This window comes from Pogona vitticeps, chromosome 1 (genome assembly GCF_051106095.1).
Source record: "Pogona vitticeps strain Pit_001003342236 chromosome 1, PviZW2.1, whole genome shotgun sequence".
Classification (NCBI taxonomy): Eukaryota; Metazoa; Chordata; class Lepidosauria; order Squamata; family Agamidae; genus Pogona; species Pogona vitticeps.
In genome coordinates, this window is record NC_135783.1 from 7,286,701 (window position 1) to 7,358,789 (window position 72,089).

The 72,089-nt window shown below is 42.2% G+C and overlaps 4 long non-coding RNA genes across 4 annotated transcripts; 3 read left to right on the forward strand and 1 right to left on the reverse strand.

Moving 5' to 3' along the window:
• The first annotated feature begins 7,566 nt into the window (after window positions 1-7,566).
• Window positions 7,567-9,596, forward strand: LOC140706664 (uncharacterized). Its single transcript, XR_012086457.2, has 2 exons — window positions 7,567-7,690; window positions 9,393-9,596. It is a non-coding gene; the product is annotated as an uncharacterized LOC140706664 (long non-coding RNA).
• Window positions 9,597-11,977: 2,381 nt separating this feature from the next.
• Window positions 11,978-16,430, forward strand: LOC110070735 (uncharacterized). Its single transcript, XR_012086466.2, has 3 exons — window positions 11,978-12,097; window positions 14,756-14,879; window positions 16,238-16,430. It is a non-coding gene; the product is annotated as an uncharacterized LOC110070735 (long non-coding RNA).
• A 9,338-nt stretch (window positions 16,431-25,768) lies between these two features.
• LOC140706676 (uncharacterized) lies at window positions 25,769-32,586 on the forward strand. Its single transcript, XR_012086491.2, has 3 exons — window positions 25,769-26,282; window positions 28,207-28,330; window positions 32,396-32,586. It is a non-coding gene; the product is annotated as an uncharacterized LOC140706676 (long non-coding RNA).
• A 7,098-nt stretch (window positions 32,587-39,684) lies between these two features.
• Window positions 39,685-43,658, reverse strand: LOC110070736 (uncharacterized). Its single transcript, XR_002299091.3, has 3 exons — window positions 43,498-43,658; window positions 42,285-42,405; window positions 39,685-39,846 (listed from the first exon to the last, which is right to left on the reverse strand). It is a non-coding gene; the product is annotated as an uncharacterized LOC110070736 (long non-coding RNA).
• Window positions 43,659-72,089: the final 28,431 nt, after the last annotated feature.

Here is a 72,089-nt window from a genome sequence, read left to right on the forward strand (position 1 = left end):
CAACAACCTCCGATATGCAGATGATACCACTCTGATGGCGGAAAGTGAGGAGGAACTAAAGAACCTTGTAATGAGGGTGAAAGACGAGAGTGTAAAAAACGGTCTGAAACTCAACATCAAAAAAACTAAGATCATGGACACTGGTCCCATCACCTCCTGAGAAATAGAAGGGGAAGATATGGAGGCAGTGACAGATTTTACTTTCTTGGGCTCCATGATCACTGCAGATGGAGACAGCAGCCCCGAAATTAAAAGACGCCTGCTTCTTGGGAGGAAAGCAATGACAAACCTTGACAGCATCTTAAAAAGCAGAGACATCACCTTGCCAACAAAAGTCCGAATAGTCAAAGCTATGGTTTTTCCTGTAGTGTTGTATGGAAATGAGAGCTGGACCATAAAGAAAGCTGACCGCCGAAGAATTGATGCCTTTGAATTGTGGTGCTGGAGGAGACCCTTGAGAGTTCCCTGGACTGCAAAGAGAACAAACCTATCAGTTCTAAAGGAAATCAACCCCGAGTGCTCATTGGAAGGACAGATCCTGAAGCTGAGGCTCCAGTACTTTGGCCATCTCATGAGAAGAGAAGACTCCTTCGAAAAGACTTTGATGTTGGGAAAGTGTGAAGGCAAGAGGAGAAGGGGACAACCGAGGATGAGATGGTTGGACAGTGTCATCGAAGCAACCAACCTGAATTTGACACAACTCCGGGAGGCGGTGGAAGATAGCAGGGCCTGACGTGCTCTGGTCCATGGGGCCACGAAGAGTTGGACACGACTAAACGACTGAACACACACACAATAGCTACAGTAACACAGAGTGGTGGGTATGGCTGTGTGAATGTGTATGTGTGAGAGAGATAGACAGAAAGGATGAGAGAGAGAGAGAGAGAGAGAGAGAGTGAGAGTGGTTTTCTCCATTGGGATTCTGTTCCATAGCACTGACAATCCATTTCATGAGTAATAAGACATAAAGGTCCTTATGATCCTCTAATCTAGATGGTGAATCAGAGATCTTGATGCCCTCAGTGTTTAACTCATGGGGTTCTGGGTGGCCAGGGGACCAGGACCTACTGTATATTTATTTAATATTTATTTACATATTTATTGGAAAAAAACCCCATATATAACCAAAACCGTACTGTTCAGAACTATGTCATTCAAGGAAGAAGAGAACAATTATGTTGTAGATGCCTGAAAGAATAGAAGGGAGTTTACCTGATGCTCCACTAGCCATAAAGTAGATATCAGGTGAGCTTCCCTAGAGGGGACGTTCCATTCATGAGGCGCTCAGTCAAACATATTTGAAAATGATGATTCTATTTTTCAAGAGGCATTGGGCCTGTTCCAGATTTTAGCCCATATTTTCTGCCGCTTGGCTAACTCATTGCTATGGCTAATTTGGCATAGACACCTGAAGGAAAGCCTTGGATGATGATGCAGAGACCACCAGGTAACTTCATCCTGAGAGGGTGAAGCACAGTCTACTTTAATGAGACCTAGACAGCTTAAGTAGTTCTTCAAGACCAGAGTCCTGTATTGTATCCCATTGACTATGACCTCTCAGTGCCAACTATGCTCAAAATAAGGCACGATCTTTCTTCATGCTCGGTGTGGTTCATTTCAGCTAAGAAATGCCCTCTGACACCAGTGAAAGTTACAAACACACTTCCTTAAGCACGAGCCGAAATGCTTCCAAAGAAGTAGAAAACACAAATCAGTTAGGATGGTCTTAAGCAAGCCTCCTGTGGTGAAATTTTATACCCAAATATACAACTTAAGAGGAAAGAGGATGATTCTGGTAGTCAGCCTCTTGGACCCTCAATTTTGGGGTGGCCCAAGGGTCTTCAACGGAAGTGAGAGCTGGACCATAAAGAAGGCTGACCACCGAAGAATTGATGCTTTTGAATTGTGGTGCTGGAGGAGACTCTTGAGAGTCCCCTGGACTGCAAGGAGAACAAACCTATTCATTCTAAAGGAAATCAACCCTGAGTGCTCACTGGAAGGACAGATCCTGAAGCTGAGGCTCCAAGACTTTGGCCATCTCATGAGAAGAGAAGACTCCCTGGAAAGGACCCTGATGTTGGGAAAGGGTGAAGGCAAGAGGAGAAGGAGACGACAGAGGACGAGATGGTTGGACAGTGTCACCGAAGTGGCCAACAAGAATTTGACCAAACTCAGGGAAGTAGTGGAAGACAGGAGAGCTTGACGTGCTCTGGTGACTTCAGCCATCCCCAGTTTAGCCTTTAATCAGCCAACCAGTTCCCCTGGTTCTTGTATTGTGTGAGAGGGAAAAGAGCTTCCCTCTATCCACTTTATTCATCCCCTGCATAATTTTAGTATCTTACCTTTTTACCTCTGTATAAGGTACTCAAGGTGGCTTGCAACACCGGAAAAACCAGCATATAAAACATTCACAGAAGACTTGTCTGCTCACATGATGCATTGGTCATCCTATTGAATGGGAACATGGGATTTTCAAGAAATGGCTCGACCCAGTGTAGTTCAAAATCCAGGTACAGTGGTACCTCGACTTGCGAACTTAATCTGTATTGGAATTAAGTTCGCAGGTCGAAAGGGTCGCAGGTCGGGTCAAACTTTCCCATTGGAATGCATTGATAACCATTAAATCTGTATCTGCTATTTTCTGTTCGTAGGTTGAGCGCTGTTCATAGGTAGAGGCATTAGTTCCCGTAGGAACTATTGCAAAGCTGGTTAATCCGTACTCTACCACTAGGGGGCACATTTTTTATTTTTTTTCTTCTTCTTTTAACCTAAGTTGAATTTAGGTCAAAAAAAAGGCAGGAAAGGGTTTTTTTCTCTCTTTTTTCAGTTCTCAAGTCAAGGCTCTATTCACAGGTCGAAGTGACTTTTTGCGAACGGAGCTGTTCGTAACTGAAATCGTTTGCAAGTAGGGACGAACGTAAGTCGAGGTACCACTGTATAATTCTTCTGCACCCAAAAACATAAGTACAAAACATAAACTATTGATTAACAGAGAAAGAGAGAGAGAGAGAGAGAGAGAGAGAGACAGACAGACAGACAGACAGACAGACAGAGAGACAGAGAACAATTTCTCTCTTTCGGGATTCTCTTCCATAGAGCTAACAATCCTTTCTGTACCGTGCTGTGTGTAATGAGCCTTAAAGTTCCTTATGACCCCCTAATCTCGAAATTGAATCAGACATCTTGTGTTTGGGGGGAAATAGACCACTTTGACGAGGTGCTGCTGTGAGTTAAACCACAGAAGCCCCTGTGCTGCAAGGTTGGAAGACCAACAGTCATAAGATCAAATCCACGTGATGGAGTGAGCTCCCATCGCTTGTACCAGCTCCTGCCAACTTAGCACTTCAAAAGTGTATAAAAATGCAAGTAGATAAATAGGTACCACCTTGGTGGGAAGGTAACAGCGTTCCGTGTCTAGTCATGCTGGCCACGTGACCATGGAAACTGTCTTCAGACAAACACTGGCTCTACGGCTTGGAGACGGGGATGAGCACCACAACCTAGAGTTGGACACGACTGGACTAAATGTCCAGGACAACCTTTACCTTTATCTTCACCTCAGTGCTTGATGTGGCAACACACTCTACGTTGCTGCTGCCAACTTCCTCAGTGTCCTATGGGGCAAGACACAGTGCTTTGCTGCTGCCCAATACCGCAGTGCCCGATGGGGCAACACACTTTGCTTTCAGTCCCATGCCAGCTCAGTAGGTAGGCAGAAGTTGGAACGAACTATCCAAAAGAATTGGTTCTGCTCACCAGCGGCCCCACAGATTAACCGTTGTAGTAGCACCAAGGCTGGGCTCTGCCTCACACACCCAAAGCCTGTCTGAACATCACGCAAACATGCCAAGAGGGCAACTAAAGTGTGCAAGAGCAAAGTGTTGGGTGATGCCCATAATGTGCCAAGACAGAGGGCTGCCCAGCCATGTTGGCACGCCCAAAGCTCTGCCCCATAGGAGCCTGTCCAGGCGTCACCCCATCGCCCAATCGCCTGGCTTCAGACAGTGGAGCTTGTCTGGTTTTCAACCTGAGCATCTTTCTTTCTTTGAAGGTTGTCAGTAAGTCTAGTTAGATGTTGGTGGACAGGTGAGTCTCCTAGGCCAGGCTCTGCCCCACCCAAAGCCTATGTGTGTCCGGGCGTCCCCTGTGCCAAAGAGGGTCTGTCTCAGCTCCACCCAAAGCCTGTCCAGGCATCATCCCATTGCCCCATCGCCCTGCTTCAGACGGCAGACCTCGTTTGGTTTTCAACCCGTACCAAGGGGGCCAGCCTGTCTAAGCCCCCCAAACCTCCGAGGGCTATCTTTATCATATCTGGGTGATCTCAGCAGTCAAGTTGCAAGCAATCCCCATCTTTCCAGTTCTAAATGAGCATCTTTGTCTCCCCATCGCCCAGCTTGAGATTGCAGAGCTGATCTGTTTCCGACAGCCCCACAGCCCCGTGGATTAACCGCGGTTAGTAGCACCGACCCTGTTCATCTGATGGTGCTTCTGGTGCGGTTGGAAGTTGCAAGCAACCTCAGTTGCCTCCTGGGGGCAAAAACCTTTCCTTTGCACACAAACCTGATGTTGCTGAAGAAGACCAGAGTCTGCTCTGCTGCCTTTTGCCTCAGTGCCCCGATGGGGCAAGACACGGTACTTTGCTGCTGCCAACTTCCTCAGTGCCCGATGGGGCTAAAAAGCCTGCTGTGCTCCCAAATACCTCCTTGCCTCCAGTCCTCCTGAGGGCAAACTCCACTTCACTGGCAAATGTAATGTTGTGCTGAGCTGAAGACAAACTCAGTGCCTCATGCATGCCTCTGCCAAAGGGACCTCTCCTTCTGCTGGGGCCAAATATAACTCCCTCAATGCCATGGGCTTCTGCGCCGTGTGGTAAACTCTCCTGGGGGGGACCCAATTTATGGGCAAATAACTCAGAGTTCTGATATCCAACCTTCACCAAAGTTGGCAGGCGTGTTGGGGAAAGACATAGGAAGCTCTTTTGTGATTCTGGAGTCTCTAAGTACCTGAGAGGAACTTTCCTGGAGGTGTCCTCTTTGTGACTATATAGCTCGGGGTCCATGATCCAATGTTCACCAAAATTTCAGGAGTTGTAGAAAAGCATCTGTGGAACCTTCCCTGCATATTTGGTGTCTCTAGGTTATCAGGGGTCAGTGTTATAGCAGTTTAAAGTGCAGATGAATTGACAGATCGAATCATTGATTCATCGAAGAATAATCGTATATTCGTATTTGTTGATTTGTTAACCTCGACAAATAAGGGATGAAAACAAATCACCATTTTTATTCATCCCCATCTCTAATTCTAAAGTATCATTAAAGTATTTATTTATTTATTTATTTATTTATTTATTTATTTATTTATTTATTTATTTATTTATATCCCACCCATCTGGTATATTCTACCATTCTGGGCGGCTTACAACATATCATAAAGAATTAAAAAACATAAAGCATTATGCAAAGTAAAGTATGGGTTTATGTATTTAGTAAGCTTTACGTGTTTGTGGTATATGTATTTTAGTTAATGTCATGAACGCATCTCCTTGGATGCATTCCTGACATTAACTAGGGGAAGGAGCCAAACTGCAGTCCCAACATCAACCACCTTTTCTCTATATTGAGTGAGACCTAGAAGGTGTGTGACTGGCCCACTGTGGGCAAGCTTCTGTCCCTAATTCCAATTACTCACTTATTTAGGCTCAAAACTCTTTAGCTGTGTACTATGAACCTTGCACACCAACCTTACCAGTTACTCTTTAAGCACTTTCACCCTTGCCCTCAAGGATCACACTTCAGTAAAATATAGAAGATTTATTCAAAAGTTATTAAAAAGTTATTTTAAAAAAGAAATACAAAAATACAGTATATACAATTGTACTGGTTAAATGCCAAGCTTCTAAGTATTAAGTAAGCTTCTATAAGATTTTCCCATAAAACAATAAAATGAATAACTAGCTAATACTTTGACTACGTAATGACTAGGCTGTTCTAAGTCCCCATGGCTAAAATCTCCCAATGAATGAATGAATGAATGAATGAATGAATGAATGAATGAATGAATGAATGAATGAATGAATGAAGGCTTTAAACCTGTCATCCATCTTCTCTCATCCAACTTACACAAACACACACAACTACTTAAACCCCCTATCTATAACTTAAACCAAAGTCTCTGCTTGGTGATGCTCTCCAATCAACATACAGTCCGTTGTTCATAACTCCAACTTATAACCTTCCACAACTCTGTCCTTCGTTCCTGGGTTGGTAGGCCATTAGCAAGGAATCTTATGTTTATCAGACTTGAGATATGGCCTCAGCTCTTCTTCACAGCAACAGTTAGGTCTCTGGCCAAGACGAAATACAATACCTGCAAATCCTGGGAAGCAAGTACTCCAAAACCCATATCCTTCCAGTTAATAAATAATTTTTAAAAAAATATATATGATGGAACTAAAAGAAGGTCCTCCCATTCTGATCTTAGCACACATGGGGGACTCAGCTACTGACCCTCTGTGCCATTTGTCATGTTGGATGATAACATGCAGCCATCCAGGAATGGGTAGATTGCTACTCCCTGTATCTCTCTACATTGTCACATCAAGATCTGGACCACCAAATCTTTGGTGAACCAAGGTCTTCTTTTGGCTTCTCATGCCAGGTTGTTGGAAACATTAAATACACAAAAGAAATTGTTAAGTCAACTCTTAGAAGGGTTTTCTAGGTATAAAGACCTCAGAAACAGTTCACAATCTCCTTCTTCTGGAGGCATCCAGGGACTGTGTAGCTTGATCAAGGCCACACAGGCTGGCTCTTAGTGTGGAATTGAACTCCTCACCTCGGGCTTCACAACTCAGTGGCCTAACTCACTGAGCTGTCCAGGCAGCAAAGAAATTATGGGCCATTAGAACCAATTAGCAATTGAGGGGCAAGAGCTAGCCCTCGCAAATGATGGCATGATGAAATCAGGGGCACAGTTCCTGGAACTCTTCTGCCGTTGGCAGAGCATGTCACAATCCCTTCTGCCTCTTATAAATAGAGAGCCACTCTGGATTAGGTGAAATCTTGCTCTCACCCCACCTTGGCAGATATTAAAGTTCCAGACCAAGGAAGACAATGAAGGTCTTTTCCCTTTTCTTCCTGCTGTTCTTCTTGGCAGTCTTCCTTCCTTCAGGTAAGTGCCATTTAAATACAATCCCTGGATGTCAAATTCAGCCATATGTGATGTTTGTTTTTGGAAAAAAAGAAACATGACTCTACCTAAAGATGATGGAATAAATCTGGGAAACGTGGCCCAGCCCAGCTGTCTTGGCACTGCCACTCCCATGAGCCACAGTAAAACTGTTAAGGTGGATCGGAGTGAAATCCAACAAATGGCCACAGGTTCTCCATCCCGTGGCCTATAAAGACCTACGTAGATAGCCTTTATTCAATGAATGGGTCTTCCTCAAAGCATAAATAGTTTCCTAGCTCTAAAAGGAAAAGGAATAGGAAAGGAAAGAAGGATAGGATCAAGTCCTAAACCATACTTGTCCCACTTCAGCTCTCAATTCATTTTGGGCACATACAGGTTCTACTCAGATTTATGGAAGGACTGGCTGCCTACGAAGAAAAGGAAGATGGTTCAAGAATAGATGCCCAATAAACTATTATCCACTTGGACGATGTGAACAAGGATTTATTTGCTGTTTTAGGTGAGTTCAAATAACTACAGATCAAAACAGGAGAATCCTTTTGCTGTCCTCTGAGAGTTTATCTCACCCAAATCTTGACCTTACAGTAGACCTCATGGTCTACTCCAGCTAGCTTTCCCCCTCATTACTAACATACACAGTGGCCACATGTTCTCTCAGGTCTATGTGTTCATGGAACGTGTTGAGAGATGCTATGTGCACAGATCTTTCTTTCATTTTCATATATGCCATCAAGTCATATCTGAATTACTGTGATCCTAAAGAGGTTCTCAAACTATGTGAGATATTTAAGGTATGACATTACCATATTTTCCCTCTAGTGAGGTCCCACAACCAAGCAGAGTTTCAAACTCAGGTCTCCTGCTGTTGTTCCTCATCCTAGTATTAAAACTGTGTTACTGATGCTTTTCCAGTGCTTTTAAGGGCTTAGATGTGAGCCAAAATGAATAGTCATATATGTGTTAAGATTCTAGTTATCCAGGTGAAGTTAACTGGAACTTGAGTCATGGCAAATGGACTTCTTCCTTATTAGGTTGACAATTTTATTACTCATCCAAGTAGCTTCTTCAGTCTGTGAAGAGTTGGTATGAGACCCCTGATATATCCTCCACATTGGTTTCACTTTCCCCCAGGTCTGAATAGGCTCATTAGAAGGACAAAGGATTGGGGGTCAGTGAAAATGGTCATTGAGGACATACATATGCATATTAAAAATCCCTCACTCCACAGGGGTGAAGGCGTTAGATACAATCTGTCTCCTATTTATCATGCTGCCATTTCATCCATGCCCAGAAAGATTAGGACCACACTCACCAGAAAGACCACTGTTAACTACCATTAACGACTAATCACAGTGGGTGGAGAAGGAATTGGGATTTTCACTCATCTCCAAGTCCTCTGTCCTTCTAATGAGCCTCAGGATATATCAGGGGGTCTCTTACCAACTGTCCTGAGACTCAAGAGCAACTTGGATGAGTAGTGAAACATTTCAACTTAATTAGGAAGAGGACTCAACGTCTGGACAAAGTGAACCGTCAGTTCAGGACAAGGGCATAAAACCTACTGATTTGGTGTCAAAGTGACTCAAAAGTATCTAAAGAGGACCTAAGGAGGGATGTTAAAAGTAACTGCACATGACTTATTAGATGTGTATTTCCAGTCATTGCTTTTTTTAAAAAAATGTAACTTTGTTATGCTGTCCTCATCCAAACAAGTAATGTGTTACAGGTAACTAGAATCCTTAATTAGAAGACGGACATTAGAGTTTGCCCATGTTTAGAGCTGAAAGGACATTGACTTTGCAAAGAGGGGACTGGAACCATTTATTTTGTATTTCGGAGGTCAGCCTTTAGAGGAATTATCATCTATATGTTGGAGATGTAAAGAAGAAAGGGGAACGTATTATTATATCTGAGCAAGGAAGCAGACAGACAGTTGGAGAAATTGACTCTAGAAAAAAAATAGCAAAGGTGGGAGATGGGGGATGTTGCTGGTCAGAAACTGCATGATGGAAAACACAACTTCAGTCACAGTGCCATGAGAAAGTTAAGAATAGGGGAATTGTTCCTTTTGTGTTTGGAGATGTAATTGTGAGAATCCCCCACCAGCATTTTGTTGGCTGCTGTCTCATCCAATATGCTTCTTCATATAGTCCTTCTGGTCTTACATGTTTACTGGCAAGGGTGTGTTCTTTTCTCTTTAGGAAACATTGGGCTCCTTGATATAAAGTCTCAGCTACCAAGACCATCATACCCTGCTGTGCTTGCAACATCTCAGGCTCCACCTTCAGAGCTTTCTCCAATGAAAGAATGATCAAATGATCTTCAATTAAACACTAGAAAAATAGTCTTTGCTTTCCCTTCTTCAAACCCCTGGCTTAATAAAAGCAACAATGCTGAGCAAATGATTCATTGTGTATGTCTGTTAAATCTGAAAGAGATGGAACAAGGTGGCTGTGATATTATCTATACAGGGGGAGGGGAGGCTTGAAGACATGCATGGTGTCAGTCCATGCCTTCATCACAAGGCACCTATACGTTTTACACGCCAAGAGACACGTCGATGTTCCAACCATTATCAAGTCACAAAAACACAACACAAACACTCATTCATTCATTCATTCATTCATTCATTCATTCATTCATTCATTCATTCATTCATTCATTCATTCATTTTATTTCAACTCTTGTCTCGCTACTGTTAATTTACCTTATTTGACTATGTATTACATTGACTTGGGCACGTCGTGAGAATGGCTGATAGTCTGATTCCAAAGGATCTCCTGTATGGAGAATGAGTGCAGGGAAATCGCCCCAGAGGGAGACTGCAGCTGCGATACAAGGACCTCAACAGATGGGAAACCTTGACCTCTGAGCATTCAGCCTGGAGGCAGGCAGTGCATCATGGCCTCTCCCAATCTGAAAAGACCCTTGTCCAGCAGGCCGAGGCAAAGAGTCAGTCCCAGAAGCAGCAAAATCAGGGAGCTGGACAGGGGACGGATTGGATTTGTCTTCAGTGTGGAAGCGACGGTCACTCTCGAATTGGCCTTCTCAGCCTCACTAGACGCTGTTCCAAATCCTCCATTCATATCATGTCACCATAGTCTTTCGAGACTGAAGGATGTGTAACAGCAATTTATTTTTATCATATTTTAATATTGTTGCTCATATTGTTTTTAGCTGCCCAGAGTGGCCTGGTTGCCTGATGGTGCAGGGACAAATTCAATAAATAACTAAATTAATTAATGGCATTATGTTTTCTCTGACTCATGCCAGCCCTATGAATATGAGCCAACAGTGATCTGTGGCTGCAAAAAAAGAGGCAAATGCATGCTGTTCTTAATGACAGTCTTCCTTTCTTCAGGTAAGTGGCATTTAAAGTTAGATAGAGAGGTAAATCCAGTGCCGGTATAAGATATTTAGCCATAGTCTATTTGAAAAAGAGAGCTGTACCTCTACTTAAGGACAATAGAATAGGTCTCGAAAGCCTGGCCCATTTCAGCTGTCCTTGAACTACAACTCCCATTGTTCCCAGTAAAGCTGCCATGGATGATAGATCCAACAACTTCTGAAAAGTCACAGGCACCCCATTCCTTAGACCTGGAAAAGGAATTTCCTTTTCTGTACGTGGGTCCTTGGGTATTAATTTTTTTATACTGTACATTTATTTTATAGGCTCGATTTTTCCCTGAAAGGGGGCACCAGGCCGCTGACAATGTTAAAACAAGTAATACTGAGAACACACTACATTTCAGATTAAAAAGCAATTAATTTTAGATTAGATTAAGCATCCTTCATTCTTGAGAGACTATGGTCACGTGCTCTGTATGGAGGACTTGGAAGAGGGTTGCAAGAAAGGGACTCTAGAGAAGCTGCAAAGATGAAAGTTGGGGAAAGTTGCTGGGCAGAAATTGCATGATGGAAGACAGAAAGGCAGATTGAGGAAGATGAATTTAGCCTGTGCTACATAGAGTTACTTAAAAGTACTTTCTTTAAGTGGAAGGAAGGCAGGGTTATATATCACAGGGACGTGGTGGCGCTGCGGGCTAAACCGCAGAAGCCTGTGCTGAAGGGTCAGAAGACCAGCAGACGTAAGATCGAATCCACGTGACAGAGTGAGCGCCCGTCGCTTGTCCCAGCTCCCGCCAACCTAGCGGTTCGAAAGCATGCAAATGCAAGTAGATCAATAGGGGCCACCTCGGTGGGAAGGTAACAGTGTTCCGTGTCTAAGTCACACTGGCCATGTGACCACGGAAGATTGTCTTCGGACAAAACGCTGGCTCTATGGCTTGGAAACGGGGATGAGCACCGCCCCTAGAATCGAACACGACTGGACAAAAATTGTCAAGGGGAACCTTTACCTTTACCTTTTACCACATAGAGTTAAACTCTCCCTGAACGTTCAGCTTGTTTGTACATCTGGATTCATCCCTTACCAGGTTTCAGATGTGTTAAACAACCTGGAGTTATAGCCTTTGTAATAACTCTTGAGCTTGCTCTTGGTAATGTCTCAACTGTGCTACGGGGGAAATTGTCTTAGTTCACTTGCTTCAGTTACCTCAACAAGCTCTATGTGGGCTTCCTTTGAAAACTTCAGTTGGTTCTAAATATCTTGGCTAACTCCTGATTCAGGCCCGTTAGCAATTGAGGGACAAAAGCTAGGCTTGCCTTGGTGAGTTAAGTCACCACAGTGATGAAATCAGACCCACAGAGCCTGAAAACATTTCTGCCATTTGCTCAGCATGTCACAATCACCTCAGCTTCTTATAAATAGAGAACCACTCCAGGTTGGGTCAAATTTTGGTCTCATCTCATCCTGGCAGAAAGAAAAATTCCAGTCAAGGGAAAACAATGAAGGTCTTTTGCCTTTTCTGCATGCTGTTCTTCATGGCAACCTTCCTTCCTTCAGGTAAGTGGCATTTAAAGTTAGAGGGAGAGGTAAATCTAATCCCTGTATATGATATTTAGCCATATGCTATTTGAAAAACAGAGATGTAGCACCACCTAAGGAGAACAGAATAGGTATCAGAAGTCTGGCCCACTCTAACTCTCCTTGAACTACAACTCCCATTGTTCCCAGTAAAGCTGCCAAGGATGATAAAAATGAAATCCAACAACAACTTCTGAAAGGCCACAGGTACCCCATCCCTTTGACCTGGAGAAGGAATTTTAACTTCTCTATGGAGGCCCTCCTAATTAAGGCCAGGATTTATTTATATATAATATATATTAGATTAGGCATCCTTCAGTCTTGAGAGATGATGGTAACGTGCTCTGTATGGAGGACTTGGAACAGCGTCTACTGTGGCTGAGAAGGCCAATTTGAGAGTGACCATCCCTTCCACAGCTTCCCGATTTTGCTGCTTTCAGGACTGCTTCCTGGCCTCGGCCTGCTGGACAAGGGTCTCTTCAAATTGGGAGAGGCCGTGATGCAACGCCTGCCTCCAGGCTGAATGCTCAGAGGTCAGGGTTTCCCATCTGTTGAGGTCTATTCCTAAGGCCTTCAGATCTCACTTGCAGATGTCCTTGTATCGCAGCTGTGGTCTCCCTCTGGGGTGATTTCCCTGCACTAATTCTCCATACAGGAGATCTTTTGGAATCTGACCATCAGCCATTCTCACAACATGCCTGAGCCAATGTAGACGTCGCTCTTTCAGTAATGTATACATGCTAAAAATTCTAGCTTGTTTGAGGACTACTCTATTTGGAACTTTGTCCTGCCAGGTGATACCTGAGACAACGCAAATGGAAGGTGTTTAGCTTCCTCTCCTGCCGTGCATGAAGGGTCCAGGACTCACTGCAGTACAGGAGTGTGCTCAGGACACAGGCTCTATAGACCTGGATCTTGGTCTATGCCGTCAGCTTCTTATTGAGCCATACTCTCTTATTGAACAAATCCTAACTCTATGCCAAACACCTGTTATGCTACTTGAGATGGACCCTTCATCATTGCCAAAAGCCTCAGCGCCTGCTGTGGGAAAAACCTACCTCAGTCTCAAACATCTCGGATGCTGCTTGGGGCAAACCCTACCTGAATGCCAGACATCTCCAATGCTACTTCGGGCAAATCCTACCTAGATGTCAAACACATCTGATGCTGTTCCGGATGAACCCTACCTCAATGAACGATGGCTCAGTGTCTATCGTTGGCAAACCCTACCTCAACGCCAAACTGCTATGATGCTGCTTGGGATGAACCCTACCTCAATGCTAAACGCCTCAGTGCCTGTTGGGAGCAAACCCTACCTCAATCTCAAATGTCTCAGATGCTGTTTGGGGCAAACGCTAAACACATCTGATGCTGCTTGGGATGAAACGTACCTCAATGCCAGATACCTCAGTGTCTGCTCTTGGCAAACATACCTCAATGCCAAATGCCTCAGTGCCTGCTGGGCAAACCCCCCCTCACTCTCAAAAGCCTCTGATTCTGCTTGGGGCAAACCTTACCTCAATGCCAAACACCTCAGTGCTTGCTGGGGTGAATCCCTACCTCATCCCCAAACGTCACAGTGTCTACTGGTGGCCTATGCTGCCAAAATGCCAAATGCTCGTGGCCTACGCTGCCAAAATGCCAAATGCCTTACTGGAGGCAAACCAAACTATCTCAATGCCAAAGGTCTCTCATTCTGCCAGGCCCAAACCACATTGCCTTAATATTATCCACTTCTTTGACTTGTGGAAAAGTTTGCCAGCTGGCCCTGGCACTTTCCTGTGGGGGACCCACTCTGAGTTTGAATAACCCAGGTGTCTGAAACCCAATCTTTACCAAACTTGGAGGGCTTTTTTGAGGGAAGGCATAGGAGGCTTCTGTGTAATTTAGGATTCTCTAAATACCTGGGAGAATTTTCCTAGGAGCTTTTCCCTTGTGGCTAGAATCACTGAACTTCTCCAAACTTGCTGGGTTTGTAGAAAGCAGTCTGAGGAAGTGTACCCTGAAACTTTGGTGTCTCTAGGTGCCTGGGACCGTATTTTATGACATTTTAAACTGAAATATAAATTTGTCAATTCGTTGATTTGTCCAAAAATATTCGTAAATACATATTCGGTCAATTCGGTGATATAGATTAATTATGAATCACAATGAATCACCATTTTTAAAATTCATCCCCAGATCTAGTGGGGGATACATCAGTCAATGAGATCAGAATGCCAGATCAAGCCATTTGCAACCTGATCTAAAAGGGTATTTGCTTTTAGAGCTAATTGCATAAGAGCCGCAGCTCAGCAACAGAAATGTGGTATAGCATGGAAGCAACCACAACAGAACAGTGTCCTTCCAATACATGGTCTCTTTTCTTGTGGACCTTCAGAGGGAGGATTAAATCAGCAACATTTACAGTGCAGCCTTTCTCACTCAGTAAGAGCCATTTATTTGAGTGGGACTTATTCTCTGATTGTTTTAGATGGGATTGTAGATGCTTCTTAATGAATGGGTCCTTCCCGAGGGAGGGAATTTTTCCCCAGCTCTGAAAGGACAAGAAACGGGAAAGGAAACAGGGATATCATAAAGTCTAAAACCATTCTTTGCCCATGTCAGCAGCTCTCAATTGATTTTGGACACGTACAGGTTCTTCTAAGAGGGACCAAGCAGATATGTGTCGAGCTCAAGGAGGAAGATGTTTTTATGGGAAATGTGTCGGAAATTATACGCAACGCGGATACTGTACCCCTCGCAGCGTTTGCTGTTTTAGGTGAGTTCAAAGAACTGCAGACCAAAACAGGAGAATCCCTTTGCTGTCCATTGAGCAGAAATCTCACCGAAACCTTGAACTCTGTAGGGGACATTATGGTCTGCTCAAGCTAGCTTTTCCCCTTGTCACCAAATTGTGTAGTGACCCCAATTCCCTTTACATCTACATTTCCAGGCAGCAGGTCAATGGCCACTATATGTATAGAATCCTCTTTCTTTTTTTATATATATGCCATCAAATCATATCCAAGGCATTTGAGATATTTAAGGCATGGCATTACTATTTTCTCCCCCTAGTGGGTTTACATGTCCAAGCAGGATTGCAAACTCAGGTGTCCTGTTGGGGTTAGTAATCACAAGCTATTAACAAGCTTTAATTGTTTGTGATTACTAATACTATTAACAAGGTACCTTTTTGCAATGATTGCTGTCTTATTGATACATTTCAACTGCTTTTAATAACTTGAGGAAAGAAATGAACACTAAGTTGATGACAGTGGCATAACATTTGCCAATTTAATGACAAAACGTCTCTAAAAGATCTAACGATGAATGAAAGAGGGATGTTTAAAATGTCTCTAAAAGATCTAACAATGAATGAAAGAGGGATGTTTAAAGCAATTGGATGTGACGCCTGAGACACACACCTCCAATCTGCCACCCTTCCCAAACACTGTCATATTTTTAAAATGTAACTTCGTTATGCTCTCCTTATCAAAGCAAGTGATGTTTTGCAGGTAACTAGATTACTAAACTAGAAAACAGGCATTAGAGATTGCCTGTAATTAAAGATGAAAGTGCGTTAACGTTGCAGAGAGGTGACTGAAGCAGTCTTCTTCTTTTTGTGTTTGTGAAGTCTGCCTTCAAAGAATTTTGCGTTTTAATCTTGAACACTCTTCACAAGCAAATTAAGCTATTTTGCATACTCCTGAAGAGACATAAAAGGATGACCCAAAAAGATTAATTAAACTCAAAGTGGATTGACTTTTTTCTTTCTTTTTCAAATTTTATCTGGGAGAGGCAGATTTACAGTCCCCCCGAAATTATGTGTTATCACATGGATATCAATATATTTGGTTTGAATTATATTCAGAAAAAACGTCTACTTTGAATATGTTTCCTTTCACTTTTTATGCAAATGTTATGTGGGAGTCACAGGTTACTTGTCTATTAAAGAAGGTGGTTGTGACTCAAACCACAGGACTAAAGGCGTAGGATTTTTTTCATTTTTATTTGGAGATGTAATTATGACAGTTCCCACTAGCCTCTTGTTGGCTGCTATCTCATCCGAAACATTTCTTCATATAATCCTTGTGGTCTTGTATATTTACCAACAACTGTGCACTCTTTTCGATTCAGGAAGAGGTGGATATAATGTCTCAGCTGACAAGATCATCATAGCCTGCTCCGCTGCCCGCCTCTCAAGCTCCACCCTCCGAACTTTCTCCAAATGAAAGAATGATCAAATGTTCTTCAATTAAATGCTGCAAAAATCATCTTTGCTTTCTGTGCATTAAACTGCTTTGCTCAATAAAAGCCACAATGCAATGCACATGTGTCACCATGCATGCTTCTTAAATCTGAAAGAGATGGGACGTGGTTGCTATCTTATCTCTGCAACAGGAGTTGGGGCTGGTTGGCCAAACTGGTGTCACCCTTTGCTTTACTCACAAGGTACCTCTGTGTTTTATATGCCACACAGACTGACCAACTACAAGCAACACACTATCTATCTATCTATCTATCTATCTATCTATCTATCTATCTATCTATCTATCTATCTATCTATCTATCTATCTATCTATCTATCTATCTATCTATCTATCTATCTATCTATCTATCTAATCTATCTATCTATCTATCTATCTATCTATCTATCTATCTATCTATCTATCTATCTATCTATCTATCTATCTATCTATCTATCTATCTATCTATCTGTCTATCTATCTATCTATCTATCTGTCTGTCTGTCTGTCTGTCTGTCTGTCTGTCTGTCTGTCTGTCTGTCTATTATTTATTTATTTATTTATTTATTTATTCATTCATTCATTCATTCATTCATTCATTCATTCATTCATTCATTCATTCATTCATTTATTTATTTAAACATGTTGTTGTTGTTACATGCCATCAAGTCACCTCCAATTCATGGCAACCTTATGAATGAGCAATCTTTAAATATCCCTGTCTTCACCTGCCCTGCTGAGCTCTTGTAGACTGAAGCCTGTGGTTTCCTTTAGGAAATCGGTCCATATCATATTTGGCATTTCTCTTTCCCTGCTGCATTCAACCTTTCTCAGCATTATGGTCTTTTCCAGATAATTCTGCCTTCTCGGGATGTATTAGGTCTCCCCCACTTCACAGGTAGGTATGCAAAAGGGACCCCACTCAGCAAGACATCAAGTGCTGGATTCCTCCTGTCATTCTGTCTGTACACCTGATCACCTTGGTCTGCATACCCAACAGAATGAATGAACACAGCACAGCTTGATATACTGTTACACAGTTGCACAACATTCCCTCGTCCTCTGATTGGTGGCCATTTTATGTCTTGGCAGAGCAAGAGAGTGCTATTAGTCTGTTGCACTGCTTTGTTTTTCAGGGATTAGGAGGGGGTGTTGAATTTTTTTTCTCTTTTATGTAGCTGCAGATCTCATTTTGCATTACACATTAGAATGCAATCAGCTGAGCACTTAAGGAGATGAATATTCCATGGTTGATTTTGGTCTTCATGGAGGTTGCTGAAGCCACAAACATGGCCAGGAAGCTTTGATGACCTTTGCCTTTTTTTATTTCCCATTCCTGCTCTGCTAGAACAACAACAGCAACGAGAAGCAAAGTGTGCTGCTTATATACCGCCCCATAGTGCTTAAAGCACTCTCTCAGTGGCTTACAAGTTAATTATGAAGGCTACTTCTGCACCATACTAACTTCAGCCTTTGAGAAGACCTGTATCTGTGCCTAATCAGAACACAGTCGGACGCACTTATCTGTCGGATTCACTTATCCACTATCTAAAAATATTGAAAATGTGAAAAGAAAAATCCCCAAAAGGATATATTTAATGATGTTTGTTGCACAGGGTGGAAAAAAACAAACAAACAAACAAACAAACAAACAAAAATGCCATGCTTTTAACACAAGAGTGTATCTACACAACATGTTGTGTTGGATGATAACAAGAAGCCATCCAGGAATGGGTGGATTGCCACTCCCAGCTTCTCTCATCACTGGCTGTTTGAAGATCTGGACTGCCACATCTTTCCCCACTCCAACCCACTCCCAGTTTTGATGAACAAGGTATGACAATTTTGAATCCTCATTCCACTGCAGAGTCACTGAGTGGCCAGAACTTGATGATCTTCTTTTGGCTTCTCCTACAGGCTTCTTGGAAACATTAAATATAGTAAAGAAATTACAGTGGGGTCTCGACTTACGAACTTAATTCATATTGGAAGGCAGTTCTCAGGCCGAAAAGTTCTTAAGTCGAATCTGCATTTCCCATAGGAATGCATTGAAAACCATTTAATCCGTATCTGCTCTTTTCGTCCATAGAAACTAATGGGAAGCTGCTATTCCGCCTTTTGTCACTAGAGGGGGACATTTTTTCTTTTTTTCTTTTAACTTAAGATGACTTAGCTTTAAAAAAAGGGGGGGAAGTTCGTAACTCGAATCTAAGTTCATAAGTCAAGTCCATATATCCCTATGAGAGCGGTTCGTAAGTCGAAACGTTCATATGTCGAGCTGTTCGTAAGTCAAGACCCCACTGTATTAATTCTGACTTTAAGGCAACTCTTAACAGGGTTTTCCAGGTATAAAGCACTGAGAAATAGTTTCCAACCCCCTTCTTCTGGGGGCAACTGGGGACCTTGCAGTTTGCCCAAGGCGACACAGGCTGGCTCTTCTGCCAGGAGGCATAGTGGGGAATTGAACTCCTAACCCCTAACTTCACAAGTGTTGGCCTAGCTTGGTAAGCAGCAAGGAAATTATTGGCCATTGGAACCAATGAGCAATTGAGGGGCAAAAGCTAACTCTCAGTTTGCTGAGCGAACACCCAACAGTTGGCATGTTGAAATTAGATCCACAGACCTAGGAATACTCCTCCTGTTGGCACAGTATGTCACAATCACTCAGCCTCTTATAAGTATAGATCAATTCCAGGTAAGGTCAAATCTTGCTCTCCCTTCATCTTAGCAGATATTAAAATTCCAGAAAAGGGATAATAATTAAGGTCTTTTACCTGTTCCGCATGCTGTGCCGCATACCAGCCTTCCTTCCTTCAGGTAAGTGGCATTTAAACTGAGGCAAATCCAATCTCTGTTATGATATTTAACCATATACTGTTTTTTTTAAAAAAAAATGTGCTTGGACTCTACCTAAAGATAATGGAATAGGTCTGGGAAACATGGCACAGTCCCAGCCTTCCTTGATCTACAACTCCCATAAGTCCCGGTAAAGATACTAAGGATGATGGAAGTGAAATCCCACAACTTCTGAAAGGTCAAAGCTACCCCCCCATCCCTTAAACTTGGGGAAGGAGTTTCCTTTCCTTTTTTTTTCTACAGAGATCCTTCTAATTATGGCCAGGAGTTTTATTTATTTATTTTGTATCCTATGTAGGCAGCCTTTCTCGCAGTGAGGGGAACTCAAGGTGGCTGACAATGTTAAAGCAAGTAATATTACTGGTTACAGGGATCACATAACCCCTCGGTCACAGCAGTTCCGCTGGCTGCCGGGCACAGTTTGAAGTGCTGGTTTTGACCTACGAAGCCCTAAATAGTTTGGGTTCATGCTATCTCAAGGACCTTTCTTAGCCTTGCCTGGCTGTTAAGATAATCAGGGAAGGCCTTTCTCTTAGTCCCACCAACATCACAGGTGCCATTTGGTGGGGACACAAAGCAGGGTCTTTTCTGATGCTGCTCCCAGACTCTGGAATTTCCTCCCATAATAGGACCAAGCTAACTCCCTCTTTGCTCTCGATGGATTTTGGACACATACAGGATTTACTGAATCTGACCCAACTCCGGGAAGCAGTGGAAGATAGGAGGGCCTGGCGTGCTCTGGTCCATGGGGTCATGAAGAGTCGGACACGACTAAATGACTAAACGAATGAACGAGGGGATGTCATAGATTGTGGAGTTCAAGGAGGAAAATGTTACCTTGGGACCTGCTCGAAAAACTATACTTAACACGGGACCTGTGGCCAGTTCTTCCTTTGCTGTCTTAGGTGAGTTTCAAGAACTACAGACCAAAATAGAAAATACAAGGAGCATGGATTTTGGACTTGGGACTTGGTACCGAAGACTCAGGCACAGATGTGGAACCAAAGATTCAGGCTCGGATTTGGGATTCGGACTCCAATGGCTTGCCAACATCCCTGCAAAGACACAGGTTTATTTGTAAAAGTTTTGCAGGTCTTTGAAGCATTCTGAAAACCTTGTTTCCTGGTTTATGAGTGTAGAATGAGCACATACCCTTTGGCAAAGAATGCCTATGGGATCAACCTTTAACAATACAGACAAAGCAACAGACTAGAGACGGACAGAACTGCTTGCCAATCTTTACTGACACAGAAACGCAAACCCTTGAAATCACAAAAGCAAAAGTTGTGGCACCTCAAAGACTAACAGATTTGTTTCGGTGTGAGCTTTCATGGATTGCAAAAACTAATCCATTACTTCCGATGCCGTTTTATTTTGAGTTGTCTTGTTGCATTGCTTTCTAGGTATGAAATACTAAAAAAAATATGCTTGAACGTCACTGCCATTGTCTGTGAAAGATCCTCCATGAGTTGTATCATCAAATACTTCTTCTCCCCTGTAGCTGCCTTCCAGGTATTTCTCTATCCTCATCCCCATTATTGTTAGCCTTGATTTTTTTTTTTTTTTTTTTTTTTTTTTTTTTTTTTTTTTAGGCTTTCAGGAAATTTGAGCTCATCTCCTGTAGAGGATCGGACACACACGAGCCAGCTGTGATACAACACGTTTCTATTGAGAAAACAAAAATATACCAAAACAGACAGCTAGGGCTCCTCTCATAAAGAGTGAGAAGGCCCCCCAAAATACATTGGTTCTGATTTTTTTAACTATTTTTATTTTATTAACTAAAACATAAACATAAACATAAAATACACAAATCAAAATACAATATAACTGTGTTCCCCACCACCGTAGACGGGACCTTATAGCTATATTCCATATTCCACCATTCACCCATTTGAAATTCAGATTTTGATTTCCATTGCCTAGCTATTATTAATCTCGCTGCTGTTAAATACATCGGTTCTAATACATAATATACTGCTTACAAATAGGGAGTCATAAACCTGTGACTGGGCCTAATCTGCAACAAGGTTGGATCCTTGCCCCAATTGGTGTTTGGGCTGTGATCTAATGACCCATTGGTTCTTAACAGGAAATTGAGAATGATGGTGGTCCTCCCCTCCTCTCACTCATTGTCCTGCTAATTTCCAGATATCCTGGCACCACAGATGTGTGTTCCTTATCTATAGGTTGGTGTTGTTCTTCCTGAGGATTGAGGATCTGTTATGTTGTAAACGGGCTTCTTCACACCTCCCCTGCAACATCCTCTAACATTCCAATGCATTTGGAGGTCACGTAGGCCTTATCGTATTTCTGGGAGTCAAGGTTAGCTAAAGTTCACTACCTTTGGCATGAGGAATCTTATTTCTATATGTGTGCTACATTACTATATTTTGCTATGTTTCACTATTTTTTTCTTATTCAATTTTGTTGTTGTCTAATCGTTAAGTCGTGTCCGATTCTTCGTGACCCCATGGACCAGAGCATGCCAGGCCCTCCTATCTTCCACTGCCTCCCAGAGTTGGGTCAAAGTCATGTTGGTTGCTTTGATGACACTGTCCAACCATCTCATCCTCTGTCGTCCCCTTCTCCTCTTGCCTTCACACTTTCCCAACATCAGGGTCTTTTCCAGGGAGTCTTATTCAATACCTGCCCACTATCATTATCTTGAACTGATACGACTGCATCTTAGGTTGATGCCTCAGCTGTATCCATTCTGCCTGCAATGACCCTGTTAGGAGCCCAGCTTGTAATGAAATCTGGGTCTCCTGACAACCTTGCTCTCAGCTTCTCTGTCACATTGCAATGTCTTCACCCCATTGTTTTCATACATGTGTATGTGCATGAACCAAGAAACCTTCCCCTTAAGTGGCTTCACTAAGTTCTTGAGGGCATCTACAGAAGCTTTTCTAGAGTCACCATGTTCTCCTAAGGTTTTCTCCACAGGCTCTGGCCAATGGTACTGTATGGTGGCATCCACCACATAGCATATTCTTCCTGAAGAAATTCAACACACTCCCACACTTTTAATTTAAAAAAAAAATCACTCATATAATGAAAATCTACCGATTTATGTCGATGTACCTTTTGTAGCCCAGTCTATCATCTGTCTCAGGGGCAATACTATGAAGAAACCACTGCGGTGCTGAGTCTTCCACAGCGTGGCTTGCCTTTGCCAGCTTCCCTGGATGGACACGAGGCCTTGCTGCCATCTTGCAAGAGCAGCTCTGGAAGAGGGGGGGGAATGGTTGACTATATAAGGACTGTTCCCCCCTCTTCACTTCCTCTTTCTCTCTGACATCCCACCTGCGTGCCCTATATTCTACCTGGTCGCCTTTGGGGCCAAATAGGAATTTTTGACCTGTCTCCTGGTTGGCTCTTGGAGGCGGGAATTTTTTTGACTATCCCACACTAGTTTAGGTGTGTTGGCCATTTGGAGGTGGAAATTTGGTCACACTGGTGGTTAGTGCAGATTAAGCAAGTATTTTAAGAGGGGAGTCAAATAGTAATAGCAGGTAATTATAGCTCATCTGAACTCCCAGCACTGCGGATCGTGCAATTACATGCTTGGAAGGAAAGATGCGCTGGGGACACACCTGGACCATCACTCAGAATGGAGAGAGTGGCTTGAGGTCCAGGGTGGTCAAATTTGGGCCGGCAGAGTTTCCCACTATCTTCAGGACTGGGAGAACTGAGGCCAGGGACTAGGACATTGTTTGTCTACAAGGGTCTGTTTAGACCCACGTTTGTAAACAGTGTTCCGTGTATAGCCACGCTGGCCACGTGACAACGGAAACTGTCTTCGGACAAACGCTGGCTCTACGGCTTGGAAACAGGGATGAGCACCGTGCCCTAGAGTCGGACACGACTGGACATAAATGTCAAGGGGAACCTTTACCTTTACCTTGGAACCCGAATCCGCACTACGGCAGGACCCCCTTTTGCCAAACGATTGGTGAAAATGTTTATATTTCAATAAAGTGTGGCCCGTGTTTAACCTGTATTTCTGGTCTCACATATTTATTCCAGGGTAAGGGGGCAAATATTTTATTTTAATTTGGTATGAAATCACATGGCATGCTTGATTGCTGTTGGGGACCACTCTGAGACTTCCAGGTCTAAGTGTATCATAAATATTCATAAGTAAGCAAATCCAGACTTTTAAGAACGAAACACTCAAAACCCTGGCTTTAAAAAGCCAAATGTGCTGGCTTAAATGTCTCCCACATTTGGAGGGGGGGAGGCAAATGTCTTCTTTCATTTCCCCCAGCTTCAAGTTCTTCCTAGGCTTAGCTTAAATAAATATATAAAGGTTGTTAAATCTGTATTAAAAATGAACTAGAACAAAATTCCGACCTATCTCTATTTGATAAATATGTTAGCAAATCTCTAGGAATGGAATCTTTCCATGACCAGCGACATTCCTTACCGTGATAAATGATTTTATTGGACACAAAGGTGATGAGGTTAGGCCATGTTTACAGTTCCATCTGAGGAGCAACTCTGCAGGAGGCAAGGAATCTGTATGCGCCACGCTGTCATTGGGCCATTCCTTGGTAATACAGATAGGAAGCACTCAAATATTTCATTTTGTTGACTCAGAGAGGCACCGCATGATATGAGAAACTAGTTTTCTCTCCTAAGACATTTACTTCAGATTTGTTTGACCACAACTCCCATCATCCCTAGCCAGCTTGCATTCTCCACACACCAAGGCCAACGAAGGAAGACTAGACTGAAATTTTTTATTTATTTATTTGATTTATACCCCATTCCATCTGGCTTATAAGACCACTCTAGAAGACCTATCATTTCTGTGTGGATCACATTTCCATACAACGTTAATCAATAACTCTCCATAATTTAGCAATACAAATGGCTGCAAGCAGGAGCTTTCCCGTGTCTGGATTGGTCTTCTTTGACCAAGATGGGGGAAAAGCCCTTGTCTAGCTGCTATGCCCATTCAACCTTTGGTCTTCCAGGCACTTTGGACGCCCATTCCAAAAATCCTTTGCCATTGGGCCATGATGGGTAAGATTTCCATGTCTCCCTGTAAGCTCAGTCTTTGAGAACCACGGAATTAAGACTTCCTTGAGGACAGCATGACGAAATGAGCACCTCAGAACCACTAACCCTGTTGCTTGGTGATTCTGGAAGTTGTAGTCCAGAAAGCAACGTTTCTAATCTGTGACCTGGAGAACGCATGCTTTGCTTAGCTTCTGGTTCAGAAAGGAGGTTCTCGGCCAGCACTGGGGTAGGAACAAGGAAACCTGGGCTTAGCTAAACCTCCAAGCTTTCCAATTGAGGACCGCTTTCCAGGTGAGCCACATTTACGTATCTGGAAGCTGCCTGACCAACAGGTAGAACTCTCGGCATGGAGAATTATGGGACTTATAGTCCAAAAAAAAAAACCACCCCACCAAAAATCCCATCCCTAAATCAATCCAGTTGTACAGTTGTCTGTACAACACTTTTACTGCTCTGATTAGCTTCAAAATAGTTTAGTCAAAAAGCTGAGGCTCAGAGTGGGGGTCAGTACTGGGATAAATTACTTTTTTCAACTCTAACGCCCAGAATCCACTTCCTGGCATGGCTATTCTGGAAGTTGTCATCCAAATAAGCTATTTTCCCAGAGTGTGATGATTGTATTAGGAGTGAAAAAGTTAAATCTCACTGATATTCTTTTAAAAAAATTTTTTTTCTTATATGCTGTCCAGTGGCTTCTGACTTATGGCCACCCCTACAGCTTGCCGGAAGAAATATCAACAACCTCCGATATGCAGATGATACCACTCTGATGGCAGAAAGTGAGGAGGAATTAAAGAACGTTGTAATGAGGGTGAAAGACGAGAGTGCAAAAAACGGTCTGAAACTCAACATCAAAAAAACTAAGATCATGGCCACTGGTCCCATCACCTCCTGGGAAATAGAAGGGGAAGATATGGAGGCAGTGACAGATTTTACTTTCTTGGGCTCCATGATCACTGCAGATGGAGACAGCAGCCCTGAAATTAAAAGACGCCTTCTTCTTGGGAGGAAAGCGATGACAAATCTTGACAGCATCTTGAAAAGCAGAGACATCACCTTGCCAACAAAAGTCCGAATAGTCAAAGCTATGGTTTTTCCTGTCGTGATGTATGGATGTGAGAGCTGGACCATAAAAAAAGCTGACCGCCAAAGAATTGATGCCTTTGAATTGTGGTGCTGGAGGAGGCTCTTGAGAATCCCCTGGACTGCAAGGAGAACAAACCTATCAGTTCTAAAGGAAATCAACCCTGAATGCTCACTTGAAGGACAGATCCTGAAGCTGAGGCTCCAGTACTTTGGCCATCACATGAGAAGAGAAGACTCCTTGGAAAAGACTTTGATGTTGGGAAAGTGTGAAGGCAAGAGGAGAAGGGGGGAGGATGAGATGGCTGGACAGTGTCTGCGAAGCAACCAACATGAACCTGACACAACTCCGGGAGGCAGTAGAAGATAGGAGGGCCTGGCGTGCTCTGGTCCATGGGGTCACGAAGAGTTGGACACGACTAAACAACTAAACACACACACACACAGCTTAGTGGCCCATTGGAAAGGCCTATCGTTGTCAGCCCTGCTGAGCTCTTGCAAACTCAAGCCCGTGGTTTCTTTTAGTGAGTTAATCCATCCGGTGTTGGGTCTTCTTTTCCTACTGTCTTGCGCATTTCTCCGCACAGCAGAGATAAAATAAGTAAAGGTAGTAGATAAAGTAAATAAGGCAGGTGTACACTCTTGGTCTACTATAAATGCGTCGGAACATTAGTGGGCAGTATTCAAGCAATAAAAATTAAAAAATCACGAGCCATCTCTTGACTCCGATAACCCATCACTGGCTCGTTAAATCTTTAGCAAACAAATGTTTCCAAAGCATCTCAATGGTTGCACAAGCCAACGTTTCACAGTCCAACACACACCAATAAATACAGAGCCATGGGCAAAGCTGCCCCATCTTACCATCCCTGTGGCTGTGTAGTTGTTCCGACACAGACAATCTGAAGCCATGAAGCCTTTTTCTGTTCTCTTCCTGCTTTCCTGCTTCCTTCTGCTCATTTCCCCAGGTGAGTTGGAACCCACGCACGGTGTGTGAGCAACAGCATCTGATGTTGCCTCTCTGAAAACAGGATGTGGGGTGCTTCATCTCCTGTCCAGGAGTCCCTTTGATGGGAGGGAAGCTATGCAGCACGTTGGCTGAAGTCCTGCTCCACAGCTCTGCATACACAAGGGAAAGGATGCTATTAACAGTGGTAAATCATCACCGATTAAGGAATTTCTTTGGTGATTTTGGGGTGCATGCAACTTCAGGACCTCGTTACTTGGCAGAACGCTTCCTCCCACCTCGATCTACTCGTATCACCCATTCTAGTCAGCAGAGGCAACTGAGGAGCCTAACCCCAAGGGAGGTCTAGAAAGAAAGAACGAGACACGGGGCCTTCTTGGCTGTAGCTCCCTGTCTCTGGGCCAAACTCCCCTCCAAGATCCGTTTGGCTCCCCCTGCCTTGCTGGGCATTTTTAAAAACCAACTTAAGATCTGGTTATTCAGTCAGGCCTTCCCCTCCGGGCACTATTTAACTTTCTTTTTATTCTCCCCACCTTGAATTACTGTCTATGTGTTGTTAACGGCTCATTTATTTCTGTTGTTTTATTTTGTGTTCTGTGAGCCGTCCAGAGTAGAGTATGTCTAGATGGGCAGCATACAAGTTCAAGAAAATAAATAAATAAATAAATAAATAAATAAATAAATAAATAAATAAATAAATAAATAAATAAATTCATTGCATAGTGTGCAAGCTGCACACACCTCGAAATGAGCAGAGAAAGCCTTTGGCCGGCACGGATTTGCCTCTGCTTCTGAGGACGTTCCCATGGCGTATGCAAAACTGCACAACAGCATTTTAAACAATAAGTCTTCAGTTACGGGAACTTGTGGGAGATGAGGAATCCTTTGCAAATATAAATTTCAGATTTCACTAGCAAACTTAAAAGGATAGGTAAAGGTAAAGGAGGTAAAGGCTGCCCTTGACATTTAGTTCAGTCATGTCCGACATAAACTAGATTTGCAATAAATAATTATAATGATAATCATGTGCCCTCAAGTCAATTCTGACTTATGGCAACAGGGTTTTCTAAGTAGGGAATACTCAAAAGTGGTTTACTATTCCCTTCCTCTAGGGGGAGTCCTGGGACTGTGCAGCTTGCCCAAGGTCACACGGGCTGGTTTTTCTCCCAGGGGGCACAATGGGGGAATCGAACTCCCAAACTAGCCCGCTGAGTTATCCATATCTGTGCTAAATTGAAATGCAAGGGCTTAGATCTCCTCCCAACTAAAGTAGACCCATTCAATTAACTGTTGGGTGGTGAGTCAACAATAATCTGAGTCAATGTTTCCCTAGTATGTTTGGAATATTATTGATAAGAATATGATTGATTCAATGGCTAGTGTCCTATTATCAGTTTTAACGTACAGAGGGTTTTTTTAAAAAAACACTTTTTTAATTTTTAATCTTGGCTTTTCATCTTAATATAGGTTCCAGTGTTATTGTTTTTAATATGAAGTATCTATAGTATTTTATATTATTTTTCATCTTTTTCTGTTGTGAGTTGCCTTGGGTCCCTGTGAGAAGAAAGATGACATATAAATAAATTAATAAATAAATCCATTTTCCTCTCCCTTCTCCAGTTTTGCAGCCCCCAAATAAATCATTCTGGCTGTTCTTCAGATTACAAGTTTCTTGGGCCAGTGAACACCGAAAACTATCCACATTTATTATGACCTGAGAGGGAGGGAGAGAGACAGGGAAAACCATGGTTGTCTACCCAAAAAGGATTTTTAAAAAAAATTCTTGAAGTGTTACAATTGGCATGGAGCTCCTTGCAGAACTGAGTCCTTCACCGGCTTTAGAAGTATTTGATGTGTAGGTTTTTTATGATGTCTCAGCTGATCTTTGTCCACTTCCGCTCTAAAACTCTGCTTTCTACCTGCAGTTTTCTCAGGTATAAGCACTCCCTGGGGGTGTTACAAAATCGAAGGGATCTGCCAAAATGTCAAACCCTGCTTGAAACCTATGAAACAGCAAGGGACCTGCTCTAAAGATTTCATCTGCTGCAAGTGAGTAACTGAGCAATCAGCATCATGGGCTATTGAGTCATTTCTGACTTTCCAGGATTTTCCATTTCTCAAAAATGGTTAACCATTCCTTTCTTCTGTGGGACTGTGCAGCTTGGCCAAGGCCACATGGGCTGGTTCTTCTCATAGGAGGCACAGTGTGGAATCAAGCTCCCAACTTGTGGCTCCCCATTCAGTTACCTACACCAGTGGTTCTTAACCTTTGTTACTCAGATGTTTTTGAACTGCAACTCCCAGAAACCCCAGCCAGCACAGTTGGTGGGGAAGGCTTCTGGGAGTTGCAGTCCAAAAACACCTGAGTAACCCAAGGTTAAGAACCAGTGACCTACACCACGGAGCTATCCAGCCAGCCTAAATAATAATGTGTCCTGAACTCAATTCTAACTTATGGTTATCCTTTCCATTTTTTTTCCAGGTAGAGAATACTCAGAAGTGCACTGCTTAATGATTCCACTCTAGAGTAGATTTGTAATAATAGCTCTAGGCTATTATTATTATTATTATTATTATTATTATTATTATTATTATTATTATTATTATTATTATTATTATTATTAGTAGTAGTAGTAGTAGTAGTAGTAGTAGTAGTAGTAGTAGTAGTAGTAGTAATATCATTATTAATATTAGTAATATTAATATTAATATTAGTAATATTAATATTAATATTAATATTATTAATATACAGGGAAGGCATAAAGGCATAGACTAGATAAATAATTATAATGATAATCATGTGCCCGCAAGTCATTTATGACTTATGGCAACCCTTTTCAGGGTTTTCTAAGTAGGGAATACTCTGAAGTGATTTCCCATTCCCTTTCTTCTGGGGGCAGCTCTGGCCCAAGGCTACGCAGGCTGGCTTTACTCGTAAGACGCCCAGGAGGGAACCGATCTACCAACCTCTGGCTCCACAGTCAGATGCTTAAACCACTGAGTTCTCCAGCAAGTCAACAGAGAAAAGTATTTCTCACAAATATTCAACCCATTCTTGCTTGTTGTGTGCTTGAAAAGTTCCTCTGATCTTCTGCCTGTCTCAGGTAAAACAGGTGCTGCAGGCTCACAAAGGAACACATGAATCTGTTTGATCAGTGAAGTGCGTTTGATCACCAGTCATTGTTGCCTTTGAGAGAGGCACTGCCTTTATCTTAATGTCTAGTAAATCCCTGAAAAAAAAGTCTACTCAATCTATCCAGCCACAACATCTGGGGACCCGTGGTTCCATTAAAGGAAGTAGCACCCTTCCCATGCGGCTCTCTGTCTTGTAGCTTGAATCTGAAAGAGTGAATGATATAATAGTGGCAATTAATGCACTGTTGATTATTCCCTTGCGGTGCTTGGGATTCAGATATCACAGGACAAATGTGGGAATTGACTCCAGCAGAACCGCTATCGAGACAGTCCAGTGTAATGTAAGAAATGGATGTAGCCCCATAGGTTGGAGCGCCTGGCTGCAGAACCATAGGTTAGGAGTTCGAATCTCTATGGTGCCTCCTGAAAAATTGGGAGAGAGAGAGAGAGAGAGAGAGAAAGGCAAAGGACGCTCTCCCATAACATGTGTGGCTGAAGGGTTAGAAAAGTTATATAGTGCCAGAGCAGGAGGGACTGGTTAACCATGTCTGAGTATTTTATGCCTAGAGAACTCTGTGAGGGTTGTCACAAGTGGGAATGGGCTCAATGGCGTATCACCAGGATATATTAAGAACGAAGGAAGGCTAAGTAAAAACAATAAATGGGAAGGCTTGAAACTTCCTTCTGCATCAAGTGTCTCAGTGGGGCGCCTTTGAAAAGCTGTTGTTTGGAACCAAAATGCTCAGAATTCTGAGAATTGTAGTCTGAAACCCACAACTTCTCCAGTCTCTGGCTTTCTCCATGTTCTATTTATAGAATACTATCAAATAGATACACACTATACAATAGATGATCTTAGCCTTGGTTTCCAGAGCCATCCTTGCATTTCAGGGCTTTTCCGAATTGCTTCCTATCTCTCTTCCCAAATCTTGGTTTAATGATTTGTTGGCTGCGGTCAACTGTTTGAACCAGGATATTTTTTTAAAAAAAAACCTATATTCCAGGATATTTTTTCATTATTAAGATTATGTACAGGAAATATTCTATATTCATGTTTTTTCTCTATGTTCAATTGTAATACTTCCTTGATATGCATTTTTTTAAATCATGTGTTATTTCAAATTGGTGATTTTTTTACCATTAACATGGCACCATCTGCATATATTAACTTATTGCTATTTCTTCCACCAATTGTCACTCTTTTATTGGTGTCTAATCCAGGTCTGATCCTGGTCAATACAGGGGTGCCTTGCAAGACGAGCGCCCCGTTTAATGACGAAATCGCATTACGATGAAGTTTTTGCGATCGCAAAAGCTATCGCAAAACGATGTTTCCTATGGGGGAATTTCGCTTTGCGATGATCGGTTCCCTGCTTCGGGAACCGATTCTCACAAAACGACGATTTTCGGCCAGCTGATTGGCGGTTTCAAAATGGCCAGCGGGTAAAATAAAATGGCTCCCCGCTCTTTTCTGGGACGGATTCCTCACTGCACGGGCAGCGAAAATGGCTGCGCTATGGAGGATCTTCGCTGGACGGTGAGTTTCAAGCCCATAGGAATGCATTAATTGGGTTTTAATGCGTTTCTATGGGCTTTTTTTATTTCGCATTACAACATTTTCATTCTACAGTGATTTTGCTGGAACGAATTAACGTCATAATGCGAGGCACCACTGTAGTTTGTTCCAATTCATTCCCCCCACCCCCACATGGCACTCTTCAAATCACATGGATCCCAACTCCCAATAGCACCAGACAGCAAGGCAAAAGGAGAAGGGTGATGGAGGTAGTATTCCAATATGTTTGGTGAGCATTAGGTTGGAGGAAGTGTACCCAGAACCAGGCAACAGCAGAGATGGCAAATGAACAGAGGCATGTGATAAGAAAATAGGATCATTTAGAGAATAAATATATAGCAATCGAGTTGTTTCATTGATGTTCTCCAAGGCTTTCATGGCTGGGATCTGATGATTGTTGTGAATATTTCAGGACGTTTTCGGGATGTTTTTCTTCTTAATGTTTCACCAGTATCTGTGGCCGGCATCCTCAGAGGACAGTAGGAGACATAATTCTAGCTCCTGTCCTCTGAAGATGCTGGCCACACAAAGACTGGCGAAATGTTAGGAAGAAAAACCTCCAGAACATGGCCAGGCAGCCCGAGAAACCAACAACAACCACGTTTGATTGATGTTTGTGGAGATTCACCTAGAACATTTTCCACTCCAAAGGAACCCAGAAATCAACTATGAGGCCTTCTTCATTGTAGTATCAACACTCTGGAATCAGTTCCTGGATGAGCTGCACTCGACTCCCTCCTTGCTATCATTCAGAAGGCTTTACAGACAGGCCTTCCAATACAACCCAGCCCAATTTTTTATGCCATGCAAACTGCTTTATACAGTGGTGTCCCGCATAGCAGCGTTAATCCGTTCCAGGATTAACGTCGCTATCGGGATTCTTCACTATCTGGGCGGGGAAAACCCATAGGAACGCATTAAACTCTGTTTAATGCGTTCCTATTAGGGAAAAACTCACTGGTAAGCGAAGAATCCTGGATTCGGCCGCCTTTTTCGCTGCCCAGTAAGCGAGGGCAGGGCGCGAAAATGGTGCGGGCTGCCATTTTCTGGACCCGGTGGCCATTTTGGAACCGCCGATCAGCTGTTCCCAAAATGGCCGCCAGGTGCAGAAATGATCGCAATGCGATGTTTAGCCTATCTAAACATCGCAATGCGATCGCATTAGCGACCACAAAAAACGGGTCGCTATGCGGATTCGTCGTTAAATGGTGTGCTCGTTAAGCGAGGCACCACTGTATTTGGAGTCGCATGTTTTATTGCATCTGATGATTGGTTTTATGCAATTTCTCGGTTGCTGTGTTTTATTATTTGCTGAGACCTGCCCAGAACAGTGCTTTGCACTGATGGGTTAGTACACAAATGTAAGAAAGAAAGAAATAAAGTTCATAAACTTTCATTTTCAGAAAATAATTTATGGGAGTCCTCTCAGCTACCAGATCATGTTGCTGCTTGAAGAATGATTTTCACTTCACCTGATGCCAGCCTTCAAGCCTGTTAAATTCTGCATTTTCATTCATGGAAGATAATCTTCAGGAAAACCTTCAGTGATTCGTATGCTTGTTTCCTCTTTACTTAATAAATGCATTGCTGCCAAGCTAATGATCAACTGTATGCACCTATGAAAGGAAAAGCAGTGGGTGGAGGGGGTTGTCTTATTCTCCCTGCAACACAACCCCTGAGATGTACAATCAGTCAAAGAAACACAGTCTAGACACACAGCCACACACAGCCACAGATACTCATTGGTGATGCGGATATCCATAGCCATCCATGGGAATGAAAATGAGAACCAGACGGGTGGAATCAGACAGCAGGAAAGGTGCATGTCTTATTTCACTGGAACACATCGCTTTTTTACAGAGCAAACTCCTTGAAAGTGACCCTTCTGTCTGTTAGGAAATTGCTCCAACCTGGCCTTAAAAAGTAGTAGCCCTATGATGATGATAATCATATGCCATCAAGTCAATTCTGACTTATGGCGACCCTTTACAGGGTCTCCCAGATAGTGGATACTCAGAAGCGCTTTACCATTTTAGTGATGATGATGATGATGATGATGATGATGATGATGATGATGATGATGATAAGTAGTAGTAGTAGTAGTAGTAGTAGTAGTAGTAGTTATTATTATTATTATTATTATTATTATTATTATTATTATTATTATTATTATTATTATTATTATTATTATTATTATTATTATTATTATTATTATTATATCATCAACATCATCATCATCATCATCACCACCACCACCACCACCACCACCACCACCACCATCATCATCATCATCATCATCATCATCATCATCATCATCATTATTATTATTATTATTATTATTATTATTATTATTATTATTATTATTATTATTATTATTATTATTATTATTATTACTATTGTGCTCTATACCAGAGCGCAATCCAATAGTCAAAAATAGTTAAAATACAACCATAACATAATTACAATGACAAAAACATACAGTAAGCCGTTATCATTCAAGAAGGTAATAAACAATCAAAATAACTATCATAACAACATCATAATAATTAAAGTACAGTAATTCTGTCCCAATATTTGCCTATTTCCATGGTCAACCCCTATGGTTCCAGGTTGAACAAGCAGGTTTTTAGGACTCATCTGAATCTGACCAATTCTGGTTCCACGGGAAGGGATTGCAGAAGGGCATTTCATAATTTTGGATCAGGGGATACCGATCCTGCAGATAAGGAGGTCCTGCTGTACTAGATTAAGTTTTTTTTTCTACATATATATTCAGAAATTAACTTTGCTTCTAAAGCAGAAGTCACCATATCCACCATACATGTCAGGCAAATGGAAACAAATTGGGATTATAGCTTTCATAGTGTACATATTGCAGCAAATCTAGCCAACTATATTTGAAAAACAAATGTTGGGTTTACATGACCATGCAGAATGCTTCATTCCTTCACTCTGCTTTTATCTTTGTAAGTGTTATCACTATTTTTTGTCAACTTCGTACTCTGTAAGAATTTCAGAATATTCACAAATTTCCTGTTCTTTGAGCCACCAAGAACTCGATGTTTTAAGACTTTGATGTGCGAGCAAGCAAAACTGAGTGCTCTCCCAACCCCTATGTAATACTTCCTTAGGAAAAGCATATGTAAAATAATGGGACCTTTCTAGGAATGGGACCGTTCCTAGAAACAAGCAGGAAAAGCTTGTTTTTATCCTAGTAGGGCTATGGGTGAGAAAACCTTCTGTCTTGCGTTCCTCTTATAAGAAAGGAATGACCATGGCTTTTACAGAAGCTTCTTCTTCTTAGGCATCCTTCAGCCTCGAGAGACTATGGTAACGTGCTCTGTATGGAGGTCTTGGAACAGTGTCTTGTGTGGCTGAGAAGGCCAATTCGAGAGTGACAATCCCTTCCACGCTGAAGACTAATACAATCTGTCCCCTGTCCAGCTCCCTGGTTTTGCTTGTTTCGGGACTGCCTCTTTGCCTCGGCCTGCTGTTCAAGTGTCTCTTCAAATTGGGAGAGGCCATGAAGCACCGCCTGCCTCCAGGCTGAACGCTCAGACGTCAAGGTTTCCCATCTGTTGAGGTCTATTCCTAAGGCCTTCAGATCCCGCTTGCAGATGTCCATGTATCGCAGCTGTGGTCTCCCTCTGGGGCGCTTTCCCTGCACTCATTCTCCACATAGGAGCTCCCGACCATCAGCCATTCTCATGACGTGCCCAAGCCAACATAGACGTCGCTGCTTCAATAATGTATACATGCTGGAAATTCCAGCTCGATCTAGGACTACTCTATTTGGAAACAATACAGAAAAAGAGCAAAACTATTTGAGGAATAAATGGGAAGTTGTGAAGAAACCATATTGTGTATGTTGGGACTACTGAAAAATAAGTGTAACCTTAAAGAAAATAGGGAGGGCAACCAATATACAATTTATTTCCCACCACATCTTAGGTTAAGTGAGCCAAAGCCTACAGAATTCCTGAACTTAGCCCATGAGAATCCCTATCCAAAGCCCTCTCTGTGCCCAGTGTTACTACCATTCACCTGTCACTGACATCACACATTGTCACATGACCACCCTATGAAGAGCAGCCCTCCGTCTTTCCACAGTCCCTTTGATACAACAAATACAAGCAGTGTATTAACAAGGGAATAGTATAGAATAATGAGACATTAAGATGCCAGCCAACATGTATCAGCACAAACAAGTTTAAAAAAATGGAGAGGTGAAAAAACGATTATAGAATCATAGAGATGGAAAGGGTCTACAAGGCCATCAAGTCCAACCCCCTGCTCAAGGCAGGAATCCAAATCAATGGGCATCTGCCAGGTGGTTGTCTTAATTTCTCTTAAATGCCTCCAGTATTGGAGCAGTCACCACCTCCTGAAGTCATTGGTTCCATTGTCATATTGCTTTAACAGTTAGAAAGTTTTTCTTGATATTCAGCCTCAATCTGTCTTGAGCCTCTTATTATGTGTCCTGCACTCTGAGATCATCGAGAACAGATCCTGCCCCTCCTCTGGATGACTACCTTTCAGGGATTTAAAAAGTGCTACCCTATCTCACCTCATTCTTCTTTGGCGTAAGGCTGAACATGCTTAGACAAAACAGCCACTAATGCTTTTGCAAGGGCTGCTCAGGGAAAGTGAAAAACATGCCCACCACTAGGCAGCAATCCGGAAGACATGAAAAGGTGCCAAATCTTTGAGGACGACCACGTGTGCCCAAGGCACCAAGGCACTAAAGCAATGCATGGGTGGGTTGTGTGGCCTAGGTAAAGGTTCCCCTTGACATTTTCAGTCCAGTCGTGTCCAACTTTAGGGGGCGGTGCCCATCCCGTTTTCAAGCCGTAGAGCCAGCGCTTGTCCGAAGACAGTTTTCCGTTGCCACATGGCCAGTGTGACTAGGGAACGCTGTTTTACCTTCCCACTGAGGTGGTACCTATTTATCTACTTGCATTTGCATGCTCTCGAACTGCTAGGTTGGTGAGGAGCTGGGACAAAGCAACGGGAGCTGACTCCGTTGTGTGGATTCGATCTTACAATTGCTGGTCTTCTGACCCTGCAGCACAGGCTTCTGCGGTTTAGCCCACAGCACCACCACATCCCTTCAGTGCCACCACGTCCCTTTGTATGGCCTACTCTGAGGTAAAAAGCCTGAGCCAAAGTTGTCTGGCCCATAGGGAGAGCCAGCCTGATGGGAAGGAACCTTACAAAAAGCAGCATCTTTTGAGTCTTCGACCCTACAGTTTCACCAACTGCCTCCAGGTCTCCACAACACACCTAAGACCATTAAAGGGTATATTTTCGCTTACTTTAATGATGCTGTCAACTGGGTGTAGAAGAAGTTGTGGTTTCTAACAACCGCTCCTAAAATATCTAGATCAGCAGGTGGGCTAGAAGATTACAGGAGCTACATACATGCCCAAAAAAGAGAACTTCTCCAAGTTCTGTTCCCACCAACCATTCCTATCAAAAGCAAACTCTTTTCTTCTCATGCCCTTTTTTTTTTTTTTTTTTTTTTGCAACAAATTGCACAATTTGGAGGGGACTTGTCTGAGCAGCATCGTTGAAATTCCTTGCCTCTCCCTCCCTGTTCACTTTCCAGATGAATCCTAGTTCAAGTTTACAAGTGACCTGCCCACCTCTTGGGCCCCAGTAAAAGCATGCTGCCATGCCAGTTTGTTTCTCAAATGCCAGGCCATGTCAACGGTTCCTCATCAGCAGGTCAGAAATACCTTCAGTGATTTGTATGCTATCCTCTTTACTTAATAAAACCACAGGGTGAACAGAGGGAAATCAATGTCCTGTATTCCAAGGCACAAATTTATACGGAAGGAAGATTTATGATGTCCTGTCAATTCTTATATTGGCAGGGGCGGGAAATAGTTGTTCTCTTGACTTAAGAGATAAATTGACCACAATCTGGTCTAGCTGGTCTTGGTAGGGTCTTTCAGGAAATCCAACATCAATGGTTGAAGGGGAAGAAAGAAACAGGAAACAACATTCATTCTTCTCTTCACTCTTCCATGGAAGTGATGTTCCTAATTTTCTAAGAGAATCATGAAAAAATATCTTCAGTTGATGACTCACAATCAGGGCCAGCTCGAGATATTGTGTTGCCTGAGGCAAAGGACGAAATTGGTGACTTTCCTTGAATCAAGAACACAGATACCAGCAGGTCTAGGAGCTAAATTTTATTCTAACACTCGCAAGAAAAGTGTTTTTCAAGGTGGTGGGGCATATGCTTTACCTAATAGTAGGACTGGCCCTTTTTACATTGATTCTCAGCCACCGCATTATGTTTCTGCTTGAAGAATGATTTCCCCCCACCTGATGATGGCCTTCAAGCATGTTAAATTCTGCATTTTCATTCCTGGAAGGCAATCTTCTCAGTGATTTGTATGCTTTCCTCTTTACTTAAGAAATGCATTGCTGCCAGGCTAATGATCAACTGTACGCACCCATGAAATGAAAAGCAGTGGGTGGAGGAGGTTGTCTTAATCTCCCTGCAACACAGCCCCTGAGATGTACAATCGGTCAAAGAAACACAGTCTAGACACACAGCCACAGGTACTCAGATTAGGCATCCTTCAGTCTCGAGAGACTATGGTAATGTGCTCTGGATGGAGGACCTGGAACAGCGTCTAGGGTGGCTGAAGAGGCTTCCACACTGAAGACAAATACAATCTGTCCCCTGTCCAGCTCCCTGGTTTTGCTGCTGGACAAGGGTCTCTTCAAAATGGGAGAGGCCATGATGCCATGATGCACCGCCTGCCTCCAGGCTGATGTCAAGGTTTCCCATTTGTTCAGGTCCACTTCCAAGGCCTTCAGATCCCACTTGCAGATATCCTTGTATTGCAGCTGTGGTCTCCCTCTGGGGTGATTTCCCTGCACTAATTCTCCATACAGGAAGTCTTTTGGAATCCGTCCATCAGCCATTCTCACAACACGCCCAAGCCAGCATTTCAGTAATGTATACAAGCCAAAAATTCCAGCTCGTTCTAGGACTACTCTATTTGGAACTTTGTCCTGCCAGGTGATACCAAAAATGCATCGGAGACAGTGCATATGGAAGGTGTTCAGCTTCCTCTCCTGCCGTGCACGAAGGGTCCAGGACTCACTGCAGTACAGGAGTGTGCTCAGGACACAGGCTCTATAGACCTGGATCTTGGTATATGCCGTCAGCTTCTTATTGAGCTGGATATCCTCATTGGTGATGTGAATATCCATACCCATCCATGGGAATGAAAATGAGAATCAGACAGATGGAATCAGACAGCAGGAAAGGTGCACGTCTTATTTCACTGGAACGTATCGCTTTTCAGGAAGCAACCTCCTTGTAGGTGACCCTTCTGTCTGTTAGGACAGCCAACCTGGCCCTAAAAAGTAGTAGCCCTATGATGATGATAATCATATGCCATCAAGTCAATTCTGACTTATGGCAACCCTTCCCAGGGTCTCCCAATTAGTGGCTACTCAGAAGTGCTTTACCATTCACTTCCTCCAGAGGGTGCCCTGGGACCATTGTGCAGCTTGCCCAAGGCTACACAGGCTGGCTCTTCTCTCAGGAGACACAGCAGGGAATCAAACTTCCAGCATCTGAGCTATCTGGCCAACTAGTAACCTATTGTCGGACCAAAAAATAAATTAAATTCCAGAGGCCAAATTTGATTGGTCAGATACTTGGAAACGAATCATGCCACTGTTTATATTTCCACCACATCTACTCTCCAAAAAATGTCCAGCTTAGGGTACAGTGACATTAACACCCAGGAACGATCTAACCTGGATTGCTTTGGAATAGTCAGGCTTGATTGTTCTAATCAAGCCCGACCATTCCAAAGCTAATACCATGAAGTGACTTAATAGCTGCTCGGCAGAAGGCAGGGGAAATAAAATATATATAAATATTTTCCACTCCCCCACCCTTGTGAATGCTGAAAAATGCCGAAGGATCAAACACAACACTTTGCATGGCCTCTGGTTCCTTCTAGTGACCAGTTCTGGTAAGTATACCCTGGAAATACGTATGGATACATATTTCCGGTTTCTTTTATTTAGCCTTTTCAGTCGTTAGATAAGTGAATCTGCAGCTACTGATCCCACAGAAAAGGGGTCCTACTGTATAACAAAACCCATAAGTGTAACCTATGGCAGGATAACTGAGGATTTACCGTATTTTTCGCACCATAAGATGGACTTTTTCCCACAAAACAGGGGGGTGGAAAGTCTGTGTGTCTTATGGAGCGAAGAAAATAGATTATATTTTCCTGTTTTCTTCTCCTAAAAAATTGGTGCGTCTTATGGGAAGGTGCGTCTTATAGAGCTAAAAATACGGTAATTTCTGGTACCAAAATTGAGATGATACAACATTTCGTACTGGAAGAGTATTAACTGACACATTGATATTTGCTACTGGAAGGGTATGAATCCCCAACCCTAGGTTAATCAAGTTAACGACATCAGCCCCATGTGCTCTAGGTTATCTCATGCGGTTCTCTCCTCAGAGGCCACAGCAAGGATCTGGATTCCCACCCCTGGCTCCATAGTTTGAACCCATTGAGTTCTACCAGCTCAAGCATCTTGCAGAGGCTTCTCTGGTTTTAATGAGATTTTTTTTAAAAGGCAAAATTCTACATCTACATCTGTCCTATTACTGGATATAAACACTTCTTTTTTAGACACAAGGTTATGTTAAAATTTGCTTTTATTTAGGCAGAGGGCATCTACACATCTTCCCACAGCTGAAAGCTCTAGAAGTGTGGTCCATCTGAATTTCACAGCCACAGATCCAAGGAATTTCAAATAGCCCATTGACTGATATGGTTGTGCTCTGGTTGATCATCGTTTCCTGCAAAAATAAAGAACACAGTGAGATGCCTAGATACACACAGAGAGACATAGATGACAGCTAGGCATAATAGAGTGCAGGAACTGTGGCCAGAACCCATGTGTGAAAAATCTGCACGTAGTTTCTATTTTGGAAGAACCCAGTACATCTATTGATGAACTGATGGAAACACTAGTAAACTTTGGGGAAATGGCAGGAATGAAAGAGAATCGTCAGAAAACAAGAAATTTAGGCAAAAATATTCAAACAGGGGGGGATTCACAAATTGATAGAGGCTTCCAAGAGGAAAAAAGAGTTAAATATTTGGGAAATCAAATGACAAATAAGACAAACACACTAATAAAGAAAATTATATGAAACTTTTTAAGGAGATAACAGAGAGATTTGGAAAAGTGAGATAAGCTACAACCTTCACTGATGGGAAGGATAGTGGTAATCAAAATGAATGTGCTAGCCAAACTGATCTTTCTTTTTCAGACAATATCAGTGATGTTGAAGCAAACACTTCTTCAGGACTTTAATAGAAAAAAATAATGAAATTTATTTGGCAAGGAAAAAAAATCAAGGATTAAAGTGAAGGCATTATAAGACTCTTGACTGGGAAAAACCTGGTAAAATTCCGCTAACTCTGTCAAACTCTAAACAAAGTGTGGGTTTTGGTCTTCCTTATTGAGATATCTACTATAGAGCCTGTCTACTGGCCTGGATTAAGGAATGGATTAGTCTGGATAATGAGAGGTTGCTTAAACTGGAGGAACATGATCTTAGCCTGGAAACAGCATGCTGTATGGTACCAAAAAGCTAAAGACCATAAAGTCCTCAGTAATCATATGATAAGAAAGTTTTTGTTATACATTTGGAATAAGATACGAAAGCAAACACATAGTAAAATTCCTGGGTGAGTGTCACCATTAGAAGCATTTAGGCAGCCAACCTTAATGGACTCAACAAAAGATTTGCTTAAGAAATATCATATGTTAAGACTAGAGAGTTGCTAGACAAGCAATAAGTCTTTCTAGATTGGTGCACGAGATTGCAACTAGTATCCAGGCATGTAACAGATAAGATAGTGAACTTTTATGACAAACAAATGGCATTTGATAAACTACTGTTAGGGACAAGTGATAAAATAATTAAAAGAATGTACGAATCTCTCCTAAATATAAAAATGGTAGATGAAGTAGTGAAAGACTGTATGATAAAACTGGTCATAATATTGATTTAGATCACTGGACACAAACTTGGCAGAATAATACTAAACTTACAAAATCAGTAAATTTCAAAGAAAAAATACAGTGGTTCCTCGCAAGACGAAAATCATTCATTCCACGAGTAGCGCTGTCTTGCGAAATTTTCGTCTTGCAAAAAGTAGTTTCCCATGCAATGCATTCCTATGGGAACCTTGCAAAACCAATGAATTATATTCGTCTTGCAAGGCATCGGTCTTGGGGGGGGGAATCATCTTCCGAAGCATGGCCATAGAAAAAGCCGTCTTGCAAGGCACTACAGCAATCGCAAAAACCATTCATCTTGTGGGTTTTTCGTCCTGCAAGGTGTTCGTCTTACGAGGCACCACTGTATGTAAGATGTTTTATAGATGGCATATGACTCCAGCTAAACTGTCTAAAATGTATGAAAATGTCTCCAACAAGTGTTGGAAATATAAAAGGCGGGAGGGAACTTTTTATCATATCTGGTGGACATGTTGGGAAGCAAAAAATTGTTGGACATTAGTACATGAAATATTACAATAAATTGTATCTTCTGCGATACCCTTTAAACCAGAATTGTTTTTATTGAATATTATGCCTGAGATTGTAGATAAAGAAATGAAATATTTTATAATCCATGTAATTACTGCAGCGGGGATACTGTATGGGAAAAACTGGAAGACAGAAGAAGCACCGTCTCTTGAAGAGTTGATAGAAAAGATACTGGAAGTGGCAGAGATGGATGTACAGACAGAAGCGTTCAGTGAAAGGTCATCTCAGAAAGGACTCTAAAACTGGGAATGATTTTATTACTGGGTTCAAAACGTGAATTGGAAAGTATTGATAAAAGAAGAGGGTGAAAGCCCAAGGCAATAATGGAGAGATGAGTAACTTCAGAAATGCTGGTAAATTTTGCTAAATTGTTTAGCCAATGTGATTTCCCTCTTTAGCATAATTGTGTAAGTGGATGTAAGAATACTCTTTCACTCTTTGGAATTTTACCCTTTCCCTACCCACACCTATTCCCCTCTGCCCCTTATCCCCCTATTCCAAATCCTATTCCTATTGAAAATGAATTTAAAAAAATAAAAAATTAAAATTCTCATGAACTTCTCATATGTGGATTTTTTTTCCCACCTGCCCACCTGTTTGCTAACTACTGTTTTGTTTTGTATTGTTTTTGTTTGTTTGCTTGCTTATTAAGTTTGGGAATGCGGGAATTCTTACCAGCAGCATGGAACCTTCCGTCCACACTTTCCGATGTACTTGTAACCGCCCGGACACCTGCGCTTGTAACATTTCCCCTTGGACTCTCGGCACTTTTTGCTGCCATATATTTGAGAGAAACCTATGCACACAGAAAAGGAGGTTACATTAGAACACGTCTACTCACCTTGGAGGCTTTCGTGTAAATTGAACAGCCTCTTTTTAAAAAATTCCTTATAAATAAGATTGGGGGATTTCTGGTCCTAAAAGAACCCCCCTCCTCCTCCACACACAAGGACTACTGCCTGGCTTGCAGGAATTTGTTTGTGTGTGTGTTTGTTTTTCTTCTGAAGGGATCTGAAGGCCTCAGGAATGGACCTCCACAGATGGGAAAGATGGACATCTGAGCGTTCAGCCTGGAGGCAGGCGGTGCATCATGGCCTCTCCCAATTTGAAGAGACCCTTATCCAGCAGGCCGAGGCAAAGAGGCAGCCCCAAAACCAGCAAAATCAGGGAGCTGGACAGGGGACAGATTGTATTTGCCTTCAGTGTGGAGGGGATGGTCACTCTCGAATTGGCCTCCTCAGCCACACCAGACGCTGTTCGAAGTCCTCCATACAGAGCATGTTACCATAGTCTCTCGATACTGAAGGATGCCTAATCAATGCTTGTTTTTGTTCATTTGTTTGTTCATTCATTTGTCTGTCCATTCATTTGTCCATTCGTTCATTTGCAAAATATTTTTACCCCACCTTTCTCCTTAAATGAACCAAGGCGGCTTACATCACTAAAAGGCAATATAAAAACTAATAACAATGGGCATACAAAAAGGATCAAATAAATACCATACAAAAAAAGTAAGCAACACCAAAAGATTCAAAGCAGTAAGGGACAAAAATCCATTTAAAAAAACCCACCACTCAGGCAGCCAGTCACTAAGAGAAGAGAAAGGCCTTTGCCTGCTTGCAGAAGGACAACAAAGATGAGGCCAGCTTGGCCTCCAGTGGGAGGGAGTTCCAAAGTCTGGGAGGTGCCACAGAGAAAGCCCTTGCTAGCCTTGCTGGCAGAACCTGTAGGCGTTCCCATTCACTTTATCTTAGTCATATCCCATGTCTGACAGAACACAATCACTTGCTAACTGGAGTTCCCTTCACTTCAAAGGGTAATTCCTGTCTGGTCACATTTCACAGAGCATCCACGAACATTATACAAGTTACCCAAGTGGCAGATTTACCTGGAACCACCAGCATCATTAAACACAGGACGGCAAAGACAAGGTAAAATATCTTCATGGCTGAAAATACAACTGGAGCTCACCACCACCGGAGAAGAAAGAAGAATGGGACTAGGAGGGGTTGAAACATGCTTGTATTTAAAGGCCTCTGGGGGGCAGTTAAAAATAGATTTTGCAAAACCTGAGCTAATGTGGGTATGGTTTTTTGTTTTTCACGTTGTTAATTGGAGACCAGTACAACTGAACCATTACTCAAGTCCTTCCTGAGGAATTTCACAAGATCATATCTTTGTGATGTTTTGTTGACAGAGATGACTGTGCACGAAGAACTCAAATGTCTCAACAGTGAAGAAAAGGCACGTTCAATCATCTAGAGTAACCATTATGTGCAAAAGAGGATGAGCTTATTGGTAGCCCCGTGGTAGATCACTGAGGCCTTAGATCACAATGGTAGACCACACATGGTCATCCCAAACAGCTTTAGTTCAGTGCTAAACTATATGACTGTCATGCAAATACAGTCAACCCTCGACTTACGAGCTTAATCCATTCCGGAAGGACGTTCGTAAGTCAGAAAGTTCGTAACTCGAATCACCATTTCCCATAGGAATGCATTGAAAACCAATTAATCCATTCTCAACATAAGGAAATGGAATTTGCTTCCCATTAAAACCCCCTGGATGAAAAGCAGCGTCTAGGAAACTTAGTTTTGGGGGATCTAGGGAGTGCCAAAATTAAAAGTAGTGTCAAAATTAAAAGCCAAGTGTCGCACAGATTATACAGGACCAAAGAATAAAACATTCACATCAAAATCAGGAAGAACTTACACTCTGATGCATCAGATGCATGGGTGGACCTATTATGAAATTAATGATCCCGGAGGGGCCCCAGGAATGACTTTAGTACACATTAAAAAAAATGTCATGAGCTGTCATTGAAAAACCCAATTGAAGAAGACTCAAATCTCATTGCTGGTTACGAAGGGGCTTCCAAAGCAGTTCAACCTTCAGGGTCACTAAAATAGAGGTCTGTCACTGATCAGATGTGGAACAGAATGAGGAAGTGACCCCTAACTGGGCCAGGAAAGGTATCTGAACACTGGAGTGACCCTCCTGCTCAAAGAACCTATGGTGAGAAGAGATGCAACTTATGGGTTTCTTCTGACCCCTGCAGTGTTACCTCTGGGTCCACGGAGACCCCATAACAAGCCCCTCCAAAACAAACAAACAAACAAACAAACAACCCTGTATTGCCTCCTAATGGCAAATCATGTCTTCAGAAAGAACAAGATTTACCATTTCATATAATTTTCCACCCAGTCCTATAGGGTAAAGGTAAAGGTAAAGGTTCCCCTTGACAATTTTTGTCCAGTCGTGTTCGACTCCAGGGGGCGGTGCTCATCCCCATTTCCAAGCCGTAGAGCCAGCGTTTTGTCCGAAGACAATCTTCCGTGGTCACATGGCCAGTGCCACTTAGACACGGAACGCTGTTACCTTCCCACCGAGGTGGTCCCTATTTATCTACTCGCATTTGCATGCTTTCAAACCGCTAGGTTGGCGGGAGCTGGGACAAGCGACGGGCGCTCACTCCGTTGCGTGGGTTCGATCTTACGAGTGCTGGTCTTCTGACCCTATAGGAGCAAGGAACAAATAAGATTTTATGAAACTAGAAATGGAAGACTAGTTACTTCCTGGCTTAAAGGCAGGGAAAGATTTTTCTCACCTTAAAGGCTCAGCAGACCCTGAAATTCCTTTAAAGGAGAAATTCTTCTCTCCCCTAAAGTTTCTGGGATTACGATTTGCCATTCAGAATGGCCAGGATTTTTGTTATTGATATGCCAGGGTGGGTCAAGATGGGTGTGGAGCCCTCTAAGGTCTTCAGGAGAACAAAAATGGCTCCTAGAACATTTATTTGTTTCTTGGTTGGTTTTTGTTCGTTCGTTCATTCGTTCAATTTCTATACCGCCCACCTGGTTACAAGGCCACACTGGGTGGTTCACAACATGATAGAAAAACAACAAAAAACACGTTGAATCAATTCACAACATAATAACAGTCTGAAAAATCAAAGTAAATACATCAATCAACTTAAACGGAGAAAAAGGAAAACTAAGCAAACGACAACACAAAAAACAATTAATAAACACAAGGTGGCGGAACAGATAACGTTAAGTGTTGACAGCAGCTCTGCGCTCTGACAATGTGATATCCGGGGAAACCTGTCTTAACAGCCAAGTTTTCAAAGATCTCTTGAAAATTCCCAGTGAAGGGGCCAGCTGTATTTCAGGTGGGGGAATTATTCCACAGGTGGAAGAACATGATAGATCCCTCTAAGTTACTGGAAGGAAGGAAAACCCATAATTTGAAGAGGTTTTGAGAAGTTGCTGTTGAAACCTGGTAATGGGGCATCTCTTCTCTTCCGTTTTGATAAGGTGAGGTGAGATGCTGTTGGCTGAGCTCAGTGAATTAAGAATCTGACTGAGGAACCAGAGGTGACAAGTTCAATTCCTCATGGGGCCTCTTGTAAAATAGAGCCAGCCTTTGTGGCAAATTGCACAAGGATCCCCAGGAGAAGGGAAGGGGACATTAAATATACATTTACCACTGTACATAAATGGCGAGGAAGTGGAGAGAGTTGGTTGTTTTAAATTTCTGGGCACTTACATCTCAGAGGACCTCTCAGGGACTATAAATGCCAACATGCTAGTGAAGAAGGCACAGAAGAGGGTGTATTTCCCGAGGATGCTCGGGAAGTTAAATTTATCTCAGCATTTACTTCGGTCCTACTATCGTAGCACCATTGAGAGTGTCCTAACTTATACCGCCCACCTGGCTACAAGGCCACACTGGGTGGTTCACAACATGATAGAAAAACAACAAATAACACGTTACATCAATTCACAACATAATAACAGTCTGAAAATCAAAGTAAATACATCAAGGTGGCAAGGTGATGTCTCTGCTTTTTAGGAACCTTGACAGCATCCTAAAAAGCAGAGACATCACCTTGCCAACGAAAGTCGGCATAGTCAAAGCTATGGTTTTTCCTGTAGTGATGTACGGAAGTGAGAGCTGGACTATAAAGAAAGCTGACCACCGAAGAATTATTGCTTTTGAATTGTGGTGCTGGAGGAGGCTCTTGAGAGTCCCCTGGACTGCAAGGAGAACAAACCTATCAGTTCTAAAGGAAATCAACCCTGAGTGCTCACTGGAAGGACAGATCCTGAAGCTGAGGCTCCAGTACTTTGGCCATCTCATGAGGAGAGAAGAACTCCTTGGAAAAGACCTTGATGTTAGGAAAGTGTGATGGCAAGAGGAGAAGGGGACGACAGAGGACGAGGTGGCTGGACAATGTCATCGAAGCTACCAGAATGAATTTGACACAACTCCGGGAGGCAGTGGAAGACAGGAGGGCCTGGCGTGCTCTGGTCCATGGGGTCTCGAAGAGTCGGACACGACTAAACGACTAAACAATGATGACGAACTTATAGCATTCTGGTATTACTTGGGAGTAGCGGACAAAAAAGCTCTATAGAGAATCATTAAAATTGCCCAGAATATAATCGGGCTCCAACTATCAACCCTTCACAAATCCCGCTGTCTGAGGAAGTCTCACAACATCTTGAGAGACTTTCCCCATCCTGCTTACAACTTTTGTGAACTGTTGCCGTCTGGCAGAAGATATAGAACAATTAAGACTCAGACCACACGTTTTCTGAACAGTTTTTATCCCAGAGCTATAATTGCACATAATAATGAGCTTAAAGACCACCAGTAGTAAATAGTTGGACAGTGTTACTTAGCCTGCGGTGCAGATGTTTGTATTCTTAGTAGGGGATTTTTAGTGGGTGGGGAGTGTTTGGGGATTTTTTATGTGTGTGCATGTGGGTCTGGTCTGGGTGTCTGTGTGAATTTCATTGTTTGGATATACTTACAATGACAATAAATTTATTTTATTTGATTTGAATGGGAAATCATTTCTAAATGTTGTCTCCCTGAAGAACCCAGAAAATTCTGCCTTATGGCATATGCCTTTTGTTGGAATGTTCTCAGTGAGTCCAACAGTATTCTGGTCTAAGGTTTTACTCCAGAGCCTTCACAGAAAAGCTTGAATTTGAGAAAAGCTTTTTAAGGAGAAAGGTGGGGTATTTAAACAAATATCTAGATGAAATAAAAATTGAATGGGCAAAAGATTCTGGACAATAGAGGGAGAGGAAATGAAAGTGCATAATAATGAATAATCTGGAGGAACAGAAATTACCAATTTTTTTATTTTTATTTTTTTACATTCCTGGCCTCACTGAAGATGATGCAAATTCTTAGTTTATGGCCTCTGGGACAGGCCTTTGGCTTTGTTCTTTATACCCTTGTGCGGGTTGCTTAAAAACTGCCTTTGGGTAGAGCCTCTGAAGCAAGAGGGTGAGGCTTTGGCTGTACAGGGCAAAACGGGTGCTGTGATCACCCATTTGACAAACTTTATGTGCAATTCTCTGATTTCCTTATTCTGCAAATTCTAAACAAAATGGAAGAGAACAGAACAAGCTTAACTAGCCCAAGGGGCTGAAAGTTGGCTGAGCTGACCTCAAGCTAGTTGAATCTCTAGTGAAACCTCCATGGGGTGGTGGGAATTGCTTCAGACTACCTGGCCCTCAGCTTTATTTTGTGCTTTGGATCTGGCCTATCTTAGGTTCTCCCCGGCTTCTCCTTGGCTTTGCTGCTTTTTTGGGTTGTTTGGCTCGGCTGGTTTCACGTGGCACAGCCCACCCATTCTACTGCAGCTTTTCTATTTTGAGCTGGGGTTACGCTGTCTCTCAGGATGTGACTTGCTGTCAACTCCTTGGAGAAGAGACAACAACCTTATCAGAAAGCCTTTCCTGAAGAACATCAGCCCATGTCACCTGACCCTCACAGGCAATGTTCCTATGGGTTGCTACTCTGAGAGAGGTCTGAAAGATATCTACTAGAAACGGGGCCTTTTCAGTTGTGGCACCATCCCTATGGAATGGGCTCCCGGTAGAACTGTGCCAGGCCTCTTCTATCCCTGCCTTCAAGAGGATGCTCTAAACTAGGTTGTTTGAAGAAGCCTTTATGGACACCCTCTTTTAACTGCTTTCTTGTATTTTTTGCCAATGTCTTGCCATTGTCTGGGTATGCTTATTTTTACACATAGATGCATTGTTTTCCCGTTATTAATTTATTTGATGATTCTATGTTGCTATATTATTATGTTGATTATATCCACAACTCCGATACAAGGAGATCTGCAAGCGGGATCTGAAGGCTTTGGGAATGGACCTCAATAGATGGGAAACCTTGACCTCTGAGCGGTCAGCCTGGAGGCAGACGTTGCATCATGGCCCCTCCCAATTTGAAGAGACTCTTGTCCAGCAGGCCGAGGCTAAGAGGCAGTCTCAGCAAAATTAGGGAGCTGGACAGGGGACAGATTGTATTTGTCCTCAGTGTGGAAAGGATTGTGTCACTCTCGAATTGGCCTTCTCAGTCACACTAGATGCTGCTCCAAGTCCTTCATACAGAGCACGTTACCATTGACTCTCGAGACTGAAGGATGCCTAAACAAATATCCGTTTATGTAGACCTTCAAACCCTGTGAGGTACTTGTTCCCTTCTATTCAGCACTGATTAGACCTAATCTAGAGTACTGGTTCCAGTTCTGAACGCCACACTAAGAAGGATGCTGACAAATTGGAGCAAGTTCAGAAGAGGATGATCAAGGAACTGGAAACTAAGCCCTATGAGAAAAGGCTGAAAGAACTGGGAATTTTTAGTCTTGAGAAAAGAAGAGGAGAGGGAAGATATGATGGCACTTTTCAAATACAGAGGAGGGACAGGATCTGTTTTTGATCATCCCAGAGTTCAGTAAACATTAACTATGGGTTCAAGCTACAATAAGGCAGATTTATCAAGAAAAATAAAAAAAAATGTCCTATTAGAGCAGCTCATGGTTGGGCTGATTGAAACATTACCAGTATTCCATTCCATTTCTGTAATAATAATAATAATAATAATAATAATAATAATAATAATAATAATAATAATAATAATAATAATAATAATAATAATAATAATAATAATAATAATAATAATAATAATAATAATAATACCATGAAGAAATAAATAAAATACATCATAAGTCTTCAGATTCATGCTGTGTCTCATTTTTAAGTTGATTGCAACAACATGGAAACCTCTACATGAGCATAGTTCACAAATACGAGGTATACTGAGCATAGCTTGGATTGATATCTGCATGTCTTCTATTAGCCTTGTCCTTATCTATGTTCAGTTATTATTCTAATATTCATGACTTTATAAGGTTTATAAGCAATACTGAAAGCTTTACTCTCTGCAGAGCTTGCAAACGGTCATCCGTTGTGATAAAAGTGGTTTTTCATAGACTGAAATCCTGTACCTGCACAATGGGAATGCCATCCTTGTCAGTGGCAGGTTGCCATTTATTAAAAACTTCTTTTTTTAACTTGAAGTGCATGTGACTTTTTCTCATTGCATGTGAGCTGTGCAGACCTCAGAACTGACAAAGGGAGTCTTTAATTAACAGCTGTTTGTCATTGATGATGATGTCACTCCCATTGTGCAAGTGGGCTGCACAACAGGATTTGGGTCACAGATTTTATTGTTACACTGTCAACAGTCCTTGGATAAATGTAGCAGAGACAGACCTTATCTGGCACTTGTCCATGAGGCAAGATTGTGGTTAGTTGTTGAGATACACATAACCCCCCTCCCTAAAATATTAATTTTCTGATATCCAGCTGATTTCTTCGCAATGAAAATTTGACCATACTTGTATCGCACATGTAACCTACCTCCCCATTTATTTGAAAATTAGGTGAACATCATAAACTAAGATACGAAGAATGATTCAAAAAAACAAACCTCTTTTCTCATTTGGTCTATCAAAGCTGTATCATCTGTTCCTTTCTGTCAGCTGATTTTGAGTATCTCTCACCTTTCCTCCTGGAATCAATAAGGTTTCCTTGGAAGAGTTTCATCCCTCTCCCCTTCTGTTCATTCTTGAGGATACGACTGACCTTTACATTGTACTCTTTCACTTGACTGTCCTGTTTTTTTATTACAGCAAACTAAGTTTCGGGAAATGCCCTAAGAGCAGGAAGGAAATGAGTTCACGGTAGATAATTCTAGTATGCGTTTATGAGTTCAGGACAACATGAAACTCTGGAGGAGGGGGAGGAGGAAGGAGAAGGCATTCTGTAATAAAAATAATAAAAAAGAGAGAGATGAGCCTATGACAAAACTTGGCCATCTTTTCAAAACAGAAATGGTTGTTTTGGGGTGGTTACTTTTTTCAAGCACCTCTCCTAAAAACGTCTCACCCAACTTGGACACAGGCCATGGTTGAGAACTCCACACACTTTAGTTGAAAAGGGTAATTTTTCTGAGCTTGGAAAACGCTAGCACATGGGTGGAGCTTAAGGGGGAGTCAATCCTTCAGGAATCCTCCAGCCTTCACATGGCCCATTGAAACAAGTGAAGGAAGCGTAGAATAATTATAGAATAATTGGGTTGGAAGGGGTCGACAAGGCCATCGAGTCTGACCCCTTGCTCAAGGAAGCAATCTGTGTGATCTGTACCAGAGGGGTAGCTTGCATATCTAAAAATAGCAAAATATTCCTTCAATCACAGAGAGTATAATCTGAAAAATGGCTGTTAAGTCTCAGTATTTGTGAAGAGAGGAGAGGAACGTCGTTAGGTTGCACTCAAAACCCTGGTCCCCTTGCTGCGCATGTGCAACAGGAATTGGTGACAACTTCATTTGGTCTTTGCCCACCTGAAGGCCTGGCATTCTCATGATCCTTCTGTTGTTCCAATTGTCGTCGTTGTTTTTCAAAAGGTTAATTTGAAGTTCTAGAAATTTTTAGCCCTCACAGACCATAGGCTGAGTGGATAATTAGGCTATTTGAATTGCAGATTTTCTGAAAATCCCACCCTAGCATAAAGATCACCTCTTTTCAAAGCCTCCTGCCTTTGAAGGACTGTTGAGTCCAAGAACCCTAAGAAGGGAGAGCAGGGGGCTTGAAATTAGGTAAAGGTTCCCCTTGACATTTAGTCCAGTTGTGTCCAACTCTAGGGTGTGGTGCTCATCCCCATCTCCAAGCTGTAGAGCCAGAGTTTGTCCGAAGACAGTTTCCATGGTCGTGTAGCCAGCGTGACTAGGCACGAAATGCTGTCACCTTCCCACTGAGGTGGTACCTATTTATCTACTCGCAATTGCATGCTTTCGAACAGCTAGGTTTATTTATATAAGCTCAAAACCAAATAGTGTATTGTGGTTTTAGGGTGAAGTGATGGAAATTCATACGGTATATCACGTTGTTTCCAAAGCATACGTTGAACCAGATGTGGACCAGTTGCTTCAGCTTTCTTTCTTTCTTTCTTTCTTTCTTTCTTTCTTTCTTTCTTTCTTTCTTTCTTTCTTTCTTTCTTTCTTTCTTTCTTTCTTTCTTTCTTTCTTTCTTTCTTCCTTCCTTCCTTCCTTCCTTCCTTCCTTCCTTCCTTCCTTCCTTCCTTCCTTCCTTCCTTCCTTCCTTCCTTCCTTCCTTCCTTCCTTCCTAAGAAATCATATTTAAAGGTGTCCAGTACACAACCTCCAAAAGTTAGCTGTCTAAAATAAGACAAGTCTCCTTTCTTAGGTCTATCACATCTCCAACCTTCAAACAGATAAACTGTTATAACCATTTTACTTTTGCAAAGCTAGTCGAGGCGAAGGTTCACAGATCAACATGGATTCCTAGGACGCACATCAACTCACTTCAGGTGAAACCAGAATATATTTCTAACTGGCCTACCAGAATGAATTATGAATTCAACTGAATTGTGCACAGCCTTGGATAAAAGTAAGCATATCTCCTCCTGTATCTTTCAGACAAAGAAAGAGACCGTTTCATCGACACAAGGATATTATATTTGCTAAGAAAAACAATTTTATGGCATTCAGAGCAAAGTCTCTTAGGCTCTTCTTTAGTGGGTGGAAAGGTAATAACAGTGAGCTTGCCGAGCAGGAGGTGATGATTCCACCGGCACATCTCCAGGTGATTGTGTGAGATGCTCTCCCATCAGTATGGCCTGAAAGGGTGAAGATTTGAGATTCTGGATTAGCGATACATTTATACGAAACAACCACTCACACTATTCCTCTTTTTCAAAGTCTCTTAGATACACAGTATGATCCCAGTTATGGATGTCTGGATAAGGGTGGGCATGTATCCTGTATTCTAAGAGATAGAGAGAGGCTGAGACAGAGAGAGATTTATTACAAGCAATAGATCAGATAATATATGCTAAGAGCCAACTCATAGTGAGGGTATGGAACAGGACAATGGGCACAATCAGCTTGAAACCTTCTTAGAGGCAATGCAGGAAGCCTGCTCCTCTACTCTTTCCATCTTTTTTCCCCCATCCTCTTCCAGTTAGTGGTGGTACTGCCACAAGATGAGAGAAACCCATCATTGGCTCTCCAAGGCCATATTTTACTATGGAAAGAGAAGGAGGGAGAGACTTTAAAAGGGCAATGGCCTTCTTTGATTCCTTCTTAAAAGGGCAGGGCCAGGAGCTTCACTTTCTCTTTCTGTCCCCGCTCTTCACCTCCCTCTCCCTAAAATTACAAAGCTGATGATTTGATTAACAACGTTGCAGCAGGAAAAGCCAGGAAGGTTTTTATTTCTCCTAAGCTAAATAGCATACTGTATTTCATCTTCCTTTGTTTCCCTTTTTCCCCACTTTTAATGATGACATGTGAATACTGTATAGAGCATGAGAAGGATCCATGGGGGTGCAGCTCCTTTGGTCTACCCATCACTGCCTCACAATCACAAAAATTCCCTTGAATCATCTCGGCTGTTGTGAGACACGCCTGCTTCTACGCCAGGGAGGGTGGCTTATTAAAGAACTACAGTTCCCAGAATTCTCTTGCCAGCATGCAGTCTGAGGAAGGAAGGACTCCAAAGTCCATACCAAAGGTGAGGAGGTTTCAAAACTATGATGTTCACCTCTGTGAAGCACCAACTTTTTGTGCCCTCACAAAGATTCCAGTACTTGTTTCCCTCACTGCCACCAGTGGGTTACCTCTCTCCACACTATAAAAGATGTTTGTCAAACACTTGTCTGGTAAATGCAAACAGAACTTACTTATTGAAGTGCAGCAAAATTAATAATCATCACAGATGTTCTTCAGATGTTCATTGTACACGAGCAAATCATTCACAGGTCTCTCTATACATACTTTCTTCTTATAAGGTAAAGGTTCCCCTTGACAATTTTTGTCCAGTCGTGTTCGACTCTAGGGGGCGGTGCTCATCCCTGTTTCCAAGCCATAGAGCCAGCGTTTTGTCCGAAGACAATCTTCCGTGGTCACATGGCCAGTGCGACTAAGACACAGAATGCTGTTACCTTCCCACCGAGGTGGTCCCTATTTATCTACTTGCATCTTTACATGATTTCGAACCGCTAGGTTGGCGGGAACTGGGACAAGTGACGGGGGCGCTTACTCCGTCAGGTGGATTCAATCTTACAACTGCTGGTCCTCTGAACCTGCAGCACAGGCTTCTGCGGTTTAGCCCGCAGCGCCACCACCTCCCTATCAATTTATCTTAACCAGTCTCTACCTCTATCTCTTCTGACTCTGACTAACTCACTCTTGACTGACTCACTTCTGACAGACTCTTGACTGACTGGCTCCTGTCAGGCTCCGCCTTTTAACCTCTCTCTTGGCTCCGCCCCTCAGCCACATTAGCATAGACGTGAATAATACATGACTTATACCTAACAAAGGGTGAACGCTACAAAAACTTCTCACTGAGCTACAGTATTTAAGCTTACAAGGGAGATGTACTTGCACCATCATATCATGGGTGTTGCACCCACCTTTTGCAGCATACATGCCTCGGGAAACAAGTCCCTAGCATTATATAACGAGGACCCCAACATTCAGGTGTCCACTTCAGATTTATGTAGCAGAGCCCACCCAGTTCTTCACATTCCTCATGTGTCCGGAAAAAGAGGAGTTCTTAAACAGAAGAGGAAAAAGGGGGGAATCAGCATCTGTTCATGTTACTTAGAACTATATCTGCAAATGGTGGAGCAGTTAATTTAATTCAGATATCCACATATTCTAAATAGAGATGGGGACAAATTAAAAAAAATGGTGATTCATTTTGATCCAATCATTCGTCAAGGTTAATGGATCAATGGATACAAATATGCAAATATTCTTTGACGAATCGATGGTTCAGTCGATTTGTCTGCACTTTAAATGGCTATAACACTGGCTCCCAACCACCTAGAGACACCAAATTTGTAGGGAAGCTTCCTCAGAAGCTTTTCTACAACTCCTGAAAGTTTGGTGAACATTGGATCATGGACGGCCAAGTTATATAGTCACCTCCGGAAAGCTCCCCCCAGGTACTTACAGACTCCAGAATCACAATTGAGTTTCAATTGTCTTTCCCCAACAAGCCTGCCAACTTTGGTGAAGATTGGATATCAGACACCTGAGGTAATCAGCCACAAATTGGGAGAGTTTACCACATGGCACAGAAGCCCATTCTGCCTACAGGCCGCCGATCAACTGATCAGAAGCTGCTAGGCAGCCATCCCCGCACATAGCCAGCTACCCCAAGAGCCTAACCCAACACCCCCAATAGGCAGAATGGTGTTGTTGTTGTTTTGGTTTTTTTTAAATATGAAGGATGAATAAAAACAGGTAAATATTTGTCCCTTCGTATTCGTTGGGGGGGGGTCTCTGGAACCCACAAATACGGATCGACGAATATTTAACGAATCGGCTATATTCGTCCAAAAAAGCAATCCGTTTTTATATTCGTCCCTATCTCTAATTCTAAACTGTAGTAAGGAGCTGGTTTTCAGTGCTTTTGGCCTCAAAGTTAATTGTAGGTGATTTTGAAGTCATCATACTTTGGCAATGGCTCAGTTTCAAATTGCTGTATGCAAAGCATGCTGCTTATATTCAATTTAAAAAAAAAAAAACCTCTGGTTTGTTAATGTGGGGTATTGCTTTTCTGTACCCATGATTCAAAAAGCCAGGAAATGGCCTGATCTTGCTGCAGGAAGAAGGATGGTGAGCTTTACATATTGAAGGACAGCCTGAATGTTTGCAACACCAATGGCAGCAGTCAAGATGGTCTACAGAATACCCTCTTGTGATCACTATCATTCACAAAGTGACACCACACAAGGGAAAATACCAGAAGTCAACCCCCCTTTTTTTTCATCAGTTAGCCACTTCTCATCCAAACACAAAGCAATTGTCAGGACTGCTTTTCAAGTTACCTAAGCCGTTTGGGATCGAACCCAGGCTGTGAGCAAAGTCTTTGACTGCAGTACTGCATTTGCACTACTGTGCCATGGGACTCTTCTTTAACTGGTGGAAAACTGACAGGCCTATGCAGGAAGCTCATATTCAGTACAGTGGTGCCCATCATGATGATAATAATCCATTCCATAAAAATCGCTGTTTAGCGAAAGCATCGTCTTGCGATAACTTTCCCCATTTGGAATGCATTGAAACCTGCTTAATGTGTTCCAATTGGGAAAAATTGTCATCGTTTTACGAAGATCACCCATACGGAAGCCATTTTGCAAAGCGCTGATCAGCTGTTAAAATGGCTGCCCTGCGAAGCATCAGTCCCAAAAACACCCATTTTGCAAAGCGCTGATCAGTGTTAAAATCATCGTCTTGCAAGAAACGGTTTGCGAAGCAGGGACCCAAACATCGTCCAGCGAAAATTGCCCATTGGAATCACTGTTTTGCGAATTGCAGTAGCAATCACAAAACCTCATTGTCATGCAGATTTGTTATTTTGCAAGGTCGTCATCTAGTGAGGTACCACTGTATCTGAAGGAGATCAGGGCCTAAATGCAGCTGCCAGTGCTAACTAGGGTATACCTAATGAATCAACTGCTCAAAACTTACATGGGTCTGCTCTAGTTGAGACTGGCCATAGAATTCAGTTCTGGGAACTTAAGGGCAACACCAGTCAAAGATTGGGAAGGATCATGGCAGCTCATTTTCTGAAACATAAATTCTTCTAAGCCATAGGATCACACCCTTTTTCTCATGTATATAGAATGAGCGTTGCTTATACCTGAAGGTTGCTGTCCAACATTTCCGTTTCTGCATAGAGAGAAAAAACTGTGAGACAGGGAGAACTTACTGGGAAAACAGGAGAGGGGCGTATTTTAGAAATATTGGCCAACTGCTGCATAGCTTAGTGGTTTAGGTCTCTGGCTGCAGAGCTAGAGGTTGGGAGATCAATTTCCCCCATGCCTCCTTGACAGGGACGAGACTCAACGAGCCATAGGGCCTCTTCCGGTTCTACAATTCTAAGCTGATGGTGATGAAATTATGCCAGGGCATAGCTATCTGCAGTGAACAGCTGTGAGTACCTAGGAAATCCTGAACAGGGTCACCACGAGTCAGAAATGACTTGACGGCATGCAATCAATAATATTATTACTAAGAAAGCAACATAGACTTTGCACATAATGTCTATCTTGACTCTAAAACTTGTGATAATTCCCCACCAAAAATTATACTGTTCGTTTGGGCATAACTAATAGGATTGAGATGGTTAGAACTACAACTTAGACCTTTTGAGCTTAGCAAATATTTTGTTCCCTGGCTTTTTGGACTCCATGATCCAGCAGTCCCCACCCAAAGCTGCTACTGGCCATTGCTGGAAACTGGAGTCTAAACAGAGTGGCTATGTTGAGCTTTGTCATCTGAGAGAAAGGCCTCAATGGGGAGTCCTTGAGTCTTAGCCAGGACTAGCTCCCCCTAGCTTCCTGCTCAGAAAGAAAACATCCAGCTGTACTGCTGCAGTTCTTCCCCAGGAGGAGATGAAAGCTGCATTGTTGTCGTCGTTTAGTCGTGTCTGACTGTTCGTGACCCCATGGACCAGAGCACGCCAGGCCCTCCTATCTTCCACTGCCTCCCGGAGTTGTGTCAAATTCACGTTGGTTGCTTCGCAGGCACTGTCCAGCCATCTTATCCTTGGTCGTCCCCTTCTCCTCTTGCCGTCACACTTTCCTAACATCAAGGTTTTTTCCAAGGAGTCTTCTCTTCTCATGAGATGGCCTAAGTCTTGGAGCCTCAGCTTCAGGATCCGTCCTTCCAGTGAGCACTCAGGGTTGATTTCATTCAGAATGGATAGGTTTGTTCTCCTTGCAGTCCTAGGGGACTCTCAAGAGTCTCCTCCAGCACCACAATTCAAAGGCATCAATTCTTTGGCGGTCAGCTTTCTTTATGGTCCAGCTCTCACTTCCATACATCACAACAGGAAAAACCATAGTTTTGACTATTCGGACTTTCGTTGGCAAGGTGATGTCTCTGCTTTTTAAGATGCTGTCAAGATGTGTCATCGCTTTCCTCCCAAGAAACAGGCGTCTTTTAATTTCGTGGCTGCTGTCTGCATTGTTGTAGGCTAGCATAATTCAGGCGCCTTGCACATGCCACTATGACACTAACTGCATAGGATAAAATAGGAAATTTAGAATTTCATGGGGGATCCTGAAATCGCCTCCTCGTCCCCTGCCCCCCACCTATGGCTATTAGTATTTTCACAAGCAATACAGTAGGATGAAGGTGTCTGTATACGATCAGTTCCAAGCCCTTCCATAGGTGCCAAAAATATGGAAATAGCAAATACCAAAAATGGTCTCTGGTTTTGGTAAATACACCGTGAAAATACATATAAATGCATATTTATAGTGAGGGGAGTTATTTAGTATTTTCAGGCAGTGGATAAGTGAATCAGTGGATACTGATCCTGCAGATAAGGGGGTCCTGCTGTATAAGCCGTTCAACATTTAACATCAAATCACAGCTGGGCATATTCAGAAGGTCATCTTTCTTTCTAAGGCATCAGGGAGAGCTTTTTATTTCCACCCCATTTTCTGTCAATATTCCATGACTGCTGCGTCTGACCTTAGACAGCAAGCTGTTCGTTTGTAGCAATAGAAAAGAGTTTTGTCGGTTGGAGGGCATTCTAAGTCTCCGCAGTAACCCCCAGCTTCCTCACACTTCCTCTGGATTTCATCACGCTTAACATCTGCACAGAGAAAGCACTGGGTTAGTCAGAGGTTTTACAGGAGGTAGCTTGTGGGAGTGAGCGCCCGTCACTTGTCCCAGCTCCCGCCAACCTAGCGATTCGAAAGCATGCAAATGCAAGTAGATAAATAGAGACCACCTCGGTGGAAGGTAACAGCGTTCCGTGTCTAAGTCGCACTGGCCATGTGACCACGAAAGATTGTTTTCGGACAAAACGCTGGCTCTATGGCTTGGAAATGGAGATGAGCACCGCCCCCTAGAGTCGAACACAACTGGACAAAAATTGTCAAGGGGAACCTTTACCTTTACCTTAGCTTGTGGGTGTGGAATAATACCTGTTCTCATTCTTTTTCCATAATAACCCTCTACTGTTGCAGGGGAAAAAAAGAAAAAGAAAAGAAATGGACCAGATGCAAAATGTATTCGCGAAGGCTTTCATGGCCGGGATCTAATGGTTGTTGTGGGTTTTTCGGGCTCTTTCGCCGTGTTCTGAAGGTTGTTCTTCTTGATGTTTCACCAGTCTCTGTGGCCGGCATCTTCAGAGGACAGCACTCTGTGCTCTGAAGATGCCGGGCACAGAGACTGGCGAAACGTTAGGAAGAACAACCTTCAGAACACGGCGAAAGAGCCCGAAAAACCCACAACAACCATCAGATGCACAATGTTTGAACAACTTATGTCTTCCTTTCTTGTTGTACGCAAGCTATTGGGCGAAACTGCCACGGTGCTCTTTTTGCATTTTTGTGATTTTTGCCCACTTCCCCCCCCCCAAAAAAAGTGATTGTGTTTTTTGCAAAAAAAATCCTGCATTTTTGCACAGAAAAGCTTGTACTTTGTGCAGATACAAAACATGTACAGTATTTTGAAAAGCAAAGTATCAGTTTTCTGTGCCAAAAAAACAACAACACACAAACATCTTTTTCAATGTCATAAAGCTGTGTCTGACTTCTGGAGGCCCTAATATGTGAGATATTTAAGGGATGGTTTTACCAGTTTTCACCCACCTAGTGAGTTTCCATGGACGAATGAGGATTTGAACCCAGGTCTCCTGGACCCTAGTCTGACACTCTATCCACTACTCCAAACTGTTTCTTGCTGGCGAAAAAAAAGTATGCTTGCTGACCAAAAAAATATTCTTGGCAGGATTCACAGGAAAATAGTAAAAAAGACTCTGTACTCTGGGATAGTTGCAATTCCTGTCCTGAACGGGACAGGAATTGCTTCCATCCTGAATAGGATTCACTAGAAAGGGCTCTAAAGTTTGTAGAATGGCTTCTGTCCTGCACAGGATTCACTGGAAAGGGCTTTAAAGTTTGTAGAATTGTACCATTTTCTACGCACAACAATGGGTGAAGAACAAAACAAAAAGTGAGGGCATTGAACCAGGGTATCCTCTTCATGTAAACTAGGAAAAATTGCTACAGAATTTTAGCATGAATCCCCTCACCAAGAGAAAGGTGGCAAAGAAAAATTTGGTGAACAAGAAATATTACAAGTACAGTACACATCAGATCCCTAAGCAAGAATACCCAATCTTGAGAAGGCCCAGAACAACGACACCGCCCATCCTTAGATCGGTTGTTCACAGTTGTGGTTATCTTTACCCAACATTAACTGTCAACACTTTCTGCAGAAACCACCGACTATGCACAATGTCAGACCTCAAACCACAGAAATAAAATTTAACACATACGTCGTGCAGTGGCCTGGTGGAAGAGCAGGAAATCCAGAACAAAGAGCAGGAGAAACATCACGAAACAATCTTTTTCTCTGAGAACTCAAGCCGGTTGAAGAAAAACTGCTCTGAGACAAAACAAGGAGGAATACCGATGAAACCCAGGCTCCCTGCTCATTATATATGTGTGGTGAATTTGCAACTTATGGAGGGTGTCCTACTTTCTACGGTCAAAATCTCCACTTGAAGGACTGCCAGTCCCCATTGGAAAGTCTCCTCTATCCCAAGTCCAGGTCTGATTGAAAGATTAAAGAACCATAAGGAAGGAGATCAGGAACGCGGAAGTTGTCCACTCTGAATAGTACTTGGTCAGCAAGGCCAGCTAGCACATGGGTTTCATTCATCCCCACTGTGAAGGGAACGTTTTGAGAGATGGACACGAATGGCAAATTCAGTGGCTCATAATAATTTGTTCTTCAGACACACAGGTGTTCTTCAGACACCCCGGCTTCCCTTCCCCACCTCCTCAGGTGGGTGCCTCCTCAGACGCAGCGTCCCACGCTTCCCAGCCCCACCTTCTCCTCTGAGAAGTAGAGTCAAGGGAGGGAAGCCAGGCACCTGTGGAACGCCTGTGGGTCTGAAGAACGGGCCGTTATGAATCGCTGAGCTGGCGGTTTGTGTCCATTCTTAAATATTATGGTTTTTTTTCCATTGTGGGAAACATTTCTGAATGTGCATCTATGTAAGAGAGTGAGCGAGGTTGAGAGAGAGAGAGAGAGGTTAACACATGCAAATTTTATATAGATGTGCATCCTCTTTTGTCCTCTTTTTTTAGTGATGTATGTATTTTTTTTCTTTGATGCTTTTCTTTTTTTTTAATTTATTTTTCCCTACATACAGAAAAAAAAACCCACTCATAAAAAAAACAAGACACAACAATACTAATAAAATCAAAAACAAATACAAAACAAAAACCCCACATATATAAGCCGGGGGAGTCATTCCATACAAAATTTCCATTCTTAAAAGTCTGGCTGAATCAACCTTATTACTCTATGAAAATTCCAAGTGTGATCCATCCTAAATTGTACTAAATTCTATTACATTATTTCTCTCACATCTTTGGCTTCGAATTATTCCTCAGAATATCCATGCTACCATCATGAAACAAAGAAGAAGGGAGAAAAAAGAAAGAAAGAAAAGAGGGAAAAAAACGCATTTCAACCACTAACAAAACCATAAAAAGATTTGGAATCTATACAGATATATATTCTATATCAAAGTTTCATGTGGTATCAATATTTCAGAGAATAGGTGTGTTCGAGTATCTTACCTTCTAAATTTAAGCATGTTACGATTCGTTTCTTTATATATATATGCCTTAAAGTCATCAATTTCTAATGTTATATTCATCATAAAATATTAAATCTCTATTTTCCATCAACACATACATATATTTCATATCAAGTGATGTATGTTTTTTTTTTCTTTGATGCTTTTCTTTGATGGCTCCTCTCTATATAGATCTACACACCCAAGGCTGAGGCACGTGTGAAATATAGACATCCATTTCTTGTAACTTTCACTTTTATCCTTTTCAGACTTTAACACCTCTCTCTCATCCTTCTCCCCTGTGTCAGACCTAGTCCCTCAAAAAAGACTAGAGGTATTGTATTCGCAAAGGCTATCGCGAAGATAGTGTATTCATGAAACCACTAGAGATATTCCTTGTAGGATCTCTTATAAGCCTTCCTTACCTGCCCAGTTTGTTTTCCAGTTACGTATAAACTGTAAATGAAAAGACTGAAGTTCATTGTATTCGAGGGTGATCTGTTCCACTGCTCAATATTTCTTATAATCAGGAAAGCGATCTTCATTTTCTCCTGTCTTATAATTTGAATCCATTGCTTTGGTTTCCACCTTCAACTGCCGCAGAAAGTCCAATTTCTTCATCTTCTAGAACAGTGGTTCTTAACCTTTGTTACTCAGATGCTTTTGAACTGCAACTCCCAGAAACCCCAGTCAGCACAGGTTGTGGTGAAGGCTTCTGGGAGTTGCAGTCCAAAACTCCTGAGGAACCCAAGGTTAAGAACCAGCATTCTAGAACAGTGGTCCCCAACCTTGGGCCGCCAGATGTTCTTGGACTTCAACTCCCAGAAATCCTGGTCAGCAGAGGTGGTGGTGAAGGCTTCTGGGAGTTATAGTCCAAGAACATCTGGAGGTCCAAGGTGGGGACCACTGTTCTAGAAGATAACCTTTCACAGCTTTGAAGATAGCTACCATGGAGCTTTCCAATCATCTCCTCCTCAGGCTCAATTTATCCAGTTCCTGCAGCTGTTCTTCCTACCGCTTGATTTCCAGATGTTCTCCCCTATTGATTGATCTCTTCTAGATACGTTCCAGTTTGACCACGTCATTCTTCAAATGGCTGCTCCGCCGGCAGGTTTCCCTTCACCTAGTGGGGTCTCTTTGCCTTCCTCTCCCGAGATATTGTGAGACAAGTTTGCTTGTAACACAACCTGAGAAGGGAAGGGGGGAGGGCCTCATTAAGGGGTGCTCCTCCCTCCATCTGGCCTCTTTCAAGGCTTCCAACCTACTAAGCCAGTGTGAGTCTTACCGGTCACCTTCGGGGGCCAAGTAGGAATTTCTGACTGGCTGGCAAATTGGCTAGTAGCAACCGATCACACACTGGCTGAGGTGTGCAGGATGTTAAGGATGTCTAGGTAGGGTGGTAGATAGTGGCAGGTAGTGCGGAATGAAGTTGGATTGGTGAGCCTCCTTGTGAGCACAAAGAAAGTTATAGCTCATTCAACCTTCCAGTGCTGAGGATCGTGAGATTACAGCACGGGGAGGCAGAGGATGCGCTGGGGCTACACTCAGGAAGATGGCCGCCAATAGAAGAGGGGGCTCGAGGCCCCGGGGTGGTCAGATGAGGGCTGGCCGGGGTCATGTGGTTGGTACAACCAAGTCACCTCGGGGCATGGGACTCACCTGTTTTCATGAGAAACGGATCTGGTGAGACCCAGTTACAAAATGATTCCGCACAACAGCAGGACCCTCTCATTGCTTTGGATTTTGAAGTTTGGGGGCCTGGGGAAGCAATGTGGTTTGCAGAAATGGCCTCAGATCTCCAGGTTTCATATTATTATTATTATTATTATTATTATTATTATTATTATTATTATTATTATTATTATTATTGTTGTTGTTGTTGTTGTTGTTGTTGTTGTTGTTGTTGTTGTTGTTAGTATTAGTAGTAGTAGTAGTAGTAGTAGTAGTAGCAGCAGTAGTAGTAGTAGCATTAGTAGCATTAGTAGTAGTAGTAGTAGTAGTAGTAGTAGTAGTAGTAGTAGTAGTAGTAGTAGTGGTGGTGGTGGTGGTGGTGGTGGTGGTGGTGGTGGTGGTAGTGTTGCTATTTTTCCCCACAGGTTCTTCTTTCTATCTCATTCCTTTAGAGATCGTAGCCAATAAGGGATCCCAGTTTGAATATGACAGTATTTCCGTCATAGTGGCAGAAACCCTGTTGCGCAGCTCCACAGGCACAATGCAAAATTGTGGTCCCATTAGGGGAATTATAGCTGTTGTTTATAAAGCAATTCCGCATGCATGTCGTGCAAACAGGAAAATATGAGACATGCGGTCAATTATGCAATCTAACTGTGAAGTTCAGACTGTCTGTGCATATACTTCAACTGTCAGAGATTTACATGATGCCAGTCAATCTGGCAAAATTAGATCTGACTATATACTGTCATTCAAGTTATACCAAAGCTAACACAGAGACCTGATGTGGTTCATGAGGACATGGAAGGAAAACTTCTATTTTGCCGCTACCAGACTCTGGAACTCCCTCCCACAAGAGGCCAGGCTGGCCCCCATCTTTGCTGTCCTTCCACAAGCAGGCAAAGACCTTTCTTTGCAGTCAGTCTTTCCCTGAGTGACTGGCTGCCGAGTGGACTTTTTACATGGATGGTGCTGCCTTACTGCTTTGCATGTGTTTCTGATGTTGCTTTTGTTTACTGCCTTTTGGTGTGGCATTTGTTTGATCTTTTTAAAGTATTTGTATACTTGCTGTTTTTAGCCTTGAATATTGTATTTTAATGTGTAAGCCACCATGGGTCCTTCTTAAGGAGATAGGCAAGGTAAAAATTAAGTCAGACAATCAGTCAATCAGTCAATCAGTCAATCAGTCAATCAATCAATCAATCAATCAATCAATCAATCAATCAATCAATCAATCAATCAATCAATCAGACAGCAAGTAATTGAAACTTTGTATTCTCAACTGAAACTTTTCCAGCAATATTATCGTAGTGCCAGAAGACTCTAGGTAGGTCATGTAATTTTTTTTTCCATTTCTTCCTTGTATTAGTTGTATTTCCATCTCACTATTCTTCAGGTGGCCTTAGGGTGGAGCAGATGGTTCTCTTGCTCCTCAGAAGCTCTTTGAAGCAGGACAGGTTGAGAAAAAATGACTGGCCAGTTTAGACAGTGTAATGAGTAAGTAAAGAGTAGGGTAAAAGGAAAAGTTGCACAGTGCCAAGATGGCCCCAGAAGAAGACAACGCTGAACCTCCTCCAAGTATTTCCTACCTAGAAAAACCTGAAAAGGATGGCCATAAATCAGAACCGACTTGAAGACACATGATTATTATTATTATATTTATGAAAACTAGCTGGCTGGATAGCTCGGTGGTTAGGCATCTGGATGTGGAGCCAGAGGTTGGGAGTTCGATTCCCCACTCTGCCCCCTGCAAGTAGAGCCAGCCTATGGGGCCTTGGGAAAGCTGCACAGTCCCAGGGCTTTCCAGAAGAAGGGAAGAGTAAATTACTTCTGAGTATTCTCTACTTTGAAAGTCCTGAAAAGGGCTTCCGTAAGTCTGAATTGACTTCATGGCTCACAATTATTATTACAGACTAGAAGCTGCACCTCCTAGCTTCGGTCCAACACTCTAATGATTTCCCCGCACTGTCCATACCATACTGGCTTCATGAAAGAAGTGACTGTTACAAACAAATTGTGTTTACTCTTTTTCATTCTCTACAAAATGTGCGGCTAATGGGGAAGTCACACTTTCCTGCCATTTCAACTCCTTGCCACAGGATGTGGGGATGGCATCTGGCCTAGATACCTTATTCTTAGTACATTTATACATTTATAATTAACTTTTTATATTTTGTGTAAACCACCCAGAGTAGACACGTTCTAGATGGGCAGTATATGTTTAATTAATTAATTAATTAATGATTAATTACATGATGCCAGTCAATCTGGCAAAATTAGATCTGACTATATACTGTCATTCAAGTTATACCAAAGCTAACACAGAGTCCTGATGTGGTTCATGAGGACATGGAAGGGAAACTTCTACAGTGGACCCTTGACTTACAGACGGCTTGACTTACAGACTTTTTGAGTTACAGACTTCTCTGGCCGCAAAATTTAGGTTTGACTTGCAGACTGAGATTTGACTTACAGACCAGAAAAAAACCAAAATGGAACAAAAACGGCCTGTTACGGGATTAATCGGTTTTCAATGCACTGTAGGTCAATGGAGACTTGACCTACAGACTTTTTGACTTGAGAACCGCCTTCCAATACGGATTAAGTTCTCAAGTCAAGTCCCCACTGCATTTTGCCGCTACCAGACTCTGGAACTCTCTCCCACAAGAGGCCAGGCTGGCCCCCATCTTTGCTGTCCTTCCACAAGCAGGCAAAGACCTTTCTTTGCAGGCAACAATAATAATAATAATAATAATTAATTAATTGTGTAAACTACCCAGATTAGACATGTTCTAGATGGGCAGTATTAATTAATTTATTAATTTATTAATTAATAAAAGGGGGGAATTGACAGATTCCTGGAGGAAAAGTCCATCACAGGTTAGAAGCCATGACAGGTATGTATAATCTCCAGGCTTAAAAGGGAAGGTACCTCCCAAGTACCAGATGCAGGGGAGGGGTATCAGGAGACAGGTATCTTGTTGTCTTGTGTGGTCCCAGAAGCATCTAACTGGCGGGGCCGCTGTGAGATACAGGAAGCAGGACTTGATGGGCCCTTGGCCTGATCCAGCAGGGCTCTTCATCGTCAAAGAGACTAATGAATCGTCTTGTTAACGATGTTATTTGTAATCACCTTGTGGGTTTTTAAAAATTAAATATCAATGCCTGTCATGAGGAACTTCCACCCTAAGTTTAATGACTCTGAGGAGTGTGCAACTGTTTCCCCAGTGCTTACACTGGTTTTGTGGAGTGAGGATAGAAGGATCACATACAGTATAGTTGTGTAGCACTCCTTCATCTAACTGCAAACCTGGACAGTCTCTGAGGCTGTTCATTTGAATGACTCCCTTGACAAATACTGACAGGAAGGTGTGAAGGAAAAGATCATTCTGACATTTAAAAAAACTTTGTAAAACAAAGCATTCCACTAGAAAAAAGTGTACAAAAATCCAAGGAGGCCATGTTGTCTGTGATGGGGTGGGGAGGATCCAAGATCCATGTTAAGTCAGTTCAAAGGTCACAAAATGTGTGGCCTCTAGACATCTCTAGATCTTTTCACTAGCTGAGACATTACGGAAAAATGTGGGGATTGGACAATGTTTGATAAGTCCATAATTGATAGAATTCCTGTTTTTGTGCCAAGTAACACGTATGACACATAACTAGGAATGTAATGAGGGTAATACAGTTTTACTGTCTATATTGATTTTCAGAGTTGTAACCCTTTTAATCCGTGCAAGCATTTCAACAAGAAACACAAAACCAAACAAAAACCCAGAAAAGGTATTGCGGCACCTTAAAGACTAATCGCTATATTTTAATGTCAGCTTTCATAGAACATTGTCCACTTCTTCAGGCATACGAGTTAGACTACAGAGACTACATGGTAAAACATTCACTAAGAGTCAGTAGTGTTTGGTTGCACTTCACACTTCACAGTGGCCGCTGTTCGGTATTCAGTTCTTCTGAAGCCAGGTTCTGTGAAATGCAACAATAATTAAAGGAAACAAAAGAGGAACAACATGTGGTAATGTAGAGAATAGCAGACTTTATCTTTGAGCCTTGTTCTGAAAAGGTGGGTCCGGTTGGTTGGGAAGAAAAATATAAAATTATATATTATATAAAATTATATTTGATAATGACATAAGAAACCTTGGCTGATATGTAATCCATTGATATGTGTACTGATATTAATATAGATTTTACAAGTTTTGTTGGGACTTGTAGTAATTGGCCTAGGAATTTAGATGTAGGGACAGAGCTGAGTTATACCATCCCCAACCCCATTTTGAATGTTCATTGCTACAGCCATTTGAAATGGGAAGTTATACTTTTTAATGCTCCTCATAGGCAGCTGGACTGGAAGGACAGGTCACCTCCCCTAGTCATGAGTCACTTTCACTCCCAATCTTTGCCTCCCCTTTCAAACATTGAACAAAATCCACAGCCGTTCATTTGCCTGGTAGCTTCAGTTTTTATTCAAAGAAGAAAGTCAAAGCAGTCTTAACAGACATGGAACGTTGCCTTCGCCAAATGTTTCTGAACCGCCGCAGTGGCACTGGTGCTAGTGCTGATGGTGGCAGAGGGGAAGGTTCTTGGAAAAGGTTAGTCCAAAGGATAGGTGCATCAAATTGGCCAGAAGGAGAAATCCATCTTTCAGTAAAGGTCTCGTCGGAGGAAAGGATTATCAGGGATACCATCAATGGCTTTCCTTTTCTTCACGGAATCTCTGTAGAACAAGAAGAGAACCACAATGCGCAGCTAGTATTTGAAGTACCAAAATTTGGGGGGGGGGGTCACAAAGGACCTTTTTTTATCATACTCTGGGTAATTTGGACCTGTAAAGTTCCTGAGAAGAAAATTAATTTACTTATAGATCTCCTAAATCAAACAAGGAAACATTTTCAAAGCAGAGTGGTAAGATCACACAGCCAAGCTGTGACGCCTGATCAATTTTCATTGCTAGTGTTCCAAGATTGATTGATTGATTGATTTTAGGCCACATTCTCTCATTCTACTTTAAAAATGTCTCTATTTCCCCCCGCATGCTGTATACGTTAGCAAGAAAGCCCACTGAATCATACTTGATCTCACCGCAACATTTTGGGAGGGATTTTACCTGTTTCTCTCACAACAGTAGACCCAATCAGAAGAATCACATGTCGTTGTTGAACCAATTATTTCATTTGGCTCACACTGAGGCTTGCATTTACCTTGGCAAGTTGGAATCTGAGTATAGGTAAATCCTGGAAGCACATAATTGGAAGAAGAAGAAGAAGAAGAAAAAAAGAAATCTTAGGGTCACCACTCAGTAAGAGGAGCTCTTCGATAGCTTAAATCATCCCAGTTCCACTGCAGCAGATTGAAGACAATCTGTTTTCCTTCTCACTAACAAGGGTTAAAAAATGGCATGGAAAATGAGGGTAATAAAAAGAATGGTAAAATGAAACCGATTCCTGAAGATGTGGCTTATTTTCATAGTAACTATTGATATTAATTCTGAAGATCAGCTCAGGTTCTGGAAAGAGGTTCTGCATCACAAATTATCTCATAACAAACTTTGGATGATAATGTTTTATGATTGCCTTTACCTGGAGTCGACATTGATACTGTGCAGGATTAACAATTTGTATCACCAAAACATCACGTTTTTTTAAATATTCTATAGTATATATCCGTAGTTCCCAAACTGGGGTCCCCAGTTGTTCTTTGACTACAACTCCCACAAGCCTTCACCACCACCTCTGCTGGCCAGGATTTCTGGGAGTCGAAGTCCAAGAACATCCGGGAACCCAAGTTTGAGAACCACCAGTATATATATCTAACTCCCTTTTAATTTTTTTTAAGTACTTCCCAATAACCATAAGGATAGGATTCTAATTATGGAAGTAGGACATTACACAATTTTGGGATGATAGTTCCAAAACAGCAAGATACATCTTTGTGAGGTACCCATATTAGTCCCCTTAAAGCAGTCTGTCAATTCTGGTCATTCATACTGCAGTGCTAAGAATACTCTTAGATATCTCACCTGAGAAGCTCATAAGTATGAAAAAGAGAAGAAGATGAGAGAAGGTCTTCTTCATGGCCAAACACGGGTACCACCAGAGTAACATTCCTAATGAGAGATATAGCAGAAGCAGACTTAAAGGAAAACCTTTATTTATAGGACTTTGAGTAAAGTGATTATGACACTCACAGGGAACAGAAGGACTTTTATAATTAACCCATTAGCGATTAAAGGATTATGTATTGCAGGCTGGTACTGAAACTTCTACTCATGCCTCCTTTGAAGTTCCATACAACTTGTTCCTTCGCAATGTTCTCCCCCTGAAAAACCAAAGGGAAAGAGGCGGGCGCTCTGATCTGATACCCAGCTTGCAAAGAACAAAGAGCATTGAACGATGAAGATGTATCAGTTCATCAAATCGTGGGTGGTGGCTGGGATCCAAACAGTGGAAGATAGACTTCTGTTTCTGAAGCAGCTCCTTCTTCCACACTGCAGCAACAACAACTCAACAACTACTAAACAGCATGCTATGATTCATGATGAAGTTTTATTCCTGGACGTGGTTAACACATGGAACAGAAGACTGTATGAATTAAGGATAGGACAAAATTGTACCATCATGTACTCCATGACACCTGAGAAGTTTCATCTCCACAAGAAGACCATGACACTGAATTCTTTCCTCATTGTGATTTCTGCAATATCTTTCTACATATTTCTATAAAATATTATTCATAAAACTCGTGTTTCTCCACACAGCTAGTTGGATTTGACCTGTGTTAAAAACCATGCTGAGTTTCATGATCATTCAATGAATTCAAAAGTGGTATTTATTTGCCTCTGACTTGTATTCTTTTCTTAGGAAGCTAATTAAAATAAGTGACCACCAGAGGCCATTGATTTTTGGAACACTGTTTTCTTAACCAACTTAAGCCCATTGTGAACCTTAGAACCAGGTTTGCAAGGGAGCCACTCCACGCATACCCAGTTTAGGAACACCAGCTGAAAATATGTAGCCTCCAAAATCGGTACATAACAGAAGATATGCATTTCAATTACTCAGTAGGAACACAGGAAACAACTCAGAAATGACTTGAGTCAGCTAAAATTAAAACGCTATATTTTGTGGGTTTTTTAGAGAGGCAACTAGTCAGTACAGAGGAAGCACAAAACAACAGCCAGATTGTTCACAAAACTACCCTGTTAACAGACTGCTTCATCAGGTGCATGTTGGCTTTCACGTCCACAATGAAGACCAGGGTGTTATTGTCCACAGTCTTCTTCATGGCCCATTCAGTGTTCAGCTAACCCATTCAATGCAATTCATTTTACTAGTCCAATCATCAAAGCAATATGTATCATTTTTTTTCCATTTTGCTCTTTTTGCTGAAATGCTCAAAGCCTGTCTTGAAAAATGTGAAAAAATGTCTCCACGATGTTTCTTAAATCTCCTCTTACAGAAAGCGGAAGTGTTATTTGAATTATCTTTTTTATAGTATGAAGATTAAAATGAAACCTGGATCAACATCCCTAGAAGACTGGAAAGAGAACTCTTCGGGCATGAAAATATATATTAAAATCATGCAAGGGATTTTAAACCCAGTATCTTGTAAATTGGAGACCTTTGCAATTTACTAGGAATTTCAGCATCCTGACTAATTTGATGTCAGCTGTGGTTTGTCACTAGATGGGTGGGATATAAGTTCAATAAATAAATACAGTGGTGCCTCGCTTGACGAGGATAATCTGTTCCAGCAAAATCGCTGTAGAAGGAAATAGTTGTCAAGCGAAAGTAAAAATCCCATTGAAATGCATTGAAAACTGGTTCAATGCGTTTCAATGGGCGAAATACCTCAGCGTCCAGCGAAGATCCTCCATAGGGCGGCCGTTTTCCAGTGCCTGTAATGCGAGGAATCCATCCTAAAACACAGCAGGGAGCCATTTTGCACAGTGGGCGGCCATTTTGAAGAGCAGATGATCAGCTGTTTTGATTGTCGTTAAGCAGGGCACCACTGTATTAGTCAGAATTGCAGAGCTGGTCCAACCCCTGTCATGGAGGAACAGAGTGGAATTGAACTCCTAACCTCTGGATATGCATCCAGTGATTTAAACCACTGAGCTAAATAATAATAGTGGCAAACATGCCCCCCTACTCACCCACGACAACAGATAATTCAAATAAAATCAGTGCAAATGCTTGAAAGTCCATCACCCTTACTCCTCTCCTCTGTGGAAAAACATTGATTTATTTCTGTTATCGTTGAGTACTTTCTGATTAATAATGGGTTCCATTGTGAGGGAGCAGGTGGGCATACTTCGGTTTAAATAAACAATTCACAAAATAGGAGGTAATCCCATCTCCTCTCATGTTGTAAGGATTACAGTGGTGAGGCACTTGATCAAACCTTTCTAGAAATCCAAGGCAAGCACGCTCCTATCTGTTGACATTTGTGGTGATCTTTTTAACAAGCTTGTGGAAGAATGTGCTTGAAAGAGTTAAACCATTCCCTGACTAGAAAATGGGATCAAAAAACCCAACAAATTATACACAGATACAGTAAATAGGTGCTTTTGGATCAACAGTGAGTTAATACATGTATCTTCCCTGGAAAAAAAAATAGTTGTTATTCAGTAGCCTCTGTTGAGCAGTCAAATTTAACCAACCTCTGAATTTTCTCATTTGAGTGATTTATGCAGATTTTGATCATCGCTATGTGTTCCTAGTGCCATGCAGAAGTCTAGATTTCAAACCAGGTTTTTAAGTGGCCGCATTTTTAGATT